Here is a 72,089-nt window from a genome sequence, read left to right on the forward strand (position 1 = left end):
GCACTAATAACTATTTTGCAGATCAAGACCTTGAAAAAAGAAGTTGGCTTTTGTTGGCTGTAATGGGTTGGGGTGTTTAGGATTTTATTTGTTAGGTGTGTTTTGTCACGGCATTGCCAAAGGGGGAGATTGTTAGGTTTTATTTCTTGGCAAACCCGTTTGACAAAACTCCTTTGAGTTGTAATTTTATTCGCATTTTTATTTCAGTGAGACTTTGAGTGTTTAGATGCAAATCCAACCCGAATCAAGCCTTTCAGAGAAGTTTGTGTTGACAAAGCTTTCAAGATTGCCACTTCGCTGATTATGACGGGGATCGAGCTGTCTGATCATGTTATATTTTTCCAGTTTTTCCTAGATCTGATCTAAAAGAACTAGGGTTGTGTTTAAAGTTTTCTTTGGAGATTTTTCATAGTTTTCTTTGATGTTCTTGAGAGAGTTCTGAACTTATGCATTGAGATTCATACATCAAGGAGGTTGCTTCTTAAGTTTCAAGTGAGTTCCCTTCGGTGGATTCCGAAGATTGAAGCGTAGGATCCAAAAGGCGTTTGAGTCTACGCAGTCGTTAATTCGACAAGTGAAGTTGTGGTGTGGAATCAACTTCAGGATCAATTCCGTGGTGAAGATGGGGTTGGAAGAGGCACATAAAGGTTGGTTCAATTCGGCGTTGTGGATTCGCTAGGTAATTGAGAGTATACCTGTGTAATTCCTTTAATTCTTCTTAGTGGATTGTCTTGTGACTGTTGCCCGTGGTTTTTTTTTTATCACAGTTGGAGGTGTCCAATTGTGGTTTTTTCCACGTAAAATCGTTGTGTTTCTTTGTCTTGATTGTTTGATTGGGATTGTTATATTCTGCTTAAAATTGATACATAATCATAAATCAACATCTAGGGGATTTCTAGATTTTTCAGGGTTGATATAAAATAAAAAATAAAAAATAAAAAATAAATTAATAAATTCATAGTTTTTATTTTATTTATATGTTAAAGTTGAATAGATATGACTTCTCTTCTGGTCATGATAAGACTAAATAAATATTAATTTTTTATGTATAAATTTAGTATTAAATATTAGTTTGTTTCTCATTTTAAAAATGAAATAGGACAATTTTTAATAATTGATAAATTAAAAATTATACATATCTGGGCTCCTCCAGAATTGAAATTTTGATTCTGCTCTTAAGTGATAAAATCTATTACATCAATAATATATAATGTGATATATTAAAAGTAGTATAAAAATCAAATAAATTATAGCATTATTATTTTGTGCCGTTTTGCCGCACGGCAGTACCTGCTGTATAGGAGGCACCCCTTTCCCTTAATGGACAAGGGGTACCTGTTGTGCTTAAGCACAGCAGGGTGTGCCGTGCATGCAAAAACGACAAAGATTTTTTTTTTGGTGGAAACAAAACAAAATAAAACCATACAAATCTTCATAGGCATTTATTCTAGTGAGGAGAAATATCTAATAGCATATTTTTTATTTTATTTTTGAAAATTCACATGAGTTGAAATTTATTATTTATTGAGTATTATATTTTTAACGTTTTTAAAAATCAAATTAGACTAATTATAATTTATTTGACATTGATATTTATTAGAGTATATTGGTTGATTTTTTGACAAATCAATAAATAATATGTAATAATATACATCGTTGCAAGTAAATTTAACAGTAATTTTTTAAGGAATTTATATATATATATATATATTTGATTTGTCTGAATGAGTACAATATTATATTGTTGTTGTTGTTGTTGTTGTTATTATTATTATTATTATTATTTGAAGAAATTATTAAAAAAAATCTCAAGTAATAAAATAAATTATGAGTTTTTAATTTTATTAATTTAAATTTTAAAATTTTGATTTGTTTTTAATCTCAAACCATTCATCCATTTTTGATAGGTAAAACTCACATTTTTTTTAAAAAAAATTTAGTCATTAAACTCAATATAGATATACATAAAATGTCTAAAATATTATTTTCTGTCAATTTAGCTAATGAAAATAGCTCAATGGTTTAAACTAAAAAAATAAAAAAATTAAGATTAAAATTAATAAAATTAAAAATTTATAAGTTATTTTATTATAAAGGCCAAATTTTAAGATTTTTTTAAAAATAATTTTGCCTTATTATTTTTGTTTATTTTTCTTAAAGTAATGTAATTTTGATAAATGTGCTCAAACCAAAAACTAACCAATAGCAGCACACACACCAAAAAAAAAAATCAAGGAAAAATTATATTAAACAAAAAAAAAAAAGAAGCAAAATGCACCAAAATTGTGCCGTTTTGCCGCACGGCAGTACCTGCTATACAGTAAGCACCCCTTTCCCTTAATTTTATGACCACACATTATATTTTTTTTTCTTCCTCTCTCTCCTCCCTCTCTCTCACAAATGTGTGGGGGCCGTGGGGGTGCTGGTGTCTGTATCACCGCTATTTTGTTTTTTTCTTTTTTCAAGTAAATTGGAAACTAACGTTTATCTGTCACTTTTCCTTTATATTCTAGTGTATTTTCTTTCTCCTCTTGAAGACTGCTCCATTATTTTTCTCAGGTTTGGTTTTGTGTTCTCTCTTGCTCTCCTTTGTCGATTTTGTTGAAGTATTTAGGCTTCCTGTTCTTTGCATGACCCAGTTCATTCGACTTTTCGTTAGTTTTCTTTACGCATCTGTCGATTTTATTTTACTTTCCACCAAAATTGTGAGTTTGTATTCTTTGCCCTTTCTTTATTATTATTATTATTATTATTATTATTATTATTATTTTCATATTGTTTTACAAGCATTCAATTTTCTTAGTATTTTTTTTTTTTTGGTTATTTGCAGAGGTAGATGTTTAAAGTGGATCAAAGGTAAGCATATATTTGTTCCCTTTTATGTTATTTTGTACTCCTTATTCTTTTTATGTCTCCTTGTTTTGCCTGTTATCTTTTTCTTGGTTTGATGTATTTTTATTTTTATTTATTTATTTATTTTTATTTTTTTTTGGGGTTTTGTTTGCAAAGGTGGATTTTTGGGCTTGTTTGTTTTCCATAGTAGCAGTCCGGAGTGGACAGTAAGTGATATAGAAGTTTAGGTTCGTAATCTCTTCAAACTATGAAAAGTCTTGAACAAACAGAGTGATAGACTGAGTGAGGAGGTAATATTAGAAAATAGTCCTTTCAAACTAGAGTGTTACCGGTTGTTTGAGGGGCGACTGGTCAGACGTTCTGCCGGTTAATCGGCCGATCTTTCAATTGGTCAACCAGTCAAGTGTAATTTTTTTTTTTATATGTTGGGCAACACATTTTGAACACTAATGTTTAATGTTTTTGTATTTTTTTGTTAAAAACAATGGTTTTATTTATTTTATTATTTTATATAAAAATAATTTAACAATCTCTGACCTAATAACTATCATCAAAACAAACACAATTTTACTTAATTCCTTCATTTACAATTTCCTCATTATTAATCCCCTTCATTCTACTTCTAAAAACAAATGGGCTCTTAGAGCATAAACACAAATATTTTTCCTTTTTTTTTTTTTTTTTTTTTTTTTGTGGAGTTGTTTTGTATTTGTATTTTTATTTTATTATTATTACTTCATTGGGGTTGAATTTTTCTTGTGTTTGATTCAAGGATTTGGGAAAGAATTTTTTGATGAGGGAATGGTACTTACATTTTACATACCTTTTTTCTTTTTTCTTTTCAAATTCTTCTCCAAATCCATGAACTAAACATTAAATATAACTTTAGATTGTGTTTATTTCATGGACTTAAAGAGGGAAGGGGAAAAAAAAAAGAAAAGAAAAAGAAAAAAATGTGTAAAATTTGATAAAATATAGACATGTTTTATTCACATTTTATCTATATTTTTTTTCCCTACTATATTCCTTTTCAAATACATAAATCAAACACCAGCTGTGTTTAGCGGTTATTTAGTTCGTTACAAAATAGTACCCGTATTTTAAGGAACCTTGGTGTTTATTCTCTCTTCTTGTGTTTGCAAGCTCAGATATACCAAACCAAGCCATGGTAAATTTATTTTTTGTTGTTAGGTTTTCTTTTTTTTGTCCCCTTGTCTTACATAGATGGTGTTTGGGAAGTGAGTTTTTATGTAGATTTTATTAGATGTAGGTTTTTATGAGATAAAAAATTTTTGGTGTTTGGGAAGATAGTTAGGTTTTTATGTGGTTGGATGTGATGTTTGTGAGAGAAAAAGTGAAATGATTATGGGGTTGGATGTGATATTTTGTTTGGATGTGTTTTTTTTGGTTTTGCAAAACTTTTGTCTTTTAGTGAAAAAAATGAGAAAAAAATTTGGGAACTTGCTTCCCAAACACCACCTACTCTCGATCAGATGCATTTTTGGGGTTGTTTTGTATTTCTAGGGGTCAAATTCGGGTTTAATTTGAGCTAAAATTATTTCCCTTTTCGATAGGGCATGATTAGTTGTGTAGTATAAGTGAAACAATAATTTGAGAGAGTGAGAGAGAGAGAAATAGCCACTGAATTATTCAGTTATTGTGTGTATTATTAGGAGATTTACACTCTCTTTTATAGAGAGGAAAAGCTACATAGGGTGCCACCAATTTGCACCGAAAGAAGAAAGTAAATGGGAACATTCATTATGACTAACACTAACTATCATATTCTAATAGCACTGATATACACTAACCTTTATACAATAATAAACTAACTAACACTAACATGATACAATAATAAACTAACATCACTAACCTTTATACAATAATAAACTAACTAACACTAACATGATACAATAATAAACTAACATCCCCCGCAAACTCAAGGAGGGAAAGCATCAACCAAGTTGAGTTTGGAAACAAGATCATGAAAGCGGCCAGGAGGATGAGCTTTAGTGAAGATATCAGCGGGTTGATCGACTGAGGCAATAGGAAGAAGATGAACAGTTCCACAGGTGACATGCTGGCGAATAAAATGACAATCAATCTCAATATGTTTGGTGCGATCATGAAAAACATCATTGTGAGCAATCTGAATGGCACTCTGATTGTCACAGTAGAGAGGGGTAGGAGCAGATGAAGAAACACCCATATCAGCAAGGAGCCAGCGAAGCCAGAGAAGTTCCTGAGTAGTATCAGCAAGAGCTCGGTATTCAGCTTCGGTGCTAGAGCGGGCAGTGAGGGATTGTTTTTTGCTACGCCAAGCAAGAAGAGAATCCCCTAAGAAGAAACAGAATCCCGTGGTGGAGCGTCGATCCGTAGGATCCCCAGCCCAATCAGCATCGGAAAAGGCACGTAGGTCAAGAGAGGAAGAAGCCGAGAAGTGAAGACCATGGAACATAGTGCCTTTGAGGTAGCGAAGGATACGGAGTAGAGCAGTATAGTGGGGAGTGCGAGGAGCCGACATGTACTGACTGACAATGTGAACAGCATAGGCAATGTCAGGACGAGTGACTGTGAGATAGACAAGACTACCGACGAGCTGGCGATAAAGAGTAGCATCAGAGAGAAGAGTCCCATCGAGAGGAGTGAGACGAATCTGAGGATCAACCGGAGTAGAGGCAGTTTTGCAATCAGTAAGACCAGCTCGAGCCAGAAGATCGGATGCATATTTGGCCTGGGACAAATAGGAACCAGTAGAATCATGAGAGACTTCAAGGCCTAAGAAGTAGTTAAGAGTACCAAGGTCCTTCATCTCAAACTGTTGGTGGAGAAATTGTTTGAGGTGGAGAATACCAGCTTGATCATCACCAGTGATAATCATATCATCCACATACAGAAGAAGAAGAGTAGTACCATGAGAAGTAGTCCGTATAAAAAGAGCAGAGTCATAGGAGCTAGAGGTGAATCCGAAGTCATGAATGGTAGAACTGAACTTAGCAAACCAAGCACGAGGCGCTTGCTTGAGACCATAAAGAGCACGCTGTAGTTTGCAAACCTGATGAGGTGGAAAAGTGGACCCAGGTGGAGGTTGCATGTAGACTTCTTCAAGAAGATGACCATTGAGGAAAGCATTTTTGACATCCATCTGAAAGAGCCCCCAGTGGCGAGCAGTAGCAACAGCAAGTAAACTACGAACAGAGGTAAGCCGAGCAACAGGAGAGAATGTCTCCTCATAATCAATGCCATATTCTTGGTTGAAACCCTTGGCAACAAGACGAGCTTTGTAGCGTTCAATAGAGCCATCAGAATGTGTTTTGATTTTGTAAACCCATTTGCAGCCAATCGCAGTCTTGCCAGGAGGAAGATCAACAAGATCCCAAGTATGAGCTTTGTCCAAGGCACGGAGTTCATCAGTCATAGCTTGCTGCCAAAGAGGATTAGTACAAGCCTCACGATAGGAGGTAGGTTCATAAGTAGAGAAGGCAGCAGATCCAACAATATAATCACGAAGATGGATAGGAGGTTGAGTTACCCGGCGTGGTCGACCCGTAGGAGGATCGGTGGGAGGAAGAGCCAGTGGAGAAGGAGGTGTGGCAACAAGAGGTAGACCTTCAGGTAGAGCAGGCTGGACAGGATCAGGGGTGAGCAAGGGCGTCTCGATGGAGGAGGAACCTGTATCAAAATCAGCAGAGAAAAGATCGATGGAAGGATTAGTAAACAATGCAGTAGTGGAAAGTCCGGGTAAGTGAAAGGAGGATAGCGAGGAAAACATTTGGTGTTCCCAGAAAACGACATGGCGGGAGATACGAAGACGTTTAGAGAGAGGATCCCAACAGCGAAAGCCTTTATGTTCAATGCCATACCCAAGAAAGCAACAAAGACGAGAGCGAGGTTCAAGCTTGGTGTGTTCATGGGATTGAAGTAGAACAAAACAAGCAGAGCCAAAAACCCGGAGATTGGCGTAAGGAGGGGGAGTGCCATGCAGACGTTCAAAGGGAGTTTGATTATGGATGACAGGGGTAGGAGCACAGTTGATAGTGTAAACAGCAGTGAGGGCAGCTTCTCCCCAAAAGTTTTCAGGACAGGAAGAAGAGAGAAGGAGAGCGCGAGTAGTGTCAAGAATATGTCTATGTTTCCGTTCAGCGCGGCCATTTTGCTGGGACGTGCCAGCACAGGAACGATGAGGCAGTGTACCATGATGCTGAAGAAAAGAAAGGAAATCTGAATCCCGATATTCCATAGCATTGTCAGAGCGAAAAATTTTGATGGTTTTGGAGAATTGGGTGTGAACCATTTGTGCAAATCGATAATAAATGTGTTTAAGTTCAGACCTATTTTTCATGAGAAAAAGCCAAGTAAACCGGGAAAAATCATCAATAAAAACAACAAAATAGCGGGATCCCCCCATAGTAGTAGTAGGGGAGGGCCCCCAAATATCCGAATGTATAAGATCAAAAGGGGCAAGAGAAACAGAAGTACTCTTATTAAATGATAAAGCAGGTTGTTTAGCAAGTTGACAGGGTATACAATCGAAATTATCAGGAATTACATGACCCAACTGTCCACTAGAAACCAAATACCTTAAACGAGTAACAGAAATATGCCCTAAGCGACAATGCCAAAGATGAAAGGGAGATAATAAGGAAGTAGATGCAGGAGCAGCAATCTGAGGAGAGGCAGGAACATGAAGGTGAATGAGTTCATAGAGACGTCCATGCTTACGGCCGATCCCAATAGTCTGCCCCGTCTGAGGGTCCTGTACCAAACAATCAGTAGCAGAAAAGGTGACAGTTAGACCAAGTTCACATAATTGACCAATGGAAATAAGGTTTAAGGTAAGAGCAGGGATATGATAAACGTGAGGTAGAGATAAAGAAGAGGTGGAAACAGTACCAACATGACGAACAGACATGAGGGAACCATCAGCAGTATGTATTGAGAGAATATGAGGAGATGAAGATAAGGAAGAAAAGATAGTAGAACTGGAGGTCATATGATTACAACAGGCAGAGTCAAAATACCAAGAGGAGTTACCTGGGATTACAGACAAAGCAGTAGGAGGAGGTGTACCAGATGAGGAGAGAAGTTGTTTGAGCATGGCCTCTACATCCGTTGGAGAAAAGTGAGGGGTAGATGGAGCAGGTGACTCAGAGAACCCTGCAGAGGGGGCAGTGTCAGTGTGATGAGACTGATTCCCGGAAGCAGCAGCAGCAGTGTGATAAGACTGATTCCCGGAAGCAGAAGTAGCAGTGTGATGAGACTGGTTGCCGGAACGATGAAAACTTCCCCGGGAAGAGCCACCGCGAGAGGAGTGGCTATTGGAGGATGAGCGGGATGGATTGCGAAAACAATCCTGTTGCAGATGACCAGGACCAAGTTTGTTGCAGTAGCGGCAGGATCTGACGGGGCAATTGACTAGGAGATGGGTTGAAGGAAGGCCCCGATTCTGACAATAGAGGCAAGCAGTTGTCCGCTGGGTAAATGATGGCCGGGACGGAGGAGTGGCAAGAACAGAGTCCACATGATGAGTTTGAAGAGTACCTAGACGAGTCTCCTCTGATAGCAACTCAGAAATGGCTTGTTCAAGAGTGGGCAAGGGATGGCGATGAAGCAGAGAGGCACGTACGGGCTCAAAAGAGGGGGTAAGAGCCATGAGAAATTGCACCAACCTTTGCTGGTTGCGATGGTTAGTAAATAAAACTGCATCTTCGGGGTCATGCCAGGTTGGTTCTGAAAGAGCAAGCTGATCCCAAACAGAGTATATTTGAGAAAGGAAGTCATTAATAGACTGAGTGGATTCTTGGCGCATGCGGTGAAGTTGGTTCTGAAGTTGATATTGATGGGCAAGACCAGTAGTCTGGTATCGGTCTTTCAAAAAATCCCAGATGTCTTTCGCAGGAGTAGTTACAGAGTCAAGCTGAAAGCGGCCAAATTGAAGACTGATAGAGGTAACAGAGGTATTACGAAACCAGGTAATGATTTGGTAATTCTTACTGTCCCATTCCTCAAGTCGGTCTTCATATGTAGCAGTATGAACAGTAGTTTCAGTAGTGGCACTTTCTTTGACTGGTTTAGTCACATCCCCGGTGACAATTCGCCAGAGCTTCTTGCCTTTAAGAAAGGAAGACATGGCTTGGGCCCACAGAACATAGTTTGAACCATTCAGAATAACGGAAATGGGATGGGAGGTGTCAAGACGATCCATAATACTAGTTAAGTAGGATTAACGCAACAGGAAGAGACCTGTAGGAGCAAAATTTGGTAAAACAGAGTGTACCAGTGAGTCCGGAAGGTCGAAAATAGCCAAAAAAGGCTGCTGGACAGAGATGATGTCAGCGATGATGTCAGCGGCGCACGTTAGCAGAGTGCAGGGAGGAGCACGTTAGCAGGAAGGCAGCGGCGCACGGTAGCGAACAGGCGCAGGCGCGGCGCACAATAGCCGTTTTGGCGCACACGGGTGCAATGTAGTGAAGCGGCGCACGAAAGGCGCACAATAGCAGGCGCGGCGTACGGGAGTGGCAGGGCTGACGTCAGCCGCGGTTGTGTGGGCGCGTGGAGGCGCGTGGCGGAGGTGAGTAGCAACAGATGGCGCGTGCGGGCGCGTGTGAGAGTGGTGGCGGAGCTGGTGACGCGCTGAAGGTAAAGGCGGCGCGTGTGGGAGCGTGGAGGGTGTTCTGAGAACGGGCTAGGTGCCGTTGGAATCGTGAGAAAATTCCGAGCGATTTGATGTATGCCACTGTGTACGGGACTAAACACCAAAATCGAAAATTGCCAGAAATGTAACACTGGGCTCTGATACCATGAAACAATAATTTGAGAGAGTGAGAGAGAGAGAAATAGCCACTGAATTATTCAGTTATTGTGTGTATTATTAGGAGATTTACACTCTCTTTTATAGAGAGGAAAAGCTACATAGGGTGCCACCAATTTGCACCGAAAGAAGAAAGTAAATGGGAACATTCATTATGACTAACACTAACTATCATATTCTAATAGCACTGATATACACTAACCTTTATACAATAATAAACTAACTAACACTAACATGATACAATAATAAACTAACATCACTAACCTTTATACAATAATAAACTAACTAACACTAACATGATACAATAATAAACTAACAATAAGATTGGTGCAATTCAAAATGGACAGCCCTTAATTCAAAATATAATCTCTCTTCGCTGCCAAAAATTAAAAATAAAAAAATAAAAAAACAGATATAAGAAGGGACAATTAATCATCATCAATGCCCGGTGATAGGTTTTAATCTATCTTCTCAATGGTTCATTTGCTGTGTATGGATATGTGCGCTTCATTCAATTTGTTAAATATCAAATTCTATTTACGTCGTTTTGTTTTTTTATAACGAACTATATGTGACAACCATTCATTGGCTTTGCTGTCACTTTGTTGGACTTGGGATATGTGATGCCCCGGTGGAGGATTATCTTGAGTTTTTTAAAAATTATTCGGACCATTTATTTTTTAAACTTCGTCGATTAATCATCATCAATGTCCAGTGATAGGTTTTAATCTATCCTCTCAATTGTTCATTTGTTGTGTATGGATATGTGTGCTTCATTCAATTTGTTAAATATCAAATTCTATCTAGTCCGTTTTGTTTTTATATGACTATAGATCTGTTTAGCAAGATCTAAAGTGGATTTTTTTGGCTATTTTAGTCACAAAAAAAAAAATAGACTATTTTAATTACAAAAAATAAAACATCACATCCAACCCATAATCATCACTCTTCTCTCACAAAAAAAGTCAAAAAAGCCAAAAGGTCAAAAAATCCTTCCCAAACCAAACTTTTTAACCCAAGCTAAAATAACTAAAAAAGCTAAAAAACCAAAAAACCAACTCACTTCCCAAACCAACCGTATATGTGACAACCATTCATTCGCTTTGCGGTCACTTTGTTGGACTTGGATATGTGATGCCCCAGTGGGCGATTATCTTGAGTTTTTTTTTTTTTTTTAAAGTTCATCGAATATATTATTCTTATAAAAATTCAAGTTCATTGAGAATTCGTAATCCTATTATCCAATTCTAATTTTTTTAAAAAAATTATCAAAATAATGTTAATTGTTTATTTTTTTTAAAAATAAATGTGCTCTTGTCACAAAGTTATACATATTCAATCAATTTAATTTTTCACATGAATAATTTACTTAACAAATTTTATAATATAAATCATTCAAATCACCGTAAATGATTTGAAAAAATGGAACAATAAAGACCCTGCTATGACTTGATACCCAGGTCCCATTTTGTTTTGTTATTTTTATTATTATTCTCATTATTTTTTAGGTAGGTGGTTCTTCATGATGGGTCACACTTTTAGGGAAACCAATTTTCTATGACAACTGAGGATTACACAATGGAGTATTACAATGCTCCTATCTTCAAAATACCTATTAAAAAGTCTATTAATGTGAATGAACCGTGGTAATTAATTGTGTAACTATATAAAAGAATTCTTTTATGCAAACTTCTTACCATATAATTTCAATAATGCCATTTTTTTTTTAATAATTGTGATTAATTTTTTTTTAGTTATAACATTATTTTGAGATTTTTAGTTATGCTTCATTTGTGTGTGGTTATGATTTTTCTTTTTTTTAATTATAACTCAAAAAGTATGAAATTATATCATTTTTTTCTATTGTTATAAGGTACATATGGTACACACATCTCTCAAAGGTGTGTATCATAGTCTTTCCCAACTGTGTGTGTGTGTGAGTATTGTTATTCAATTTTAAAAATTTGTGATTTTTTTTTTATATTTTAATTATTACTCAAAAAGTATGAAATTATATCATTTTCTTCTATCGTTATAAGGTACATATAGTACACACACCTCTTAAAAGTGGGTATCATAGTCTTTCCCAAACTATATATATATATATATATATATATATATATATATGTGTGTGTGTGTGTGTGTGAGTATTGTTATTCAATTTAAAAAATTAAACTTGCTTTCTATACCTAATGATATGGCACTCTATTAAATATCTAAATCAATTGTCCTTTTCATTTATTCTCTAATTATCAATAAATTATCGTGTTAATATATCACTGAATTTAGAAAGTAAGCTTGTATATCATTTTTCATGTATATATATACTGCGTATATAAGCAATGTAGCGATCTCTTAAAAAATTCTAAATTCTTAATCCTAACATCTCATGAAACTATTTCCTACATGGCACATCCATTCTTCTCTCATTCCATTTCCCTCCCCCCCCTTTTTTTTTTCCTTTTCTCTTTTATAGTTTTTATTTCACTTTTTAATTACTTAGGCATGGATATATACGATATCATATGGATAAGAGATTTTTCAAATATTTAAAGATAAAAGATTTTCAAAATATTTAAAGATAAAAGATGAATTTGACTCTAATTCAAATTGCTTCATTAGATTTATATCTTACCTAAAAATATTTCAAATTTCTTCATCAGATTTATATCTTATCCAAAGATATTTCAAAAAATAAATAAACTTGTAAATCTCAAAACCCAACTTCCATGACAATATGAAATTAGGCAAAAAGATTGGAAAATAAAAATAGCACTGCAAAGAAATTAAACAGGTGATTTAACCAATTATGCAAAAAATTTGGCATCTTTTGTGAAAAGAAGCACATGTTTTAAATCTCATATTATATTTTTTTGCTCCCTTTTTCTTTTGTAGATTTTTTTGTTTGTTTTAATTTTGTTTACTTGGTGTATTTATTTATTTATTTATTGTTTCATAATCTAAGTTAGTTGTTGAAATTATAACAATGTAGTAAATGCACTTATACCTCCAAATTCTATTATTCATTTTTTAAAAAATTTACAACTACAATGCATAGGAAAAAAAAAAAACAATGGCAACAAAAGAAGAAAAGACCAGTACAAAATAGTGATGTTTTGCGATCCAGTTAGAGTTCACACTTTTTTTTTTTTGGAAAATATTACCAATTGAGAAAAGTATTTGAAACACATTCATGAGTTTCAAGAAAGTTTTTGTTCAATCTCATTTATTTGTCATTATAGTTTTTTCTTCAATTATATAAATTTGTTTGTTGTAATATATAAGGAGGACACTCAATTTAAATCCAAATGTAACTAAACTTAATTATGTAACTCTACATTATTTTTGCTTATATTTTTATTTTTTTTTAATAATTTGAGCTATTCATGGGTTTAAATTTATTTCTTTGCATATATGTAGTGAGTACACTAATTAAGCATGATTAGATTTTTAAATGACGAGTTTCTCTTTTGCAGTAAAAAGTCCTTATCATAAAGGAATATTTGAATCTCAAGATTGGATCTAAAATTCCTTAATAAATATGCAAATAAACTATTTTATTTTCAACTTATAATAGTCTTTATATGTAGATAACAAAAAATATATGTTTTTTTACTTAATTATTATTTAATAATTAATTTCAATTATGTTATTGAATGTCATGTAATTTTAAATAGATTGAATTCAATATGTGAATATTTCAATAAAAGGTTGGTTAATTTATTATAAACAAAATTATTATTCAACTATGTTGTGTTGAAATTATAAACAATTACATATTCATAATCAAAATTTTAAAACTCAATTTAAATAGATATATTCAATTTCATATTCATAATCAAAATTTTAAAACTCAATTTAAATAAATATATTTTATTTATTTAAACAAAAATCATAGGTAAGAAATTTTTTTCATTCATTGTTGAATTTTATATTCACATGCATGCCAGAGAAATATTCAAGTCATGCACATTCTATGCTTAAGATAAATATTATTTAAAAGAATCATTATATCATCATATAACACAGTAAAAAATAAAATTAATTAATATTTTAAAAAGAAAAGTGATGCTATTTCTTTTTTATTTAGTAGTTTTAAAATACAAAAATTGCTAAAATTTATAAGTTATACACACAAAACAAAATAAAAAAAAAATAAAAAAGTGATCCTTTAATTTTTTTTTATTTTAATTAAGTAGCTTTAGAATACAAAAATTATTTAAAATTATAGGTAGTAGATACAAAATAGAGTTATAAGACAACATAATTGCTTATTTTTAAACAACACAAAATTTAAATTTTAAAAAATTATAAGTGACACTGAAATCTTATCTAATTTTTAACCTACTATTTCAATTCTTCTTCTTTTTTTTTTTAATTTTATTTACAAATTTTAAAATTTTAAAATATTATAGGTGCTATTTCACTCTTATCCAATTTTTAAACTACTACCCTCTCCAATTTTTTCTATTATTAGAGTTATATTAGATTTTATTTTTATTTTCAAGTTTATCTTATCTTATTTTTGAACTTTTAAATTTTGTTTTGTTTTATTTTATTTTATTTTTCAATGTTCATTTGATATTTACTGAATTTCTCTCTACCTCATTCTTCTAGAATTTATCTAATTTTATTATTTTTTTTTCTATATTTTTGTAGTATATCTTCAAATTTAAACTTATTTTTTTAACATTTATCTTATATTTACAAAATCCACTCTTGCTCTTGATTTTCAGATGAATGTATTTATTTTTCTAAAATTTATTTAATTTTCACTTTCTATATTCTTATAGTTTATCTTCAAATTTTAACTTCTATTTATAGAATTCCACTATTGCTCTTCATTTTCAGTTGAGTTTATTTGGCTAAGTGTGTTTCAAAAAATTGAATTAGTGGTGCATACCTATATAAGCACAGTGATATCACTCAAATATATTATTTAAATACCCATCTAAATTAATATCATAGTATTTAGCTGTTAATTTTTAACATGTTCAACATTATTTATCATTTTGTGTTAGTTGACTGTGTATAGCATGGGTTACCGCTACTGTATATATATATATATATATATATATATGTAGGCCTTGTTTAGGAAGAGAGTTCGGCTAAAATAGCTCACTAAAAGACAAAATAAGCTAAATTAACTAATAAGACAAAATGTCACATCTAACTTATAATCATTTTACTTTTTCTCTAACAACTATCAAATTAATTGCAAAAAAAAAGTCCATCAACTTTTCTAAACACAACTTTTTTAGTCAAACTAAAATAACTAAAAAATCTAATAACTAGTCAATTTCTCGAACAAAGCCATATTGTCATGATAAAACATAATCAATAAATTTGAGAGAATAATTGGGTAGATGTAAAATAAATAAGAAAGAGATTGAGTTCTCTTCAGTTTGAAATCGGATTGGATACGTGTTGTTCGGCTCATTGGGCTTATTTTTGGGCATCGTTTTTATGAGTAAAACGTTCATATTTTAAGGATCGTCGAATACATTATCCCTGTAAAAATCAAGGCAACCTGATAACAATGACTACGTGTTTAGATCAGTTTTGTATAAAAAAATTGAAAGTAAGATAATAAAAGGTTCATACAAAAATGACCTAAACATATAATTATCATTATTTGGTTGATTTAATTTTTTATCAAGGTAATATACTTGACGAATTTTAAAATAAAAACAATTTAAATTATCAAAATGAAACCTAAAAATGAGTTTAATAAGATAGACGGGACTGGACTGTCGATTTGGGAACAGAGTAGGGGTGTAAATCTGGCCCAGCCCGGCCTGACCCATGTCAGACCTCGTGGGCTCTCGCCAAAATCCAGGTAGGGCCAGGGCGGGCCATGGGCCAGAAAAATCAGGCCTAAGCCCAGGCCCAGGGGTATTTGGGTTTTCGGTGGGCCGAGCCTCGAGCTTGTGCTGGGCGTGAGCGGGCCTGACCAATTTTTTTTGTTTTTTTTAATTTTTTCTACCAAAAGTTCATTATTTTCCACTAAAAAGACATTGGGTCTCGGGCCGGGCCAACCCTTGAGTGGGCCTTAAGTTGGCCGATGGGGCCAGGCTAGGCCAAGCTTAAAAATTGTGGCCCAAGCCTAGGCTTTGGCGCTTGGGTTAGGCTCGAGCCCGGGTCCAAATGGGCCGGGCCCACCCCGATTCTCGAATAGATTTCGGGCTGCCCACGGGCCGTGGATGGACCGCGGGCCATTTTCACACTCCTAGACCCGAGACACTTCAAGTCCATTAAAAAATGAGTTTGATTGTTTTGACATGCATGTAAGTAAAATGTGTCTCTTACATTGTCGATATGGACAAAAAGATATAAATGATTTTGACTAAATAACATAGAATTACGTTCGAGGCGGTGAATTTTTAAAGATATACGTGGCCATAACTTTCATCTACAAGTGATTTTTGGTTACTGTTTCTTTTCGTTTGACATGTAAGTTGGTTTTTTTAATTTTTTTAGTTGTTTGGTTGTTTTAGTCTGAAACTAAAAAGTTTTATTTAGGATAGGGTTTTTGGCCATTTTTTTTACTTTTATAAGAGAAAAAATGAAATAATTATGGGTTAAACGTGACATTTTGTCTTATTGGGCTAAAAAGCCTATTTTGTCTTTTTGTAATTATTTTAGTCAAAAAACCTCATTTTAGCTTATGCCAAATGTAACGCCCTCAAAACATAACCATAAATATAACCCATAAGCATATTTAAAGAAAGCAACATACATCAGCATAAACAGTTCTCCAATCACACGAAGTTAACATTACAAGAGAGTTTAACATAAATAAATGCCCTTTGGGCTTACACCTTTCCAAGTTTCAATTAGGTTACAACAAAAGTGGGACTAGCACTGACAATTAAAGCCCTAGGCTATACAAAATGTGAAACAAAACAAGAAGCCCTATTGCTTCCCAAATAACCCTCCAATGCTATTGCCTTGGTGGAGACATGTGTAGATGCGCCCTGAAGGGGGCCTCATGCTACAGTTCGGACTCAAAATGTCACGGTTCTTAATCTAATCTCACAATGTGCGATGTGAGATTGATAAATCACCAAAGAGTTCAAATCCGGCAAATCGTTTTGGAAAAATGATTTTTTTTAAAGAAGTGCCAAACATGGACTGCTTTGCCAGATACAGAGTCGCCACCTAAATATTTTATTTTGGGAGAATTTAGGAAACCCTGACTCATGCCTAAGGCCACGTGTCCGTCATCACCAAAGTTGCCTCGGCTCGGGAACTTGGGTACGATTAGGGAAGGTCATCTATGAGCACTCCCACTCGTCCGATCAAAGATCGGCTTGTACTAAGCATGATATTTTGTTTTTGAAACACACATGTGCTCTTATTCCAGTTAATTAGCTAATCTTACTATGTGATGCGCACAGCAAACAAGTATAGACTAGATCGCCTAATTTGGAACAAAGCATTGCATATTTGTTTGTTTGAAAATGGTTTGAAGTTTGCTGCTCGCAAGTAGGCTAAAACGCGGATTTCAATGAATCGTTCCAATTCAAGTAATCTAACCTTCACCTACAGGCATTCAGGAAGTTATATCAAATAAGCGAATAGCCTCATGGCAAGTATGCTATCATGGCAATCAATAACACACATGTAGGGATGCTAAAGCATGAACACTTACAGTGTACTCCGAGCCAAAGCAGAAACTAGTTAGTAATCAATGCATGATCCTAGTTTATGTTAAGATGGCTAATGCAACACATACAAAATGCAACTAGAAATAGGCTCGGCTATTCTAAGATGGCATATGAGATGTGATTTGGATAACATGTATTCAACTTGAAATTAAAATACGATGCAGTTAGTATGATGCGCCGAGCCCGGTGCATGCAAGACAGATGAATGATGCACGCATGCAAAGCATAAGTATGGTAATTGAAAAATGGGATTTTTATTGATAAGTCCAATTTAGAAGTGTTTTAACCCAAGAAGTCCATGAAGGAATTTTTTAACCCATTTAGTCCCATGTATGTATAGTTTTATTCCATAAAGTCCATTTTCATGATTTACACTATTTTCTTGGACGCTTATGCCCTTATATTTAATTTTGATACCCTTATAAATATTTTTTGAATGATTAGCAATTTAATGATGTGAACATTCATATTTTAAAATTCACATTGGTAGGAATGTAAAATTGGCCCGTGGGCGGCCCGAAACCTGGCCGCGAGCCGGGGCGGGCCCGGCTCGTTGACAATGTGAATATTCACATTGACATGTTAACATTCACATTAATAGAAGTGTAAAATTGACCCCCGTCCCGTGGCGGCGCGAAACCCGCCCGCGACCCATGGCCGGCCCGGGGCGGTCCCGGTCCGGCTCGTCGACAATGTGAATATTCACATTGACATGTTAACATTCACATTGATAAGAGCATAAAATTTGGCCGCGGCCCATGGGCGGCCAAAAGCCCACCGCGGCCCGGGACGGACCTGGCCCGACCCGTTGATAATGTGAATATTCACATTGACATGTTAACATTCACATTGATAGGAGTATAAAATTAGCCCACGCCTCGTGGCTGCCCAAAACCCGCCCACGGCCCGTGGGCGGGCCCGGCCCAGCCTGTTGACAATGTGAATGTTCACATTGACATGTTAACATTCACATTGATAAGAGTATAAAACTGGACAGCAGCCCAGGGCGGGCCCGACCTGGCCCGGCCCGTTGACAATGTGAATATTCACATTGACATGTTAACATTCACATTAATAAGAGTGTAAAATTGGCCCCCGTCCCGTGACGGCGCGAAACTCGCCCGTGGCCCATGGGCGACCCGGGGCCGGCCCGGTCCGGCCCATTAACAATGTGAATATTCACATTGACATGTTAACATTCACATTGATAAGAGTATAAAATTGGGCCGCGGTCCATGGGCGGCCAAAAGCCCGCCCGCGGCCCGGGGCGAGCCCGGCCCGGCCCGTTGACAATGTGAATATTCACATTGACATGTTAACATTCACATTGATAGGAGTGTAAAATTAGCCCGCACCTTATGGCTGCCCGAAACCCGCCCACGGGCCGTGGGCGGGTCTGGCCCTGCCTATTGACAATGTGAATGTTCACATTGACATGCTAACATTCACATTGATAAGAGTATAAAACTGGACAGCAATTCAGGGCGGCCCGACCCGGCCCGGCCCATTGACAATGTGAATATTCACATTGACATGTTAACATTCACATTAATAGGAGTGTAAAATTGGTCCCCGTCCCGTGGTGGCGCGAAATCCGCCCGCGGCCCATGGGCGGCCCGGGGCGGCCCCGGTCCGGCCCGTTGACAATGTGAATATTCACATTGACATGTTAACATTCACATTGATAAGAGTATAAAATTGCCCCGCGGCCCATGGACGGCCAAAAGCCCACCCGCTGCCCGGCCCGGCCTGTTGACAATGTGAATATTCACATTGACATGTTAACATTCACATTGATAAGAGTGTAAAATTGGCCCGCAGCCCGTGGGCGGCCCGAAGCCCGACCGCAGCCCGAGGCGGGCTTGGCCCGACTCGTGACAATGTGAATATTCATATTGACATGTTAACATGCACATTGATAGGAGTGTAAAATTAGCCCGCGTCTCGTAGCTGCCCAAAACCCGCCCATGGCCCGTGGATGGCCCGGGGAGGGCCCGGCCCGGCCTGTTGACAATGTGAATATTCACATTGACATGTTAACATTCACATTGATAAGTGTGTACAATTGGCTCGTGACCCGTGTGCAGCCCGAAGCCTGACCTCAGGCCGGGGCGGGCCCGGCTCGTTGGCAATGTGAATATTCACATTGACATGTTAACATTCACATTGATAGGAGTGTAAAATTGGCCCGCAGCCCGTGGGCGACTCGAAGCCTGATCGCAGCCCAAGGCGGGCTTGGCCCGACCCGTGACAATGTGAATATTCACATTGACATGTTAACATTAACATTGATAGGAGTGTAAAATTTGTCCGCTGCCCGAAGCTCGCCCGCGGCCCGGGGTAGGCCCGGACCCAAACCCGGGCCGCCCACGGGCTTCAGGCCGCCCGTGGGACGCGAGTCAATTTTACACTCTTATCAATGTGAATGTTAACATGTCAATGTGAATATTCACATTGTCAACAGGCCGGGCCGGGCCCGCCTCGGGCCGCCCACGGGCCGTGGGCGTATTTCGAGCAGCCATGGGGCACGGGCTAATGTTACACTCTTATCAATGTGAATGTTAATATGTCAATGTGAATATTCACGTTGTCAACGGGCCGGGCCCGCCCCGGCCCGGGGCCAGGCTTCGGGCTGCTCACGGGTCACGGGCCAATTTTACACTCTTATCAATGTTAATATTAATATGTCAATGTGAATATTCACATTGTTAACGAGCCGGGCCGGGCCCGCCCTGGGCAGCGGGCGGGTTTCGGGCCGCCCACGGGCCACGGGCCAATTTTACACTCCTATCAATGTGAATGTTAATATGTCAATGTGAATATTCACATTGTCAACGGGCCGGACCGGGCTCACCCCGCGCCGCCCACAGGCTTTGTGCCGCCCATGGGACGCGAGTCAATTTTACACTCTTATCAATGTGAATGTTAACATGTCAATGTCAATATTCACATTGTCAACAGGCCGGGCCGGGCCCACCCCGAGCAGCCCACGGGCCGTGGGCTAGTTTCGAGCAGCCACGGGGCGTGGGCTAATTTTATACTCTTATCAATGTGAATGTTAACATGTCAATGTGAATATTCACATTATCAATGGGTCGGGTCGGGCCCGCCCAGGGCAGCCCACGAGTCGCGGGCGGGTCTCGGGCCGGCCACAAGCCGCGGGCTAATTTTACGCTCCTATCAATGTGAATGTTAACATATCAATGTGAATATTCACATTGTCAAAGAGCCGGGCCCGCCCCGACCCGGGCCCGGGCTTCGGGCTGCCCACGGGTTATGGGCCAATTTTACACTCTTTTCAATGTTATTGTTAATGTTAATATGTCAATGTGAATATTCACATTGTGAACGGGCCGGTCCGGGCCCGCCCCCGGCGGCGGGCTCGTTTCGGGCCGCCCACGGGCCGCAGGCCAATTTTACACTCCTATCAATGTGAATATTAATTTGTCAATGTGAATATTCATATTATCAACAGGCCGAGCCGGGCCTATTTTTTTGGCCTGTGGGCCGGCTCGGCCTGACTCGAATTTTTCCGGGCACCCACGAGGATCGACATAGGCCGGGCCCCTACACATTGACGATATGAACATTTACGTTGACGGTGTGAACATTCACATTAAGGGTATTTTGGTAATTATGTCACCCATAGGACTTATTGAAATATAAGAAAATAATGTGAACTAAATGGAACATAAGTAGATGAAAAGGGTATTTTGGTCTTCTTATCTCAAATTGGACCTAATGGGATAGTCAAAAAGAATATGGGTTGGATGGAATAAAGCTCTTAGAAAATGGATTTATCAAAAAAGCTCCCTTGAAAAATGACCCTAAACTAACCATCAAAAGAAGGTAAGTAAAAGGGAGAAAGACGTGGGGTTGGAAGACATTCACACACTCACGCACACTTATTACAAAATTTGCCCTCTCGACGGAGGGTTCGAATAAATAATACATGCCAACTAATTCACTAACAAGCTAATTAATTATTACATAACCGAATGAATAACTAGCTATAACTAATTATTACAAAACTTAATTAATTAACTAACTACAAATGAAAAACGACAAATAATGCTGCTCCAGCTCTGTTCAAAGAAGCGGAAGGTGCATGCTCGGTTCTTGTCCTGAAAGCTCTCCGGATGCTCTTTAGAGGCTCTGTCTGCAGGGTTTCCTCAAGGAATTCCTGCTGAACCTTACCAAAACCAGTCTGGGGAGTGCATCAGTGGCCTACCGGCCATGGGGAGATGCTGCCGGCCACCTGCCAGCCAAAGATGGTACACTGTCGGCCAAGGATTAGGAGGTGCCGGCCATCTGTAGAGCACTGCCGGCCACTGATGTGCTGGGACACCAAGCTGCAGCAGAGCACAAAATAGAGAAAATGGAGGGTCTCCCAAGGGTATGTACGCACTATGCCACCCCATATCACCTCGAAACATCAAGGAAAAGGCAAAGTCCGATCCAAGACCATCAATCACGTATCCCGATGCATGATGGCCAAAGATCCAACTTGTGCGAATCAATGTGAAATGAATGCACAAATAAACACATAAATGCCTAGAACTCTATCATGGATAATCAAGAGCATCGGCGACCGAGAATTAAGACACGTCTCATCACTTGAAGTATGAAACGTCCCTCGTTTCTCGTGTTTGGATTAACACTTAACCCAAACAAAAATGCAATGCAAGGATGGCATACACAATGCTAACTCGAACATGCAATCATGCAATATGACATAAGCATGCAAAATGCAATGTAATAAGCATGCAACATGTAATGGAACTAGCATGCGACAACATGCAAAGATGGAGCAAGCATACAACAATATGCAAGACAAGCATGCAACAAACATGCAAGGGTGGACTTAAACCAAAATGGGCAGACCTCAACTATGCCCAAATCAGTGGCCAAAATGCTAAGATGAAGGCACCAAAAACACATACAAGCATGCATGCCAATTGGCTCATCAATTAAGGTATAAAGGTGCAACTCTCTAGAGTGCTTAAGGAGTGACAAATGTGCAAGTGTAACAACACTAAGTGCACTGAAATTAAGTAAGAAATGATGCCAAATCATTTAAACAATGCAAGTAAAGCATGCTAGGGTCCTTAAAGCATGAAGGCTAATGAAGAGAGCCTCAAAGGGGGCATGCAATACATGGCACAAGTGCATGAACTAAGCATGGATAGAGCTTAATGAGGTCTAAACAAAGACCTAAACATGCTGAGATGAAGGCTCAATGACCTAGGCATGCAAGCATACAAGCTAAGCCAAAACAAGGTAACACATGCACAACACTCAAAGACACTTAAAGCATGAATGAAGTGGGAATATGGCAATGCTACATGCTCTGAAATGAAGCATTAAATGATGCCAAATCATCTAAATAGCTTAAATATAGCATGCATGAAGCATCAAAATACATAGCTAGCAAGGCCAATTGCACTACAGCTATACAAAGCATGAAGGATATGGCAAAGGCAACCCAAAACATCCCTAGAACATGTTAAAATGAGACTAAAACATGTATGGAAGTAAGCCAAAACAAGCTAGCATGGTGACTATGAGGCATGATGCACATAAAGCTAGTAAGCAAGATTTGTTCTACAAGTATATGGAGCATGCAAAAGATGACCAAACCCACTTTAGACAGAGTTATGTCATGGAAAAACATCACCAAAAACATACTAAAATGGACTCAACATAAGCTAGGCAAACATGCTACTTTGATGAGCGACAAATGGGATTACACTACACATACAAGAAGCATGCAAAATATGACCAAACCAGCCATGGACAGAGTCAAGGAAGGTCCTAAAAGTCACAAAAAAGGGCCTGAACCAAGCCTCAAAAGTAAAGGGATACATGCTCCTTTGATAGGCGAATAACTCATGCAAACAAAAACAAGAAGAGAGGGGGCCACCCCCTCTGATTTGAGACCTCAAAACCACATGCCTACCACTAAAAATCCACTGGATTTCAGTGGCTAAAAGTCCAAACAAAGCCTAGCTCAAAGGCCTTAAAGCATGGCTCAAAACAAGGCCAAACAAAGCATACAAGAGGGTTGTACACCCCTAACACCAAAAAGACCTTAAACAAACTTCAAAAGCACTTAAATACAAAACTTTTTTCAGTTGAAAGTAAGGCCTAAAACAATATGCAAGGATGGCCAAAATGGGGTACAAATAAATGCTAAAAAAAGGAAGAAACTCACCCTTGAAGGCCAACTTCGAAACCTGCAATCTCAAGGACCAAAAACGAAGTTTCAGAGCTCAAGTAACCCCCTCAAGAACCTCAGCTCAAAGATAGTGGTGTATCTCTATGTGTTGTAGTGCAAAAGTGCAAGAAAAATGGACTTTAGAGCAGTATTCTATGCAATATATATATATAGAGAGAGAGAGAAAGAGAGAGAGAGATACAACTCCTTGAAAACTTTCTTCAACCTCTGATATGGAAGGAGGCTCCTTCCTTATATAGAAAAATACAAGAAGAAGCGTGTTAAACAAGCTTGGCAAGAGCTTCATCCCTCTATACACATGTATGAAGGGGAGAGGAGTGAAAACTAGCTGGCTCAAAAGATCTAGCGTGAAACCTGCTGAGACAGGGGGTCTGCCGGCCATCAGTGGTGGCCGGAAGTGGCTCATTGGTGGTCGGCAGGCATCATCAATGGCCGGCAGTGGCAAAGGCATGGCCGGTAGGGCCAAAAAGGGGCTGGTAGTGCCTTCCACAAAGCATGCAGAAAGGGCCAAAACATGGTCCAAAAATGAGACAGAAAGGAAACAGGGTTTGGAAAGCTCAAACCTGTGGCGTTCCGCCGCGAAAGTTGAGTACTCGAGGAGCAATCGAACTAGTTGTTGGGTGTACCGGCAAGCACAACCAAGTTTTGAGGACGGTCAAAAATGGGGTGTCTACAGCATGCCATCATTACCTGAAAATATTTTTCCAAATAGGGTGAGCCACAGCCCAGTAGGAATAATCTCACATAGTATATGAGGTTTAACAAAGATATAAGTACTCATGTATACACAATGTTTGGGATAAACATTCATACTTTTATATATGTATATATATAATCACAAACATGAATTCCATATTCCATTTCATTTTCCCTCAATTCATTTTAATGCATGAGTCAATTCCATTATTTTCCAACCACCCAAATGAGATTATAACTAAATCGTTCAACGATTTCACAATCAAAACATTGACACTCCCAATTGCCATGTTACAGATATTTCTTTCGCGGGATCGACACCCATGTATAATTTCAACTTGCCATTTTACGGATATTTTGTCCGTGGGATCAGCACCCATGTATAGATTTGGGGACTTTTACCCAGGACACTCTGGCCAACTTAATTATAATGGAGTCCATCCCCTTTCGCCCCCCAAACAAACATACATATGCAATGTATATAAACACATAATCACACATGGAGTACATTCCCTTTCCACTCCCAAATAAACATACATATACAATGTATATAAACACATAATCACATATGGAGTACATCCCCTTTCCACTCCCAAATAAACATACATATACAATGTATTTATAGTATGATCATATTCAATGATAATCAACCATGGGATAGTTTCAATTCACCTAATCCATATGCAATTTCTACAACAATCAAAACTATTCTCCACCGATAGCCCAATACAGATATTTCTAAACAGATATACATGTATAAATATTCTCAAGGTAGATCATTTATTCCAAATTCCCAAAGATGAGACACATCATCAATTTCATTCCACCCTCCATTTCAATACTTGTCCAATTCCATGTTTACAACATAAATCTCATTTATTTATACGAAATAAATATAGTACTCACTTTAGGGTAAATTTCCCATTTTCCCCAAATCGCAACCGAGTACCCAAACCAACTATTTTGATACAACAGTGCTTCATTTTCAAACCCCATAATCATTTGTTTCATTTTTACCAAAAACCCCTCTTTCACATTTTATCCAAACCCTAGGTTGGTGTTTCAAAATACTCCCAAACCCACCACTGTTGCATATTAGACAAATAACTAAGTTAAAAATCATATTAAAGTGTAGAAACTCCCTACCTCAAGTGTAGAATCTCAAAGAAGTGAAGAGATCACAAAGATGCCCAAACTTGACTTTACTCGGATCAAAATGTAGATCTTAGGTTGCTCCAACTTTTTATCAAAGCGAGTAGGATGGAGAAATCAATAGATCTAGGTCAAAATGTAGAGAGAAGGAGAATTTTAGAGAGAGAATGTCTAAATCTAGGTTTTGGGAGAGTTTTAGAGAGAGAGAGAATCGAAAAAAGTGATATAAAAAGTCACTTTCGCGATCTGATATACGCACAGTCCGCTCGAGCAGAGATTTTGGCGCTCGAGCGTCAAACAAATAAATTTGTCTCGCTCGAGCTCAAGAAATGCCGCTTGAGCACCAAGACAAAACAACAAGGCACTATCCGCTAGAGTGTAGAATCCACACTTCCAGTATTTTTTTTTTTAACAGACTTCAGACAGCCACTTGAGTGCAAGAAAGGCTGCTCAAGCGCAGTCCTGCTCGAGGGTAAGAAGCGCGCTTGTGCGTGAAAAAAACTTCTCCAACATTTTTTTGCAGACGTGCAGAGTACTGAATATTTGTAAAACCCGCTCGAGCGCAAGAAGGTCTGCTTGAGCGGAAGACCAAAATTCTGAGCAACAAGGTTCTAGACCAACTAGCAACCAACATGTTCTAAACACGCCCAAGACATTTCAAAACTCAAATTCAAAGAGTAAGAGGAGGAAAAGGCATAAATAACAACATTAAAACACAACACTCGAGTCTGGACCACCATAAAAGCCGAGTAAAAATCCGGGATCGCTATAACTTTCCCCCCTTAAAGAATTCCGTCCCCAAAATTACAAATTAGGTTCCAAATCAACATTTGGTCATTCCTAACCATGCTATTCTTACAAATTCAATACCATGACCAATCCTCCGGTCATCCATTCTCACCGACTTGATAAACAAGCCCCATATTCAAACAAAATTCATAATTTCCAACACATTCACAATGCTTAATCAAAATTCAAGTTTTCAAGAAGTGTACATGGCATATACAATGCTCCCAAAGTGCTACAATACATGCAATATTCCACATTCCCAAACATATGCAATGTTTACAATAAAGTCATGTTTCCAAGATGCCCATAACATGTACAATGTTTATACTTTTATTAACAACAATTAAGATCCCAATACAATGTTATACATTAGCAAACAAGTCCGGATATTTCTCTCGGACTTCCAATTCACGTTCCCAAGTCACTTCTTTGACTCCGTGATGTTTCCACAAAACTTTGACTATGGGAATTGTCTTGCCTCGCAAGACTTGGTCCTGTCTATCCAATACTTTCACTGGTCTCTCCTTATATGAGGCATCCTCATCCACCTCCAAGTCAGTCCAATCCAATACATGCGATGGATCCGGCTCATACTTCCGAAGCATACTAATATGAAACACGTCATGCACTCCGAAAAATTGTGGCGGCAGTGCCAAACGGTAAGCAAACTCTCCAATCCACTCAAGGATTTCAAAAGGTCCTATAAACCGAGGGGACAACTTCTGACTCTTTCCAAATCTCATTAGACCCCGCCTAGGTTATATTTTCAAGAACACATGATCACCCACCTCAAAGGACAAAGGTCTTCTCTTACGGTCAGCATAACTCTTTTGGCAACTTTGGACCATAACCAACCTCTTACGAATAAGAGCTACCTTCTCAGTCCTTTCCCGAACCAATTCTGGGCCTAACAAAGGTGCATCACCCACCTCAGCCCAACACACAGGGGATCTACAAGGTCGACCATACAAGGCCTCAAATGGTGCCATACCAATACTTGATTGAAAACTGTTGTTATAGGCGAACTCCACTAAGGGAAGATGTCTCTTCCACAAACCCTTGAAGTCAAGGACATAACCTCGAAGCATGTCCTCAAGGATCTAGATGGTATGCTCGGAAAGTCCGTCAGTCTGAGGGTGGTACGTTGTACTAAAAGTTAATCTAGTGCTCAAGGCACTTTGCAAGCTATGCCACAACCGAGCTGTGAAATGCGGATCTCTGTCCGAAACAATCGTCAGAGGGACCCCCTGCAATCTCACTATGTCCCTAACGTATAAGTCGGCAAGGTAATCTACCGAATCACTCGTGCACATAGGTATGAAGTGCGTAGATTTGGTTAACCGGTCAACTACCACCCAAATGGCATCACTGCCCCGTTGAGTCCTCTGAAGACCCACAACAAAATCCATCGTGACATGTTCTCATTTCCACTCAGCTATAGGCAAGGGTTGCAACAAACCCACTAGTCCCTGGTGCTCAGTCTTCACTTGCTGACAAATAAGGCATTTTGACACAAACATGGCTACATCCTTTTTCATACCTCTCCACCAAAATTGTAGACTCAGGTCGTGATACATCTTCGTGCCTCCCGGATGCACCGCAAGGCGTGAATGGTGAAACTCTTGGAGTACCTCCTCTCGGCAAGACTCCAGCACAAACAAATGGTCACGGTACCTCACACTCTGGTCAGGGTAAAGATTCAAACCCTTCTCTACCTTCCCACTGGAAATCTTCTCTCGGAGGGATTCTACCTCAAGGTCACCCTTCTACGCTTCTAACACTCGGTTCATAAGTATAGGTTGTGCGACTACTAAAAATAAAGCCACAGATTTAATGGACTCACTCAGGTGTAGGTCAAACTCCCTAAGAACACCCAACATTTTCCATTCCCGAATGATGATACAAGCCATACTGCTAACAAATTTCCTACTCAAGCCATCGGCCACAACATTGGCCTTTCCCGAATGGTAATGCAACTCAAAATCATAGTCCTCTATGAACTCTATCTACCTCCTCTGCCTCAAATTCAAGTTTTTCTGAGTAAACAGATACTTCAAACTCTTGTGATCAGAAAATACCTCGAATTTCTCACCATACAAATAATGACTCCAAATCTTTAAGGCGAAGATCACTGCCGCTAACTCTAAGTCATGAGTAGGGTAATTTCTTTTATGTGTTTTCAACTGCTGCGAGCCATAGGCTACTACTCTTCCCTCTTGCATCAATACACAGCCTAAAAATTCCCGTGAAACATCACAATAAACTGAATAAGTCAAACCCCTCTCTGGAATAATCAAGATTGGAGCAGTGGTAAGTTTAACTTTAAGTTCCTGGAATGACTTCTCACAAGTCTCATCCCACACAAATTTAACTCCTTTCCTCGTCAGCCTAGTTAAAGATGAGGCTAGTCTAGAGAAGTCCTTCACAAACCGACGGTAATACCCGTCCAACCCTAAGAAACTATGGATCTCGAAAACATTCTTAGGCTGTGTCCAATCTTGCACTGCCTCTGTCTTGGATGAATCTACAGTCACCCCTTTCTCGGATACCACATGGCCTAAGAATTTAACCTCACTTAGCCAAAATTCGCACTTCCCAAACTTAGCATACAGCTTATGGGCTCTAAGCAACTCAAGCACTACCCGTAAGTGTTCCTCGTGCTCTTCCTCAGAAGATGAGTAAATCAAAATGTTGTCCACAAAGACGACCACAAAATGGTCTAAGAATTTTCGGAAGATTCGGTTCATCAAATCCATAAACACAGCTGGTGCATTGCTTAGCCCAAAAGGCATTACAAGGAATTCGTAATGGCCATACCGCGTATGGAATGCCGTCTTCAGGATATCCTCATCCCTTACCCTCAACTGATAATAAACCAATCTCAGGTCTATCTTAGAGAAACAACGAGACCCTTTCAACTGATCAAACAAGGCATCTATACGAGGCATTGGGTACTTATTCTTAACAGTAACCCGATTCAACTTTCTGTAATCAATACAAAGTTGCAACGCTCCGTCTTTCTTTTTAGAAAAGAGAGCCGGTGCACTCGAAGGTGAAGTGCTAGGGCGGATAAAACCCTTATCTAACAATTCTTGGAGTTCAATCTTCAACTCACTCAACTTAGCGGGTGCAAATCGGTACGGTGCCATAGAAATCGGTGTCGTGCCATGCACTAAATCAATAGAGAACTCTATCTCTCGATGAGGTGGTAAACTAGTAAGGTCCTCGGGAAAAACATCGGGGTATTCGCAAACCACCCTTGCCAACTCAACCCGGCCTTCATCACACTCGTTACTCTGAAAGCTAGCAAGAAGACAACTAAGTTTACTCTGCCCATACGGATCATACACTGGTGATAAGACTCTATCTACCCGGTTCCCCAAGAAATAAAAGCAATCACCGTTCAAGGTACATACGGTAACCCTCAGATGGTAGCAGTCTATAATAGCCCGGTATGACGATAATTAGTCTATACCAAAGATAACATCAAAACCAGTCATATCAAGCAAAACAAATGCAAATGGAAGTCAACGACCGGCGATCTCTATGTCACAACCCCGACACCCCTATTTCAGAATGACTTCATCACTAATTGGCGATACCACACAAATGGGAGATGCAAACTGAGTCAACTCTAACCCCAAAATTGATGCAAATACAGACTAAATAAATGAATGGGATGCACTTGTATCAATCAACACGCTAGCAACTAAATTGTAAAACAGATAGGTACCTCTTACGACAGATGGGGCCGGTACAAGATCTAGCGTGGTAACAGCATACACATGCCCTGTAGGCCTCTGATCTACTTGCTAACCCCTTGGAGCATAGGCCTGCTGCACGGATTGAGCTGAAGAGGCTCCCTAATTGGCCCTCGAGGCCTGTGCTGATTGTATTGGCTGGTGACTCTATGTTTGCCTCGAACCAGACGCACTAGGTGTGCCATCCAACCATGGGAAAAATCTTTTCAAGTGCCCAACCTGACCACACTGATAGCAAGTGGGCGGCTACCCTCCACCCTCTACCCTGACTCTAGCCCTGAGAGTGAGCCGAAGATGAAGCTGCTCGTTGCCCTCCTCCTCTCTACGGGCAAGCTGGAGATTTGTGGCCCAACTGACCACACTTGAAACAAGTCACATCTTCCTAATCACCTCTCCCAACACCTGAACTTGGCACTAGGAAGGTAGACCTCGAATGCAATCCCTGGGACTGTTGAGGGTTAGAACCCCTCTGCCTCTTACCATCCCCCTGACTATCCTGACTCTCTTGGAGCCCCTCATTCTCTCCTCCTTAACCTGCATAATGGTCTCGAGATGGGCTACGGCCTCCACAAGGTGTCCATAGTCTTTATTCATGGACCCGGCTACTCGGAACATGAGTCCAGTCATCAATTTCTTCTTAAACTCTAGGCATTGACGTTCCTCAGTCGCCACTAACTCTGGTGTAAACCTTGACAAACTGGTGATGATGGCCTCAAACTCGGCCATTGGTGTATTCAACTGCTTGAGCTGACAAAACTGATCCCTCAACATCTCCGTAACAGTGGGAGGGAAAAACTTCTCCTGGAAGGCGTCAACGAAGGCCTCCCAAGTTCCTCCAATGCGTCCTCGCGCATACTTCTACCATTGACCCGCGTCTCCCTTCAGGTGGAAGGATGCCAAGGTCACCCTCAAACACCCGTCTTCGATGCCGAGCATCTCAAACATCTTCACCATTTGTTTTAACCACTCATCAGCCTTCAGTGGCTCCTTGGGATTGCCCAAAAACTCGTCCGGGTTCGATCAGAAGAACTCCCTTTTCAAGAAAGATGGCCCTGCTTTAGCTACTTGGGCCTAGACTTGATTCTCAGTCCTAAGAATGTCCATGGATTCCCGCAAAGCTCTGGCCATTGCGCGAGCTAAGGCACCCATGGCCTGTTGACCAACTGGTTCGGCCACGTTGGCCTGACCAACCCCTTCTTCCTGTGCTGGAATATCATTTGCTATAGGCATCTCGTGCCTACCACGCCTACCACACCTACCACAACCACGACCACGAACACTACCCGACATCCCAATGAAGGTAACAAACAAGATTAGCACATTCACAAATGTGCCGAAGCTAACTCACTCATGTCCAAATGCGTTGGACAACAGTAATTCGCTACACATAAGCACATAGTCACAGAAACACATACGAATTTCATTTCTAGATAATGACCGTCCCACGGCGTTGCTAGAGTTCTACTTAGAAACATCAGTGATCAAGTGCTTTTTTTAATAGGACCCCTAGAAACCCGTAGACCCAATCAACATCTAAGAAATTCAATCCCATACTCAAATAATCACATAAGCATGTTGTCATAGAAGCATATATCGTTCATATTTAAGTCTCTATCAAGCGAGACAAACCCATTGTGGTACTAACCACTTCCCACGTGCCCAAAGTATTCAAACCTGGTAAGCTCTGATACCAAGTTGTAACACCCTCAAAATATAACCATAAATATAACCCATAAGTATATATAAAGAAGGCAACATACATCAGAATAAACAGTTCTCTCATTACACGAAGTTAACATTACAAGAGAGTTTAACATAAATAAATGCCCTTTGGGCTTACACCTTTCCAAGTTTGAACTGTGTTACAACAAAAGTAGGACTAGCCCTTACAATTAAAGGCCTAGGCTATACAAAATGTGAAACAAAACAAGAAGCCCTATTGCTTCCCAAATAACCCTCCAATGCTATTCCCTTGGTGGAGGCATGCCATCATTACTTGAAAATGTTTTCCCAAATAGGGTGAGCCACAACCCAGTCGGAATAATCTCACACAGTATATGAGGTTTAATAAAGATATAAGTACTTATGCATACACAACGTTTGGGATAAACATTCATACTCTTATATATGTATATATATAATCACAAACATGAATTCCATATTCCATTTCATTTTCCCTCAATTCATTTCAGTGCATGAGTCAATTCCATTATTTTCCAACCACCTAAATGAGATTACAACTTAATCGTTCAACGATTTCAGAATCAAAACATTGACACTCCCAATTGCCATTTTACAGATATTTCATCCGCGGGATTGGCACCTATGTATAATTTCAACTTGCCATTTTACAGATATTTCGTCTGCGGGATCAGCACCCATGTATAGATTTCGGAACTTTTACCCAGGACACGTTAGCCAAATTAATTATAATGGAGTCCATCCCCTTTCTTTTCCCAAACAAACATACATATGCAATGTATATAAACACATAATCACACATGGAGTACATCCCCTTTCCGCTCCCAAATAAACATACATATGCAATGTATATAAAACATAATCACACATGAAGTACATCCCCTTTCCACTACCAAATAAACATACATATACAATGTATTTACAGTATGATCATATTCAATGATAATCAACCATGAGATAGTTTCAATTCACCTAATCCACATGCAATTTCTACAACAATCAAAACTATCCTCCACCGATAGCCCAATACAGATATTTCTAAACAGATATACATGTATAAATATTATCAAGATAGATCATTTATTCCAAATTCCCAAAGATGAGACACATCATCAATTTCATTCCACCCTCCATTTCAATACTTGTTCAATTCCATGTGAACAACATCAATCTCATTTATTTATACAAAATAAATATAATACTCACTTTAGGGTAAATTTCCCATTTTCCCCAAATCTCAACCGAGTACCAAAACCAACTATTTTGATACAACAGAGCTTCATTTTCGAACCCCATAATCATTTGTTTCATTTTTACCAAAAACCCCTCTTTCACATTTTACCCAAACCCTAGGTTGGTGTTTCAAAATACTCCCAAACCCACCGCCGTTGCACATTAGACAAATAACTAAGTTAAAAACCATATTAAAGTGTAGAAACTCCCCACCTCAAGTGTGGAAGCTCAAAGAAGAAGTGAAGAGATCACAAAGATGCCCAAACTTGACTTTACTCGGATCAAAATATAGATCATAGGATTCTCCAACTTTTTATCAAAGGGAGTAGGGTGTAAAAATCAATAGATCTAGGTCAAAATGTAGAGAGAAGGAGAGTTTTAGAGAGAGAATGTCTAAAACTAGGTTTTGGGAGAGTTTTAGAGAAAGAGAACCGAAAAAATGATATAAGAAGTCACTTTCGCGATCTGATATGCGCACAGTCCGCTCGAGCGGAGATTTTGACACTCGAGCGTCAGACACATAAATTTGTCCCTCTCGAGCTCAAGAAATGTCGCTCGAGCACCAAGACACAATAACAAGGCACTACCCGCTCGAGCATAAGAAGACCCGCTCGAGCATAGAATACACAGTTCTAGTATTTTTTTTTTACAAACTTCAGATAGCTGCTTGAGTGCAGTCCTGCTTGAGCGTAAGAAACGTTGCTCGAGAGTGAAAAACACTTCTCCAGCATTTTTTTTTGCAGACGTGCGGAGAACTGAACGTTTGCAAAACCCGATTGAGCGCAAGAAGGTCCGCTCGAGTGGAAGACCAAAATTCTGGGCAACAAGGTTTCAGACTAACTAGTAACCAACCTAATCTAAACATGCCCAAGACATTTCAAAACTCAAATTCAAAGAGTAAAAGGAGGAAAAGGCATAAATAACAATATTAAAACACAAGACCCGAGTCCAGAACACCATAAAAGCCGGGTAAAAATCCGAGATCGCTATACCAAATGAAGGTTATGTAAAAGAAATGTTGTAAGCATTTATTTTTTTGTTTAATAAATATTTAACTATGATACCTTCTATAATTTCTTTACATAAATATTTAAATATGTTTCATTTTATTTTTCACTTACAAATTTTGTTCAAGTTTCAACTTCATAATTCTCATGGGAAAGTCAAATCGTGCATCTGGTGACGTCTCAATCATAAATTATATAACTTTCAAAGTATACATGATGATGGATACGACCTGGGAGGACTCAACCCATAATTTGCATAGGCTTCTTAGATAACCATTTGATTAATTATCACTATAAAGGCCCAATAATGGGCTCAATCAGAGAACCCATAGCAGTCAAACTCAACTATTAGCTGGGTACATGTCAAGTAGGAAATCGGTTACATGGAAGAAAAAAACCTTACAAGCCATTGGGCCTTATGTGCCAAGCATTAAATGAGACTATCAAGCATTAAATATAATAAGGTCAACTCCCTCTGAGGGGTAGTGAAACTGCCATGGATAGCGATAAGTACGCCATAGACTTTCGATCAATAGGATAGTGTGAATGGATAAAGGAATAATTGGTAAGAGATACAGGGAAGCTGAAGTACATTTGGTACAAAAATCACCCACACACTCTCACTCAGCTCTCAATTCTTTCTAAGTCTCTTTCCTCTCTCCATATACTTACTTAACTTGATCGTCGGAGGGTCCTCAGGAGGGAACCACTCATACTTTGGAACCTTCTTGTTGGACTTGTCGCAAGTGCTGCTAGGAAGACGAAGGTCGACGGACTCATAGAGCATCTGGATCTTGTCCAACCCATCTCCTACTGACCGAACTGCATCGTCAGTTAGCGCTATTTGTGGAAATCTTCTTGGAAAAGGTTGTGTTCACCGTTGTCGAAAACGATTTCTTTCTCACCCACCTTCAACATTGGAGGGATGGTTATGACATGATCTATGCCTTCACAGCATACCACCAAAAATCCTCAAGTCGAACTCTCAAACCCAAATAACCCACCTCCATACTTCATAGAGCTCACCAACAGTATTAACCGTTTAGCTAAACAAAACAAAGCCTTAATCCATGCCTTACTTAAATGTGATCCACCTGCTCTTCCTCCTCCACCAGGATAAAATATTACTCCAAACTAGAACCAAACCCAAAAGAACCATCCTACTCAAGAACATGCACCTCAAGGACCATTTCTCTCACCCTTCACCCCGCAGGCTCAACCACTAAATCCGAACGGTCTACCTAGACCCCCTCAAGGCTCGCAGCCTAACTAGAATGACCTCAAAATTTCCAAATCCGCCATCAACAATAGCACACCGTCATTCATAAAGGAGAAGCTAGTAGCGTCCAACCCCTACCTTAGGCCAAAGGAGACAATTCTCCCGTTTGGGATGAAGAATTGCGAGCTATTAAACTGCAGCTACAGGGGGTCATGTAGAATATGAAAAACAAAGCCTCCTCTACCTCTAACTCTCTATTTTCCGCCTCTATCAAAGATAAACCCTTACCCCCTAAGTTTAAAATGCTGTCAATCGACACCTTTGACGACACCATTGACCTTGTTCATCATTTGGAAGCCAACAAAACACTCATGATCTGCCATGCTTTTCGTAATGAGATCATGTGTCATGCCTTCCTAGTTGCACTCAAAGGATCGGTGTGACTCTAGTTTAGTCAGCTTAAACCTGACTCTGTGACTTCTTTTGACCAGTTGAGCAAGTACTTCTTGAGCCATTTCATTGGCACTCAGCGTTAACAACGCTTAAGGACTCAGTTGTCAAATATTCGGCAAACGAAAGGAGAATCCTTGCGTGGCTTTGTCACTCGCTTCAATATTAAGGCCTTGTAAGTTGCAGAGAATGATGACAAGGTCATTTTAACGACCTTTATGGCTGGCCTGCGCCCATTTGACTTCCTTTTCTCTCTCTTCAAAAATCCTCCAAGCTCCATGGCAGCCCTCCTAACCAAAACCCAGGGCTACATGAATGCCGAAGATTCTTTGGCAGCTCGTCAAGACTCCACATCCAAACCTTCACAATCCAAAGAAAAAAGAAAATAGCCTAAACTTGGAGATTTTCGATATCCTAGCTGACCTCTCCAATATTCAGACTGACCTCCACGCTCAAACCGATCAACTCCATCTCACTCGATTGGTCGGTTCAGGTAGTATACCCCACTCAACTTCCCCATAGAGCAAGTTTCGAACCAAATCCAACATTGTTACAACCTCAAATAGCCTCAGCCTTGTGAACCGCCTCTACCAAATGGGACCAGTCCATGTATTATCGCTTTCATCGTGACCACAGCCACAATACTGAGGATTGTGTCAATCTTAAAGATCAAGTGGAGGAACTAATCCGCTAGGGCCGCTTAAGCCGATTTACTATGGCCCGACCACATCAGAGGCCTAGAGCTAACCCTCCAAGGCGATATGACAGACGAACACCTCCTAGGCAAGTTAACCCACCTAGGTGGAATGGTGATAGAGCCCAATAGCAACATCTAGCTCACAGGGGCCCCCACTACGTATGGGGAAAATTAGAGTCATAGCAAGAGGATTCGTGTGCGGTGGACCCTCACGGTTGGCACAGCGAGCTGAGCTCAGGAAGATCCAACAAAGGTCAGATAAAGAAGTGATAACCATTGATTGACCCTATAAATAGTCCAAGTAGTGGTCAGAACCCATCACCTTCACTGATGCAGACTATGTAGGGGTCAGATACCCCCATGACAATATGCTCGTTATCTCTTTTCTCATCTCTAATGACAATATTCGAAGAGTACTTGTTGACAATGGCAGTTCATCCGACATCATTTTCCTTAGCGCTTTCAGGCAGCTTAAGATTAAAGAAGAGAAACTATCATCCTTGCTGACCCCTTTGGTGGGCTTTACAGGCGATCGAGTGACTTTGCTAGGGTAGATTGACCTCCCAGTCACTATCGGGGAGTACCCCAAGCAGACCACAAAGCTCATCACTTTCTTGGTCGTAGATTGCCCATCTACCTACAATGTTATACTTGGGCGAACAACTCTTAACGCCTTTCAGGTAGTGACATCCGCCTACCACTTGGTAATGAAGTTTCCGACTGACCATGGGGTCGGCACCGTAAGAGAAGAGTAGGTCTTCACCAAAGAATGCTGTTGAAGGAGGTTAAATTAAAGGTGGACATGATCATCGAAGGTCTCGACATCGGAGACGAAGAAGAAGTGATTCAGGGCAAGCTGGTTAAAGAATTAATTAAAGTATTCATTAATCCTTCAGACCCCAAGAAGACAGCTAGAATAGACAGCCAACTGAGCCCTTAAGCCAAGGCTGATCTCATAACCCTCCTCACCTAGCATAAGGACATCTTTGCTTATATGTATGAGGACATGCCAGGAACTAACCCTTCTATTACCACTCACCACCTTAGCATTGAGCCTCAGTTTAGACCAGTTCGCCAAAAGCAATGCATCTTTTATCTAGAGCGTAACAATCTCATTGCTGAAGAAGTGGACAGATTGTTAAAAGCCAGATTTATCAAGAATGTAGATTATCCTAAGTGGTTGTCTAGCGTAGTCTTGGTTCGCAAGAGTAATGGAAAGTGGACACTTTGTGTCAACTACTCAAACCTTAATAAAGCATGCCCAAAGGATAGCTATCCTCTCTCCAGGATAGACTTTCTAGTTGATGCGACTGTAGGTCATCAGATGCTCAGCATTATGGACGCCTTCTCAGGCTATAATCAAATCCTCATGCATGAAGCAGACCAAGAACATACGTCTTTCATCATTGAGCGAGGGACTTACCACTACTGAGTAATGTTATTGGCCTGAAGAATGCAAGGGCCACTTATCAAAGGCTGGTCAATGCAATGTTCAAAGATCAGATCGGTAGGAATATGGAAGTGTATGTAGATGACATGTTGGTTAAAAGAAAAGTTGCTTCTGACCATCTATCCGACCTGAGGCAGACCTTCCAAACCTTATGAAAGTACAAGATGAAATTAAATCTTGAGAAGTGTGCTTTTGGCGTAGAGTCTGGTAAGTTTTTGAGCTTTATGGTCAGCCACAAAGGAATCAAAGCCAATCCAGAAAAGATCAAGGCGTTAGTGGAAATGAAGTTTCCCAAGACTATGAAAGAAGTTCAACAGCTCACTGGCAGAGTGGCCGCCCTTAACCGATTCAATTCCAGGGCAACATACAGATGCCTTCCATTTTTCAAGGTGCTCAGAAAGGCCTTACTTGAAATGATGAGTGTGAGAATACTTTTCAGCAGTTGAAGCAATATATGGCGAACCTTCCTCTCTTCTCTCAAACGGTCCCAGGAGAAGTACCTTTTCTTTACCAGGCCATCTCCAATATGGAAGTCAATGCGACCCTAATTAGAAAGGAAAATTCTGTTCAACGCTCAGTCTACTACATTAGCCGAGCACTCAGGGAAGCAAAACATAATTATCTCTTGTTGAAAAAATTAGCATTAGCTCTCACCACAGCTTCCAGACGACTCCGACCATACTTTCAAGCTTATTCTATTGTGGTCCTCACTAACCAACCACTGAAAAAGGTTATGCAACAACCTGAGTCATCTGGCAGACTTATGCAATGGTATGTCAAGTTGGGTCAGTATAAAATTTCTTATCGACCTTAGATAGCTGTTAAGGGGCAGGTTGTAGCAAACTTCATATTGGAATTCAGAAATGACACTCCAAACACACATTCCCTACTAGTTAAGACGACTCCTAAGGAGACTGACCCCCACTCTTGGACTTTGAACATTGATGGTTCCTCCAGGAAGGAAGGGAGTGGAGCTAGACTAATCCTTACCACTCTTGAAGGTGAGGACTTCAAATGTGCACTTCGATTTCAATTTGAGGCAAGTAACAATGAAGTGGAGTATGAAGCTTTGATAGTAGGCCTCCGGTTGGCTAAAGATATTTAAGTAGACCGGATTCGAGTTTTTAGTGACTCACAATTGGTAGTTGGTCAGATCAATGGAGAATTCGACGTAAAGGAGGAAAAAATGAAATCGTACAGAGATACTACTTTACCCGTCACATGTCTCTTCAATAGTTTTCAAATCAGGCATATTCCAAAGTTACAAAATGCCCAAACAGATAAGATGGCTTAGTTAGCCTAAGTTGATCAGTCTGACCTCAGCTAAGGAGTTAGAGTTAAACATCTACAACACCTAGCAATTTCTCAAAACCAACAAGAAGTTTATTTACTTGAGAATGAACACATCCTATGGGCGCAGGACATAGTGCATTTCTTGGAACAAGGGGTACTACCAGATGACAGAAAGGAAACCGAAATGATCAAAGCTCGGTCGGCTAAATATATCATTGTTGAAGGGATATTGTACAAATGAGGATTTTCACGACCATATCTCAAATGTGTTAATGCGGAGTAGGCAACTTATGTTATGAGGGAAATCCATAGGGGAATTTGTGGCAACCATTCTGGGGGACGATCATTGGCCCATAAGATTCTCCGCATGGGCTAGTTCTGGCCTATGTTTTGTTAGGATGCCAATGATTTTGTGTTAAAATGTGATAAGTGTCAGCGCTTTGCCAACATACCTAACGCTCTATCAGAACTAATCACACTCAGCAGCCCCTATCACTTTGCCAGGTAGGGGATCGATCTCATAGGCACTCTGCTGACCGGTAAAGGGCAAGTCAAGTTCGTCGTAGTTGCCATTGATTACTTCATTAAATGGTTGGAAGCAGAGCCCTTCGCTAAGATCACCGAGCATAACATGACCAAGTTCATCTGGCAATCTGTTGTATGTAGATTTGGAGTTCCACAGGCCACTGTGTCGAATAATGGAAAACAATTTGGCAACTCCAAGTTTAGGGAGTTCTACGAGGGACTCAGCATGAAGACATATTTTTCATATCTAGGTCACCCTCAGGCTAATGGGCAAGTTGAAGTTACAAACTATTGAAAATTATGAAGACCAAGTTAGAGGCTGCTAAAGGACTCTGGGCAGAGGAATTACCGAATGTACTCTAGGCTTATAGGACGACAGCATGGACCCTCATAGAAAAGACCCATTTTCGCTTGACATACAGCACTAAGGTGGTCATCCCTCTGGAGATCATCGTGTCGACCCCCCGAGTGATGCATCTAAACCTAGAATTGAATAAAGAGTTGCAACGGGAACTAGACCTTATTGAGGAATTACGGGAGTCTGCCGTTATTAGACTAGCCTCATACTAGCAGAGAATGAGAAAGCATTATAATAGGGAGGTCAGACCCAAAGAATTTGTTGTGGCGGACTGAGTTTTGAGGGAAGCAATTTTGGTAACCAAGAACCTAGTTGAGGGCAAGTTAGCAGCTAAATGGGAAGGGTCATACGTCGTCAAGTCTAGACCACGACCAGGCATGTACCACTTACGAGCATGGAAGGCGGTGATCTTCCTCACCCATGGAATGCTGAACATCCACTACAAGAAAAAACACTTTTGGCGACCACCTATTTTTTTTGGTCGCAAATAATCCACTTTCTGCAACTAAAATTTAACTTTTGGCAACCACAATTTTTTGGTCGCGGAAAATCACCTTTTGGCGACCAAAAAAAAAAGTTGGTCGCGGAAAGTATACTATTGGCGACCAAAGGCTTTTTTGGTCGCGGAAGATCACCTTTTGGCGACCAAAAAAAAAGTTGGTCACGGAAAGTATACCCTTTGGCGACCAAAAAAAAAAGTTGGTCGCGGAAAGTATACTATTGGCGACCAAAGGCTTTTTTGGTCGCGGAAGATTACCCTTTGGCGACTAAAAAAAAAAGTTGGTCGCGGAAAGTATGCTATTGGCGACCAAAGGCTTTTTTGGTCGCGGAAGATCACCTTTTGGCGACCAAAAAAAAAAAGTTGGTCGCGAAAAGTCTACTATTGGCGACCAGAGGCTTTTTTTGTCGCGGAAGATTACCCTTTGGCGACCAAAAAAAAAAGTTGGTCGCAGAAAGTTATGGCGGGATAAATTTTAAAAAAAATGATACTACAGTAATTACATGCTATTTTTCTATTTAGGCATTAAAAATTTTATAAAATAATATATAACCCAATTTTTATGGGTTATATATTGTTTTTGTCAAATATGAACAAAAAGCATGTTATTGGCAGAGTGGCAGAGTGGATTGGGTGCATGGTGACTTCTTGGTCAGGAGTTCAAGTCCCAGGGAGCACAAAAGAATTATTTTTTTTGGGTCAAGGCGCTGACTTTTGGCGACCAACTTATCTTTGGTCGCTAAAAGTTTACTTTTGGCTAATATGAATTGGACTTTTCGCGACCAAAAAAGTTAGTCGCGAATGGTCACTTTTAGCGACCAAAGGCTTTTTTGGTCGCAGAAAACTATCTGTGACGAGGCTTTAGCGACTAACTCGCGACCAACATATTTTGGTCGCGAAAAGGTTTTAGCGACCAAATATGGTACTTTTCGCGACCAAACATGTTCGTCACGGAAAGTGTTTTTTCTAGTTGTGATCTTAGGCTGTATTTTCAATAAAATGTGAAGTCTTTTCCTCACGTATTCATTTATGTTATTATATTTGGCCCAAATTTCCATTGTCTTTTGCTACTCTTCTCAAAGAATTGTACAAGTTAACTTTGGCAGGGCCAAGTATCAATGAGAAAAAATCTTCACATCCTTTATCTGTGTTGCAAATCTCGAATATTCTAGATTAATTCGACTGACTGAGGCGCTCAGCAAGACTGAGTCCAGAAAGAAATCTTAGCAAGACTAAGTCCAGAGACCTCAGCAAGACTGAGTGCAGACCAATCCGACTGTTCAAGGAGCTCTGCCAAACGAAGTTAGAGCTTGCCGGCTCAAACACTCAGCAGGTTTAAGTCCAAATCAAGTCAGCCGACCGACCAAGGCACTCAGCAAGACTAAACACCAATTGACCTCGCAAGGTTATCAAACAAGCCCGAATGTGGCCTGAATTTGGTCTGTCAAAGTCAGCATAGTAGAAGCAAGATAAGAATGAAAAAATAGCCTCTTAGGCCAAAATCCTCTTTTGCAAGTTAAATTTTCCTTTTTAAACTAGGTTTTCACAAGTCAGGGCACTAATGTTGTTCAAATTTTTTGGGTAACCTTGATTGATTTGTGATCAGTCCAGTTCAACTCCTCAAAGTTAAGTATGAAAGCTTAGAGATTATTGAGTATTAATTAAAAGCTTGGTGATCAGCACAACCAATTTTTACAAGTTTAATTTTAGTTTTCACTAATTTTCAAATGTCAAATTTTTACAAGTGATGATCTAGCAGTTGTTAGCCAATTTAAATCCAGAGTCAAAGGTAGGAAGATCATTCAGACAACAATGCAAATTGTAACATGTGAGGCAAAAAGCTGTATTATATGCATCTCAACAATCATTACAAGGTACAAAGCTATATTGTATACATCTCAAAATTCATTACACAACATAAAATTTTACAAGGTAAAAATAAATAAATAAATAACAATATAAGGCAGAACTTACGCTCCCCTTCCCCTCCCCTCCATCTCCTTCTTCATCTACCCCTTCATCCAATGGAGTGCAGACAGTATCTCTATCTCTAGATTGAACAAGGTCGAAGTCGATGTGAGGGAATGTCAGCTCAGCCATTTGCCTGAATTTTACCTAGCCGCTATCCCAGTACCCACTCAACAGATGTTTGAAGTAGTCCGACTGCTGGAAGCTTTCGATAATCTAGGCCTTAATCTGCCCTTCCACTAATTCAGCACCTCTGGAGCTATAAGGACTAGCCCCATCATCCCCCTCCTTCGCTAAGCTTGCTGCCACAGCTATATCTATCGTCATTTGAAACTCGAAGGATTGCTTAAACTGTTCAACAGCAGCTACATAGAAGTCAGGGTAGGCGGCACACTTAAAAGATAGGGACGTTGCAAGCTCTGCATTTTGGCCCTCTATGCCTCCAAGGTAGGCCTCTCAGTAGCCAGACTCTTCATCAAATCAGCAATTTGCATGTCTTTTTCTTCCTTCTCCTTCAGAAATAGATCACGTAATTCCTCATTGTTGCTTAGCGCTTCTTCTAGTTGCTCTCTGACCATAGTACAAGCCTGCTGGGCTTCAGCCGTTTTCTTTTGCTCAGCAGCTGCTTCAAACCCCACGGCCACTATTCTATGGCGAGTAACTTCTAAGTCAGTTGCAGACTGACCTAGCTGAGCCTTGACATCAGCAATATTTTCTTAGTCAACTCAAACGGGGCGAGTTTTCCTCTCACCTTCCTCAACCCTGCAACTGTCGTAGCCTGCTTAATTCTTATGTGATCGGCTACGTGACTCTACACAATGGCCAATACTTCAATTTATTTATTTATTTTTATTTATTTATTATTATTATTATTATTATTATTATTATTATTATTATTTTTACAGTTTTGAGTATGTAGGATTCCTTTGGCGCAAGCATTCCATGCCAGTTTATACCAGCGTTTGATTTCTGACTTCGCCATCTGCAACTTAGACCTAGCTTGCTCTGCTTAGGCTTTGGTCTACCCCAGATCCAACCTTGCCATCAATCCTTTTCCCAACAGAGCGACTGCTAGGGTTAGAGACTCCATGTGCATAGAGTTGAATGCTGTCATTAGCTTGGCCTCCCCAAATCGAGACAGATCCCTAATGGCTGCATCGTCAACCGCCCCCAGTATTTTTTCATACGCGGCCTTCACATTGCCCAATACGTTAGAAGGCTCGCCAGGGTTAGTTATGGGCACGCTGACCACTACGCTCTAGTGCCGAGTAGTGGTGCCCACCATCTCAACTAGGCGCTTAGTCTCTGCCGTTTACTCAACCTTAGTTGTTTCTTTCTTTACAGTATTTGCTTTTTCTGATTGCGGGGGATTAGCCACTTGGTTAGACTCTTTTTCTTCAGATTGGCCCAAATCAACCAATACAACAACAAAGGGGTTAGCCTCAGCCCTCTTCGCTTCTGCTTCAAGCCTAAGAGCCTCAGTCTCCTACCTCTGCTCTGCCACCCCAACTGGCTCAACAACCACCTCCCTTGCCCTCTTGGACTTCTACCATTCTTTTTCATCTTTTGGAGTAACCCTCTTCTTCTTCAGTCGCTTCATCTTAGATTTATTTTTCTGCTTAATGGGATCAACTAAGGGCTCAAAAAGGATGAAATTCTTCAAGTCCTGCTCGACCAAGGCCGCCTTTGGATGGAGGCGAGCAACCTTATAGGCATATCGTTTTGGGGCAGGGCTCAATTTCTTCTCTTCCAATATGTCATCTACAGCAAACGCTCGTCGATCTTTAACTTCTTGAGCCATCCTCCTTGCCTCTACTTCTTTAAGAGTGGGGCCTTCATCGGCAGGCTCATGACCCAACCCAAGGGCAAACAAGGTAGAGGGTCTTGCCAAGTCAACCCACTTCAGCCCCTACTTGTCCTTGAACTTCTTGACCATCTGCACTCTCTGCTCTTTTGCAACGGTCAAGGTTGGCTCTACTGACTTGGTGCAAATCTTTCAGGTTGTTCGAACTCCCCTACCACCATTTACAGATACGTAAAACCACTTGGTCCTCCGTCTCTTTACTGAAGAGGACAGCCCAATTACTAGGTTCCTGCCAGAAAACTACTTGGGGGGCTACCCAAGTCTCTTGCTGGCGAAATGCCTTGTAGTGGGAAAAGAACTCATTTATTGTCATGTTCTCCCTTTCAGTTGCCCGTGGCCAAGAAATTTCACTTGCGAACAAGATTTTTCAGGCGTTTGACACTTACTGGCCTGGTGTCGCCTCTAACCAGTTCAAGACATCGATGCGAGTTGGGAGAGTGGTAGCCTCAGATCCCTATGTAATGCTTTCTTATATAAGAAGAACTCCATTGGCTTAGCGTCAGAAGTTCTTTCCTCAATTGTAGGGAACCTTAGCTCTATATCTTCAGGAATTTCATACTTTGTTCGAATCTCCTCTATATCCAAAGCCATCAACGTTGATTTATTCGCCTCGTATGCCAGTGGTTAGGGGCCACCTAGTTAATGGATTGAGCAATTGAAATCATTATTGAATAGATTGGGTGAGACGACCTCTTTGCTCTCCCTTCTACAATTTTCTCCACCTTGTACATTTTTTGCAGGGCCACTCCATCGTCGTCACTGAGTGGGTCGATAACTAGGGAATGAGGATTCTCTCGTTCCATCTATCTCATATTTCATTATATGGTTTCAAATGCAGAGGCTAAGAAATCAGAAATATGGTAGATAGGGGAGTCAGGGGAGACAAAGAAAGAGAAGTTTGGAATGATTTGGTTCTTTGAGATTAAGTGTGTAAATCGCACAAATGAGAAGGCCTAGGGTTTGCTAGTATTCCAAGGATCTCAATCAAAGTTTGCCAGTTTGAAAAATTGCTAAGTGTGGAAGGAAAGAAGAAAGTCAGTTGGTTAATGGCCAAACTCTTCAAATTCACACACTTCAGAAAACCCTTCACATTCAAAACAGTTCAACTCTACATCAGCAGGCTAGATTCTTCCACGTGAACGGGCTAGATTAGTCCTCTTAACCACTGTTCATGTTTTTTCGCCCCATGTCTAATCCATCATTGAATATGGACCCACGAATCATGTCATCATGTGGATCACCATTCATCGATTCCTGCACATAACATAAGCACTCAAGCGCCTAGCGATTAGACTACATTCTAGGAGGCGACCGGCTAGATCTGTCAGTCAGTCAGTCCCATCGGTCAGCCAGGTCTGCCGGTTAGCCAGATCCATCGATCAGCCAGATTCGGATTTATCAATGGTTGGCCAGTTTTAGTAGTCAGTCATATTTAGCGGTCAACCATCTTCAGTGATCTATCGTATTTCCGCGGTCGGCCCTCGCAGTTGGTTTCTTCGCTCTCTCGCCATAAGGTGGTTGGTCGGTCCCTTCTTCACGACTGGGGGGACCACTATTACTGTTTTCATGCCCTTTGTTGGACTAAAGGTGTACTCAAGAGCGGGAGACTACTAATGGGCACGGCCTAGGAGGGCCCAACCTGTGATCTGCATGGGCCGCCCAGATAACCATTTGATTAATTATCATAAGGCCCAATAGTGGGCTCAATTAGAGAACCCATGGCAGCCAAACCCAACTACCAGCTGGGTACATGTAAGGCAGGGAATTGGCCACATGGAATACAAAAACCTTACAAGCCATTGGTCCTCACATGCCAAGCATTAAATGATACTGTCAAGCATTAAATATAATAATGTCGCTTTCCCTTGAGGTGTGGTGAAGTAGCCATGGCCGATGACAAGTAGGGCATAGACTTTCAACCAATAGAACTGCGTGAATGGATAAGGGAATGATTGGTAAGAGATATAGGGAAGCTGAAGGACATTTGGTAAAAAAATCACCCACACACTCTCTCACTCTGCTCTCAATTCTTTCTAAGTCTCTTCCCTCTCTCCATATACTTAACTAACTTGATCGTCGGAGGGTCCTCAAGAGGGAACCACTCCTACTTTGGAACCTTTCTATTGGACTTGTCGCAGGTGCTGCTGGGAAGACGAAGGTCAGCCGACTCTTAGAGCTTCTGGATCATGTCCAACCCATCTCCTATTGACCAAACTGCATCATCACATGATAAGTTTGTCATGTATAACTTTTAATACAAATTAACATAACACAAATCACAAATGTTGAAAACTTTCCCCATAAAAATAGTAAATTTTTTTAAATGTGCCTTTTTAAGCAAAAATGATTTAGTAGGTGTTCATGTGCTCGACCAATGATAAGTTATAGTTTATTCACTATTTTCATGTAATTAGGATCATATATTCATATAATCCTTTGCTATTGATTGGTATACAAGCAATATTTTAAGGGTACAAATTTCCTCTTATAAATTCCGACATATTTTTGTAGTTTACTATCCATAATCCAGTCTCTTACATTTTGCAGTTGTTTCAAAGATTTTCAGCTTCAATGGAGTTCAATTTCCTCCCCATCTTCACATTTATTTCAGTTAAGTGCTTAAATTTCCAAATTCACATTTCTAAGAAACCATTTTCTCCAACTTTTGTATTTGTTTCTTAAACAATGATGATGGAATCATAGAAGCAAAATAATATATAACTCACTTTTTTAATTCAATGATATGTAAAACATATAATTGATTAATAATTAGAGGAAATATTAGAGAAAGTTAACTTAAATATTCTGTCTCTAATACTCATCAAGAAATATATGTTTTAAAACATACATCGTGGGTGTTTGGGAAGTTGGTTATTTTAATAGGCTAAAATAGTTGTGTTTGGGGCGAGGATTGAATTTTTTTTGTAATTGGATGTGATGCTTGTAATAAAAAAAGTGAAATGATTATAAATTTGATATGACATTTTGTCTTAGTAATTATTTTAGTTTATTTTATCTTTTAATACTATTTTAACTTAAAAAAAGCCCAAAAATGACGTCCCAAACATACCCATCATTATGTTTGAAAAACGAGTTTAATTTTTAGGCCTCAATAACATTACTCGCCATGAAATATATGAGGGATATATACTTTCTGTCATCTAACCAACCGATTTTTAAAATCATACTTATGTTATGAAATATTATACGATAAATTTGACCTATCAAGTCAGTGTACACCTTATAGCTAAAGCAAAGTTTAGTTAGGATGAAAATGGTAGTAAGTATATCAAAGTTTAGTTAGGATGAAAATGGTAGAAAGTGATGAAAATATAAAAATAATATAAATTTTTTTTTTCCTTCTAAGTTTGTTTAGTATTAAAGTGGTGAAAGTTAAAAAAAATTAAAAATTTTTTTTTTTCATGCACAACTCGTAATAGTATGATAACTCTTGTTCTTTACAAAAAATATAGGAAAATATTAAAAAAAATTAATTTATTATAAAAGCAATTACTTATAATTACATTTCTTATTTTCTTTCAAAATTTTCGTCGTAATCAAATTCATAAAGAAAAAATGATTATATTTTCTTTTCCTTTCTTTTATTTCACTTCATTTTTTTTTCTCCTTTCACTTCACTTTATATCATTTTCACTCATTTATTTATTTATTTATTTCTAATCAAATGGAACCTAAAAGGAACACATAATTAATTTGTCTAAAACATAAAATAGTTAAAAAAAAAAAAAATTACGTCGCCCCATATAATTGTAACGATACATCACATAAACATATATACTGAACCAACTAGCCATTGTTTGGCATGTCAGGCTTTTTAGATTTTTGACTATTTTAGTCACAAAAAGACAATAAGTTTTTTTAGTCTAATAAGACAAAACATTACATCCAAACTATAATCATTCATTTTTTCTCTCATAAAAGTCAAAAAAACTAAAAAGTCTATTCCAAACGAGACATTTTAGCCCTAGGCTAAAATAGTCAAAAAGCCAACCCACATCCCAATAATTTATTATTACAAGAAGTTTGCAATGGATTATTTTTTTTTTCCTTCTCTAGTTTGGTAATAAAAATTTCCTTCTCTTTTTTTTTTTTTTTTGTTATTTATTTTTTCAGTTGACACTGGTGGCAGGGAATGCAGTAGTATCTCCCGAAGCTTACTGGAACATGGTTTTGCAAAACACTCCCATGCCTAGGACTGTCAAGAATCTTCTACCCTTAGGTTGGTGTTCAAATTCAGCCAAACACTCCCTTATGTCTAAATGTTTGTTTGGAATTTTAGGTTATGCTTCAATTATGAATTTGGATATAAATTTGAAAAGGGCAAAAAAAAAATAATAAAAAATGAACTTATGTTTCATTCATATCTTCATATATATTTTTTTCTTTTTATAATTTTTTAAATATTTATCTAAATCCATAATCCAAACACAACATTAAAATATAAAAAATTGGACTAAACATCTTTGGGATTACCAAATTCATGTTTGGTTGTGTTAAAATAGCACGAGTTTGTTAATCCTATGGGACTACTAATCTCATTCAAGGGTGGGATTAGCATTATCATAGTGAGGGTGAGATTCCAAGGTGAAAAAACTATTCTGTCACCTGTTTACAAAAAAACAACAAAATCAATGGTAAATTACACCATTGGAGCATCTTTTTAGGAGCACACATTGTAGTATTTAGAGAAAAGTTACGATGTGCACCCAAAATGATGGATATAGTATGCACTATGTACAAAAAAAAAAAAAAATTTATATCACAAAATATATAATTTTTATTGCAAAAAATTTAACTTTTATAAAATATATATAACTTTCTTATTCATTTTTTTTATCAGCAAAAATCAATTGTTAGTTCTTAAATTAGCACCTATGGAAGTTAGCCTCCACATTCTTGCTTGCCACTTAATTCAATTCCCCTTAGAAAGAGTTAAACTCATGACTTCCCGTTTAGAACTAAGCCCTTAGAAGAGTCATAGTGGTAAAGTAACTTAGGCCTAGTTGGTTAAGGGTAAAATCCATTGTGGTATAACTCGATTGGACTTTACTTTCTAGTCTTTTAAAAATAGAAACATATCTCCCATGTAGCTTACTAGAATGCTATAGTTCCAATTTCCATGTATACTAATGAAGCGTGTGTCTCACATGTCTATTTTGAAAGTGGGGGGAGAAAAAAAAAAAAGTCAAAATTAAATTGTAATTTAAAAGGACAAAACTAGTCATATTTACATTTTTATCTGAATTCCTTACTTAATAACATTTTAAATTAAACATACATATTATATATGAAAAAAATTAAATTAACCTAAATACCTTAATTTATTATTATAAATTAATCATCAAACTATGTTAATCTAACTTTTAATTTTTAATCCAATTCTTTATTAATAATATTTTAAAATAAACATAAACATATATATAAAAAATTAACTCACAAATTAAACTAAATTCCCTAATTTATTATCATAAAATTATATTTTTTAATAACATTTTAAATGAAACATATACACATATATAACAAATTAAATCCTAAAAAAAACTTAATTTAATTTTTAATTTTTATCCCAATTTATTATTTAATAATATTTTAAATTAAACATGTATATATATATTTAACAAATTAAATTATAAACTAATTACAGTGTCTATATATATATATATAAGTGTTATATACATGTATATCATAATATTTATTAAAATTATAATTTAAGTTTGTTAAAAAAATATTTGAAAAACTCTATAGTTTCTTAAATGATTTTTGTGTAGTATTTTTTTTTTTTTCTTAGTCACGGAGATAAATTTATTTATTTACTTACAAAAAGGAGCAAAAGTAGAAGAAGATATAGAAGGGTATAATTATCTTTTTATTGCTAACATTAATGGAGTTAAGGTTGTATTTTAGTCTAAAATCGTATAAGGGTATACAACTATTTTTAAAAAAAAAGTGAAAAAGTGCTATTGAGCCATATCATAGAGAAGTAAAGCAGATTTTGTCCTAACTTTAAAGATGCACACACCATAATTTTTCATTCATAATTTTTCTCACAAAAATCGTAATTTCTATCACAAAATTTTATAACTTTTACTATAAAAATCTTAATTTTTTTTGACTATGTGCAGAAGGCAATGTTGTTCCTGGCCGAGGACTTGAGCCTTGGAACCTTGGGGGGCCTAGGGACCATCAGTATCCTTGGGATCTGTACTATTATATTAGCTATACTGGTAATGTGTATGAACAACCATTACACTACGGCTCAAATTTTTTTTTGGAGAAGGACATCAAACAAGGCACAAAGATGAAATTAAACCTCTCCACGATAACACAAACAAATGGAGTTACTTTCTTACTCAGACAAGTTGCTCAGATGATTCCTTTTTCCTCGAACAAATTTCGGGAAATTCTGAACCGATGTTTGATAAAACCCAATTCAGTTGAAGCCGAGATTATCAAGGAAACAATCAAATGCTGTGAGAGGTCTAGCTTTCAAGGAGAGCAGAAATATTGTGCAACTTCATTAGAGTCCATGATCGATTTCTGCACTTCCATGTTTGGCAAAAATATCCAGGCATTCTCTACTGAGTTAGAAAAATCGCAGGAGTATCGTATATCAGGATTCAAAAAGATTGGAAGAGGAGGACGAGATGGCCCAGTAGTGTGTCATAAGCTAAATTACCCGTATGCGGTCTTTTATTGCCACATTATTTGCTCCACCGAGACATATATGCTTTCGTTGGAAGGTGCAGATGGGACGAAAGCAAAAGGTGCAGTGGTGTGTCATAAAAATACATCGGCATGGAATCCCAAGCACTTGGCCTTTCAAATTCTCAAGGTTAAGCCAGGAACTGTTCCTATTTGCCATGCTCTTCGTCAAGATAATATTGTCTGGCTTCCTAACTAAATCTCTAAAATATATAATCGATGCCATTAGTTTAAAATCATGTAGTTTGTTTGGTATTAATTAAGAGAATATTTATATATGGTTGTGAATGTAGTTTGCAGTGTAATTTAAAACCAACATTAGTTTGGTTTTAATGTGTAGTATGGTTGTGAATGTGGTTTGCATTGTAATTTAAATAAAACCTTTGTTTGGTATTAATTAATAAATGTGTATATATATTGTTGTGAATGTAGGGATATTTTAATAAAAATAATATTATATCCAATTTATCTATTATTAACATCATTACTGAAGGGACTAAATATAAAATGGGTCGGATCCAAGTCTTGGGTCGGCCCAATCCATTAGATTTAAGTCCTGAGGAGCAAGGTAAACAAGTGGGCCAGTTAGATTAGCGCAGTTACATCATCAACAATCCACCCAAGTCCTCATGCACTTGGGCCTAACCTGTAGTGGAAAGGTCAGTCTAGCCACGATGCTGGGCTGGGCTGAACTGCAAGATCTGATCCTTGGACCGAACCCAAAAGGGGCCGAGCCCATACAAAGATACTCTATTGGGCCAGCCGATCTCTACAAACAATACCGTGCCAGAAGAACCCAACAGAGAAACATGGAAGCTATGAATGCATGCACATGGAGGGTGCCACCTCAGCTGGTCCCCTCCCCCTAGAATCATGGAAACAGTTGATCAAAGGAATATGATCTGTTACAAGCATGGTTACAATGAGTATATACACCCCTTGTCAACTAACAGATGGTCCCCTACCTTGAACAATGCTAAAGGAAACTTTGCAGCATCAGAGCTCTATGAAACCATCTTGGGTAACAAGTAAGGAGTTCTATATAAACTACACTGACTTCACACTGAAGGTAACTGACCTAAGCTGAACCACACTCACATAAACATGACTCTTTACACTAAGAGAGTGCCTCTGATCTTCTCCGATTACTCATTCCCACACTGGAGGGGTTATCTAGCCAATCTCGGCTAGACAGTTCTAACGGTGCTTATTGTCGCAAGGTCTCAATTCCTGGATAGTCCAATCAATTCGGAGCTCCGATCCACAATCATCTAGTGCGGTATTCGATACCCACAATTACAAAATTAAAACTGATGAAACTTATTGTGTTTAATTCTAAAAATCATTTTAATATTTATTAGTATTATTATTTATAATTGTGCATTTATGTGGTTTAATTAGAAAACACATATTTCTCCATCATATGGATATCTCATAGTAAGGATTTTTTATTCATTACATGCCACAATTTTCTTAGAGACTTACATATAAATACTTTTAATTAGACTCATCGTACAAATATATATAATTTTTCACCATGGCAGCATGGATTTATCGAGCAAATATGATCCTTGTATTTTTCAAATCAGGACAACATTAAATCAAGGCGTATTGGATTCATCAAATATATTTGATCCAATTTTTGGTAGTCAATAGCCTTACTATTGCCAATCACAAATTTTCGTAATCAGTAGCCTACTGTTAGAAATTATACATTATGGTCAGTAGTCTCTTTACTACTAGGAACCGCCATTTCCATCTATGTGGCTAGTGGTCTCATACCTACTAGAAAGCCCTAGTTTCTTTTGTAACTCACAATTGATTGAATTTATTAAAATAATATATTATTTTACTTTTATTAAAAATATCTCAACACTTTCAAGGCATTAGAACTTTTACACAGTCGTATGACATTTTATTTCGTTGTTTGGTTAAAATCTTTGTTTTGTTTTGGTTATAATATCGAAGAGAGAGAATGAGAATATTATATTGAATGTTATAATAGTGTATATACGACTCCTTTATATATGAGGAAAGAAACTTAAGTATAATAATCCTAAGTATGGTAATGAATATAATACCATATGTATGATACATAGAATGTATAGTTACTATATTTAACCTCTCCTCAAACTCAAGTTGGGATAGCAATCAAAAAATAAAATAAAACATAGATAGATCCAAGGCAAGTGGATTGCAAAGTCCAAATGAGAGCACAAAAGTGCTTGAGATAGATCAGATGCTGGAGCTAATACCTGGAGATAGTTTATGGCAATGTCATATCGTTGTAAGAATAGGGTCGAAACAAATAGAGCTAATGCCAGGAGACAATTTATAGTTGTGTTGAAACGTTGTAGAAAAAGAACGAGTGTTGAACCAGTAAGCGTGGCATGTACGTAACTTATGACATGGTGTTGAATGATGATGGTAATAGATGAAAAAGTGGGCTAGGGGGTGACTTGGAAGGGAACCATGTGCACTAGGGACGGCTTGGAAAGAAACCATGTGCACCAAAAGGCAATTTGAAAAGGAGCAAAATGTGCCAAGGGGTGCTTTAGGGAGTGCGCTAAGGGGACTATATAGGTGGTTCGCCAAGACAGCGACTTAGAAAGTGCACCAAGAGGGCAGCTTAAGTGGTTTTGATGCACCAGGGGGACGACTTGGGTGATTTGCATAGTGTATAATCGTGCTCACTATGATATAGGTGTAATACCCCCCTTAAATTCAAATAAGTTTGAAAAAAAAAAATCTATTTGATATTGAAGCAGAAGAAAAAATGAAATGGATCGAAATGGAGAGACATGTTAATAATAATATTATAATTATTATTATTATTGGGTACAATTTTATTTTTGTTTGTTTGTTTGATATTTTTAGGTTGAGTGGGAACAAGCCCGAGTTATGACAAAGCAAAATAAATAATGTTTTGTTTGAAATTAGCAAAGTGGAGGAGACATGCCCATATGGGCGTTTGAAAAATAAAATAAAATGGTGAAAGTTGGTGGAAAAGGACAAAAGAAGAATATATTATATATATGAGACCCCGTTTGTTTGCAGAGATAGAATGGAGGGGATTGATAGTAAGGGGATTAGTAGTGAGGGAATTGATAGTAAGGGGATTAGTAAAATTGTATTGTTTTGATAATAATTGTTAGTGTGGAGATTGTTAAATTATTTTTATATAAAATAATAAAACAAATAAAACTATGATTTTTAATTTAAACAAATAAAAAAAAACATTAAACATTAAAGTTTTAAAAAAAATGCCCAACAAGTAAAAAAAGTAAAAATAAAATTTAGTTGACCGATTGACCAGCCGGACTTCCGGACCGACATCCGGTAACGCCCAATCCGAACGGATTACTTTGCTAACATAATTTCCCACTCCGGATTGCTAATACCCTCGCCAAGGCCAATCTATAGTCCATTCGGACTACAAATCTGGAACCCAAAATCAAAACAAATAGGAGCTATGGTTACTATTCATCTATCACAGTCCGGAGTGGACTGTGATAGCGGAAAACAAACAGGGCCTGAAGAGGTAAGACACGGGCTTGGATTGGAAGAAAATAATAATAATAATAATAATAATAATTGAAGTGTAGATTGCCACAGAGAGAGAGAGAGGATGAGTTTGAAGATTTGGGTTTGTGCTTATGAGAGAGAAGTAAGTAAATTGATGAGTAGAGAAAGCACCGGCGAAGAAGTGGCCCCAAGGCTGGGAAGAAGACAATGGCCGGGACATAATCGGTGTAGAAGAAGACTAAGGTCAGAAGAAAATCGATGCAAATGTTGAAGTTGGGAGATATAGCGAAGTGAAGGCAATGATGTTGACAAAAGGATGAAGAAGGTTGGACAACTATGGTGTCGGAAAAAAATGGTGCATCATAAGTATGTGAAGAAGACTCCAGTGAGCAACGAAGGCATGGTTGTCGGCTAGCTTTCTGTTGGTGAGGAAGAAATACAAGCTTAAATGTTATAGCTAGGACGAGAGAGAGAGAAAGAGAATATTATATTGAATATTATAATAGTATATACAAGACTTTTTTTATCTAGGAGGAAAGAGACCTAAGTACGATAATCCTAAGTGTGATAATAGATATAATATAGTATATATAATAGATAAAATATATAGTTACCATATTTAACAGTTCCTGTGAATTGGGGATGAACAAAATTTTTGCTAATAGAATCATAATCCTTGTGTTACACCAATTACTTATTTATGTTATGTTAGCATCTCAAATTTGTGTAGGGATAAAAAAAAAAATATAGTAATGTTGGTAACATTGACTGATATATCAAAGGATATTGTTTGCGTGTGACACCCCAATTTCTACTCTAAAGGTTAGGATAATGTCACTAAAGAGTCCTTTGGTCAATAATCAAGTAAGATCTCAAGAAGGTCGGAGGAGTCAATATAGTCTCCCTTTTATGTCCAACCACTTTAGATAGCAAGCTATCTTTTTGACAGATCTTAAGAGGTATTAACACATGATCTCATAAGTAATGCGGAGATAGGCATAGGATTACAAAACATATATATATATATATATATATAAGCAAATGATAATTACAGTGTTTCAAATCTTAAATTACAAAACGAGTTCCATTACTGTTACAATCAAATAAGAAAAACAAAAGCATGAATAGACTCAAAAGCAAAATGGCTTCATGTAACGCCCCAAAATAATTCAACATGAACTACCCACATTAATGAACAATCACTAACAACAACAATAATCCTTCCCTCTTCACATATTTAATAAATGAGTTTAATACAAAAGTTCCACATGCGGTATACATTCAACGAATCAAAGAACACATGAATCTATAGCATGTGAATCATCTAGTCACACATAATTCAAATGCCCTTAACGGCTTACATCTTCCAAGGCAATAGCCCGGTTACACAAAATGGTCTCTCGGACCAACACAAATTTAGCCCTTGGCTTTACAAAATTTACGACAAAAGTAAGAGAGCTATTTGCTCTTCACAAAAAAGTATCCATACCCTCAGTTCAGCGGGATCACCACATCTTTACCTGCACCAAAGTCCCATAGGGGTGAGCAAAAGCCCGGTAGAGAGACCTTAACAAAGTATATACATTTATGTAATATATTCAAATTTTAAAAATGCAAATGCAAATGCCATGCAGTGCCATTTCAAAAATAATCACTTACCATGCTTTTCTTGAAGATCACCATGTTTATCAATAACACTTTTACAATCTCATCAATTTCCAAACTTCCAGTTTTAATTCATAAAGGGGCGGTAAATACGACACTGGTAATCCCTAGGATGGTGTCTGCAAGTAGACTATATAAGTACTACCAAACTGCCATTTTTAGCGGTATTAACCAGAAGGCTCGACACCTATTCGCGCAATTTTCTGGTCTTTCACCATGGACACTCAGGCTAACTTAACAAATTCAACTACACCCTCTATCCAGACTTACCAACGTATTTACCCCATGATACATTCAATAGTTCTCATTCACAACATTCTTTTCTCAATGTAACGTTCTCAACTCAAATTAAGATGCATTAATGTCAATTGAAAGGATGTATAATGTAAATAATGCTCAAATTTTCATAGTTTCCTTCTGTTTTCGAGTATTCCATCAATGCTACGATGACAACTACATAATCCATTTTCCTTCTTTTAATAGAAATCAACAAAGCACCATTAGTTTCAATTAAATGCAACGACATGTGACAACCTTCACATTTTGTGCCATCCTCAATACCTTAGCCATTTCAAGGTCTTATACATTATCCTTACATATTAGAGATTTCCATGTTCAAGATAACTTAATCTCAACACACAAACCAACTCCAACACTATGCATGTATAAGCATTTCCTAACAATTTGAAATATAGTCCCCAATTGCTCACACACTAAGGGACCATTATGTTCATAAAGCAATTCAATATAGGATACTCACCCTTTTCCAAGAAAACCCCCAATTTCAAGGTTTTCACCAAAAAACCCTAACATTTTTTCCATCTCTTTTGCAAAACACTTTATACACTTTAATTGCAACCCATGTTGCCTAAAATTTCAAGAAAAATCTTTAAAAGAACACAAAGTAGAGTTTATTCTACAAAATTATCAATTTCATGAGCCTTCAAACCCATTTCGAAAATGACAAGAGGAGCTCACCAACCCACTAAAAACTTACATAAACATATATATAACTCAAAGGAAACCCTACCTCAAGGCTTGATGAAGAAATGGAGTAGAAACCCTAGAATCAAGGGTGAGAGAGAGCTTGATTTCGACCACAACAAGTGAAGCTCTTGCCCTAGGTCTTCAAGATTGTGAGAGATGATAATGATCTATGCCAATGGATTGCAAGAATCAAAGAGTTTTTTTAATGTTTGGAGAGGCTTTCTAGAGAGAAGGAGGAGAAAAATAGGGTTTAGAGAGAGAGAGGAGCCCCAAAATGAGATACAATTCGGCCAAAAAGAAAAATAAAAATAGAGGTTCGGATTGTCCAGCCGTCCCACACGTGCGGTACGTACGGAGCCTCACTCCCACACGTGCAGCTCCCAACTCCGCACGTGCGACCCTCCCGTACGCACCTTGCTCCGCATCTGCAATTTAAGCAGAATGCAACTCACCAAGCTCCCCTTTTCCCGCACATGCGGCTTGGCCTCCCGCACGTGTGGCCCTGGCCCAACAGTCCAGGACTTCCCTGTTTCGCTCCTGGGCACACCGGACTCGGCTACACACTCTCTGAAACAAAAGAAGGGCCATCCCAAAATAAACAAGGATGAGAATTCTAAAGAATGGCGTCCGGATATAACCATCCCAATGAAAGAAAAGAAGAATGGAGCGAAGAAGAGAAGACAAAATAGACCCGATCGTCACACTTCTAACTTTCTCTAAGACAGACATAAGTCTTCAAATGTCTCTGGCTCTTCGTTGGCCTTATTTGTTTCTTCGATAGCTCATATGAAACGCCATGAGCTTTGAATGCCCAGTAAATGCATACACACCCCGTCTCATTTTTCTAAATTTAATACACAATAGCAATTACAACAGTAGGGAAAGAAACATGATATTCAAGTAAATAACAGAGGTTACAAGGTTAGTTGTTTGTAGTCTAGAAATCCCACAAGAAATTTCATCCTCCCAACCACAAGAAAATGACAAGGATTATTCGGTATGCCCCCTCTTTTGCTGCTTTGCAGACCTTACTCCAAATGCCTACTAATAGTTATATACTGCGTTGCACCAATCGAGGACCTCAAAAGAGAGTAAAATATGGGCCTTGCCTAATCCCTCCTTACACCAAAACCACCTACGATTCGAATACAACCATTCCGTTCAAGGGTTTTGAAACAACCACTTGTGTAAGACTTTGGCTTTCAGAAGAGAACACATCCCACTAACCAATTCAATTTAAACATAACCTTATCTCATAACAATGCACACGTGACCGAAATCGCATTAACCACCCCCATTAAGTTTTCCGTTTTGATTAATGTTTTAAGTTAGTTAGCACAAGCAATTAAAAAAAAAATTTGCATAAATATGAGCATCATCAAAGTACTAAAATAAAAGGTATATAACCATGACATATGTAATATCATACCAAGACATGATCATATACTAACAAGCACATTCATGAAGATAAGAGCATAGACTACCAATGCAAAAATAAATTTTCAGATTCAGTACCATTTAAAGATTAAAATTAAAAGAACCATTTCAGATTTTTCCTGAGGCTAGCCTTCCTATGGTTCGTAGAGAATTTTATCTAGCTTTCAGAACATTTTTCAGAAGTGGGATAGCTTTTTTAGATTTTAAGTTATTGAAGAAACACTCCTGCGCTATGTAGATTTGTTGATCGTTACGAAAATTGAATTTTCTTTTAATCACTCACTCGTTTTCAATGAAACCAATTATACTTGAAATCTAACTCTTTAAGGAAGTTTTTGACAAATAAAATGAGGTCAAGGGAATGTCTATACATTTTTTTAGAAATTTTGGAATTTGGCTGTAAAAATTGGTTCTTCGTGCATAATACTCAAAATAAGAAGATTGGTGGGAAAAGAGGGCAACTAAAGGAAATTTTTCACTTCTCTTGTGCTGAAAACATATTAAATAATGTACCAATAACTCAGATTTTTAGAGTGATGGTGTGTCTTTGGAAATAATATGAGATATGGAAAGAAAAAGATAGTTTTGCATCTATTAAGATAGAATACAAGTAGAAGAAGGATCAAAGCCCAACTCATCAACTTTGAACACATGAAAATCAAAATTTTCAGAACTGAAATGATACTAGGGAATTCTAAAATTATGTATTTGAAAAAGGAAATAGAAAGAGAGATGGTGACGTAACTTATTTGTTGCCTAGATAAGAGGTTTGCACTATTATTCTTTCCTTTTCGCCACCACCAAGCTCTCTCTCTCTCTCTTTTCATTTTATTTATTTATTTATTTATTTTGTGTGTGTTCAACAAATGTGGAGGGATAGTATATTTATAGAGAATTTGGTGTGAAAAGTCCAAAATGCCCTTTGGTTCTAATTCAATTGAATAGTATCTCAATTTAGTTTGAATGTAATGGAATGAGGGATGATTAGTACCTTAGTTATATACTTAATTAAAATTTAGTTAGGTTTAGGGCTAATTAAACACTTCTAGTTACAAGTACATATATATATATATATATATAGCAAATCTTATATTGTACCTTGGTTACTATTCCATCCATGATTTAGGGGATTTTTGGTACTAGATATATCCTACAAGATCCAATAGTATCCTAGGGGTAAAGGGGTGGCCGGTCATCCTTGATTTTGAAGGGACAAAGATGATCTATTTAGTGTACAATTGAATATTCTACAACGATCTCATGTACAAATTATATATTTAAGAGAATTAGTACATGTGTATATATATAATGGTACTAATTTGGGGTCAACTTGTGATTCAAGAAAGATACGAGGGCTAAAGCCTTAATTTATGACTTTGAACACTTAATTGAGTATACTATTTAATTTATTTAAACTCTGGAAATTTAATTCGGTTAAAGTTTTTTTGTTTTGAATTGAATGGCGAATTGTACTGAGAACCGAAAATACAGTGATCTTGATTTAGACCGGACCCATTTATTACTTCTAAATCCAGGAAACCATATTCGTGATGGTCGTTCTCTTTTCTTCATGTTTGGTTTTGGCTTCAGGGGTCGACACCATTCTTGTTGGTGTCGACACTACCTTCTTTTCCTTGCCTTGTTCTGCTCCAAGGGTCGACACTAGCCTTGGAGGTGTCGACACCATCTTATTGTTATGTTATTGGAATAGCTATTGAAATTTAGGGTCGGCACCAGCCTTGGTGGTGTCGACACTTGCCTTTTGTTGTTGGCCTCAAGGGTCGACACCAGTTTGGGAAGGGTCGACCCTTGTCTACTGCAGAATCTAGGTTTAGTTGCTGAAATTTACTGTCGGCACCTTAGATCCAAGGGTCGACGCCTTGTGTGCTAGCAGCATTGTCTTTTTGTTAATTCTTCCTGAAGGGTCGACACCACCGACACAATGGTTGACCCCTGTGAGTTTTTTTTTCCAGATTTTAGTTCGATTTTGGCCCCTACTTCTTGTGGATTTTGACTTGTTATTTTAGGATGACTTTGGGACTTTATTTCACTTTAACATTATACTATAAATAGGGCCCTCACTTACCCTTTTATTCATTGTATCTTCTCTTTCCCCTCTCTAAGCCGTGAGTCACTCTTCTCTCTCTCTCTAAACTCACTTTTCACTTAAAGATCTTCAGATCTACTTACTTAGAAGCATCTATTCACCTTGCTCCTTTGAGATTAAGTGTAGAGCTTATCGAGGGCTTCATTTTGATCAGAGAAAATCGTTGTTTCGTCACCGTCAACTTTTGGGCTTTTCTTCCTTCTTCTGGTTCTAAGCTTGAGGTAGGGATTCTCGACACTCTTGTATAAGTTTTACCTTAGTTATTTGCTATTTCAAAAGATTATAGTGGTTTGGGAGTTTTTGGTAAAACCTAGGGTTTGAAATCAAAAAATGAAAAAGAGTGTTTTTCAAGGTCTCTTGGAAAAGCTTGTGAGTATGAAAGTGGAGTTGATATATGTTGAAATGAAGTATTTTCTACATTGAAATTGATTTTAAAAGAGAAAGGGAGTTTTCCCTAACAATTTGAATGTTTGAGATTGTAAAGAGAAAATGAAATTAATGTTGAGAATTATGAAATTGAAATAATATTGACGATGATGGCAGAGTTGGATATGTATAATCACTCACATTTTGAGATTTTGGAAAAGTGTATCTTTAATGAAAATTATTTACTTGTTTAGAGATATTTGTTTTGGACAATCGGTGGAGGATAGCTATGAGTGTTGTAGAAATTGCATGAGAATTAGGTGAACTAAAACTAATTTCTCATCCATGTGCATTGAACATAGTTCATCATTTAATACACTAAAAATGTATATGATTTTGAGAAAAAGGGGTGAAGGTTGAAAAGAGACGTGTATCACCAAAATAAGTTGGCCTGTGTGTCCAGGGTAAAAGTCTCGAAAAATGCACGTATACGTGGGTGTCGGTTCCCACGGATAAAATATTCATAAAATGGCAATAGTAGCACTTATGTAGGCTATGTTTACATGGGTTTCATTTGATGGTTTCCCGCAAACAAAATATCCGTGAAAGGTTGTACCGGTTTAAGAATTTCCCTTGTTTTCTATTGTAAAGGACATGATTTGAGAATTGTGATATAAACTTGGCATGACATGGTTTTGGAAAGAAATGTAAAATGTTTTGGCACTGGCATTGCATATGCATAAAACCTTATGGCTTTGTTAAGATTTATACATTGTGTTGTAGTATTTCTACTAGGCTTTGGCTCACCCTTTGTGGGAAACTATTTTCAAGTGTTGGTGATATGCCTCCACCAAGGACTTAGCTTGGGAGGACTGTGGAGCTGAAGGCTCAGTGTTGTATTTTGTATTTAATTTTGTATCAGTCTAGGGATTTATATATATTAAGCTTAAGGCTCACTTTTGATGTACCCAAGCATTGACTTGGAAAGATATAAGCCTTTAAGGCATATGATGATTATCTGTTTAGCTTTCATTTCTTTTCACCATCTTGTAACACATGCTGTAGATTCAGGATGTGCTGTCTATGAATGTATATCGCATGTGTCGCCTTTTGTATATCAAACTCTGATTAATAAAAGCTTATCAATTCATCAATGTTGCCATTTATTGGTTGTTATGAGATGGGTATATTGTATTTATTTTAAGACGTTACAGGAAACCTAGGGTTTCTGTGTGGAAAATATACTTAGAAAATTAATTTAATTATTATTAGGGTCTTAGAAATGGTTCCTAAGTTCCTGGGTTCAATTTAGGATTTGCGAATTTTCAGTTGGCACATGTTTTCGATTCTAGGGTTAAAATTAAATTAAGAAATTGAGGGACTACAAAGAAATAATTTAAAAGTAAGGGTTAAAGAAAACATTGCAAAGATTAGGGGCCTTACAATGTGTCAAGTTCGTAATCGGACTAAACCATACTATTGAGCCCCATGGGTCTACCACGAAACCTGCATCAATAATCTGAACCGTTTAATGTGTAGGTTTCGTTGATCATATAACATTTCTATCAACATTTAGTATAATTTTAAAAAAAAATTATTAATAGAAATGTGATCTAATCAAGTAGAAATTGATATTAGATCAATGTAATTTTTTCCTGGGATGAAGTACTCAACGAGTCCTACACATTGAATGGTTCAGATCATCGATGTAGATCCATGGTGGACCTATGAAGGCCCAACAGTACGATCCAGTCCAAAACGGGACTCGAGACAAGCCTCATCCTATATCAAAAGGGCTAGATTTATTTGAAACTCAAATTTGAACTTGAAAGAAATTATATATGGAGCCCATGGGGCTTATCATGGGTTCTGTTTCAATTATTTAAATTATTTGTTTTGTAAGGTAAGAGTGCATATCATCTATAGAGAAATGAATTGTGATCATTACCATTTCATACTTACAATGGAGAGATACAATTACATCATTTAACGGTAAATGTAATGATCTTTCCTTAATTTAAAATAATTATAAATTTGTATTCTTAGCTCATAGCCATTAGATATGTAAGGAAAACCCTCCATCATAAACATGTAATGGAGAAGATCAAAATCTTAGAAATACTTAAGGGTAAATTACAAATACACTCTTTGAGGTTTGTTTAAAATACATATTACTCCTTGTAGTTTGAGAAAAATACAAATACCCCATTGTCAGAATCGTTTATTTAACAAAATTAATTAGAAAATTAAAATTTATAACTGCTCTTTTATATAATGATAAAATTACCTTAATTATTAATTGAAATAAATTTCTAACATTATTAAAAACTGTTAATTTACTTAATGATTTATTAATAAAATGAGTCATTTGTTTTGAAAACTTTAAGAGGCGAGATGTAATTTTTCAAACTATAGAGGGCAAATCGTATTTTAAATCATTCAATTATATATATATATATATATACAGACATGATAAAATGAATAGGTTACAGTTATTGAATTAACCTTATTATTATTTTTTTTTGTATAAATGATATACACCAGTACCCTACAAAATAAACGGTTTTGATTATTGAAACGGAACACTTGGTGAGTCTCACGGGCCTCTCAACTAACTCTAAAAGAAGAAGGATATTAACTAAGGCCAAGTTTGGGAAGACTAAATAAGTGCACTTTTTGACTTTTTATGAAATATGGGTTGGATTTGGATTGGGTTTGAAGTGATGTGTTAGAGAGGTGGTGTGATTTAAATAAGATGATGTGACTTAAATAGGATAGTGACTTTTTGACTTTTTTAGAGGATGCCAAACTTGGCCTAAGATATAAGATAGAAATTGCTCATATTATCCTCCATACTTTTCCATTCACCACTCTTCATTTGTGGACCATGTTTTGGGCTTACAAATAAATCATTAATCTCGTAAATCTTGTGGTGAAAACTATTTATGCAAAAATTTAACTTCATTGGATATTGGTGAATAAATGAACTAATCGCATTTTGTTTAATAAAAGAGATAATTTAAGTTTAAAGTTGTTGTCTATTTAAATAAAATAAAATATAATTTATTCATATGTTTAATGATATTTGATAATAATTTTTTTTGTACAACTCATTTTTATTATTCGGCCTACGGAAAAGTTCATTAAAAATTGACTAAAATATAAATTTTTTTACTAACAATAACAAAAGATGAAAAATAAAAAACTCAAAAATAATTTTAAAAAATTCAAAAAGCAAATATGGATAATGCTACTCATTCACCACGCAGATCGATCTGGTCTCCTCCATTACTATAGCGTCCCGGACCCGTCTCTCATCGGTTGTCGGAGCTCCAACATCAGACCAAGACCAAACCATACTTTTATCCCTAAAATCCAACAGACTAATGTAACAATTGTTGTTCCTAGGAAACAGAGTTGCAACTAACAAACAGTTATTGCCATGTAAAAATTGCAGCCTATCAGCCTCACCAAGTGACCATCCAATTGGCTCATAGTAAAAACCAATCTATTCTCCAGTGATTTGGTCCCAAACACCAATCCCATACTCATTGCTCCTACCTTTACAACTACTAAAAATATTGTAATCTGAGCTAAAACTCAAAGCACCAGCTGTATAGCTTTTCACTTGATCATCATGAGTGACTTGAAATCTATGCCTGAGCTCCCTTGTTCCTGCACTAAACAAACCCATCCCGCCACCGCCGCGGCCTAACCGCTCACACGCGGTGACCACAACAGTCTCTGAATCGATCCAACCGACATCATTAACTCTCTGGTAGTCAAGATTGATTAGGGAATGCTCTTCTAGCATCCAATCATAGACATGTACCATACTACCATGTACTACACAGCACCTGCCATCTGGGCCGGCCCGAATGGCCATGCCGTCGCCAAGTGCTTGGCCCATCACAGACTATGAAAATCGGAGCCTGTTTCCATCGAATTGGCCCCATTTCGCGGTCCGGACATGATCGAGGAGGCCATAAAATAGGGCTTCTCTGTGGAGGAGCTTTTTAGTGATGTTGGAGGGGATATATTGTTAACATAAATTTCAGAACATAAAATTTCATGTTTCGGATCATCTACCATGTATATCATCAAGAAATCAAGACAAAATGACATACCTGAATCCATCGATGAACGGTTAAACGGAAGCGTCTGATTGTCAATAAAACCTTGATATTGACTATGTTATTGCCTTCTAATCCTTTCCCCTTTGGTGCCTTATGTTTCTCCTTGAGAGGATTTAGAAAAACAAAACAGTGTTCTTATCTTTCACCTTTGGAAGGAATAGGGACCATAACCTTTTAAAGGTTGTAATTGGTTTTCATAACTGAAAGGTAATGAAAACCAATAAATTAACCATTATTGGTTTAAAACTGAAAGGTAATGAAAACCAATAAATTAACCATTATTGGTTTTAAAACTGAAAGGTAATGAAAACCAATAAATTAGCCATTATTGGTTTTAAAACTGAAAGGTAATGAAAACCAACTTTAACCAATATGTTTTAATTTCTATTTCTGCCCCTCATAGAAATAGAAATTATACAACTAGTATCTACACATTAGGTCCATAACACATATACCCTTAAGCCTATTAACTAAATTGAATCACTTAAATTGTAGGCTTCTTAAAAATGATAACACCACATTTAATTATGTGGTCCCATTGAGACATTATCTAACAATCTCCCACTGGACCACATATGTATCTTGAAAAATGTGCTTAACTTTAGTGAGCTCATAAATTTGTTATCATAACTTGAGGGTATCCAAACAATCTTGTCCATTAACTATATTAATATAGGATCAAAGCGGTCTTCGTTACATCAATCGTAACTCGACCCACCAATGGTCACGTATACAAATATAGCTAAATGACATAGATCAATCATGGATGCGTAGCATGGAAATTACATGTGATGTGATCCATACATGCCTATGTCCAACTGGTCCTACTTAACTTTATTGAGATCAATACTTCACAATACGTAACAGAGCGTAATAAACTGAATACTTTATTTCTGCAGAAATTAATCTAATTACATAGATAAAACTCAAGGTTGACATAAAGCAGTAATATAAATACAAACTCCCACTAAACCAGAATGTTCTCAAATAGAACAACACCCATATGAGCAGTGTGCTCATGAAAGACCTTGGGTGGTAGTTTCTTCGTAAGTGGATCCGCTATCATGGAGTTTGTCCCAATGTGCTCTATGGAAATCTGTCCACTCTGCACTCTTTCTTTTACAACTAGGAACTTGATATCAATATGCTTTGATTTTGTCGAGCTCCTGTTGTTATTGGAATATAAAACTACAGACTTATTGTCACAATATATCTTAAGTGGTCTTTCAGTGCCTTCCAAAATACGCAACCCAGTGACGAAATTCCGCAGCCATATCCCTTGGTTTGATGCCTCATAACATGCTACAAACTCTGCAGCCATGGTGGATGAAGCTATGAGCGTCTGCTTTGCAGACCTCCAAGAAATTGCTCCGCCAGCTAACAGATAAATATAGCCTGATGTGGATTTCCTACTGTCTTGGCATCCAGCAAAATCGGAGTCGGAATATCCAATGACCTCTAACTTATCCGATCTCCTATATGTGAGCATATATTCCTTTGTTCTCTGTAAATATCGCATAACACGCTTGACTGCTTTCCAATGATCCATGCCAGGATTACTTAAATACCATACGAAGTGAGAACTTGATGAAATTTGAAGTACCACTGACGAGAAGCTTGTTTGAGTCCATAGATGGATTTAGTCAATTTGCAAACCATATTCTTTGGGTCTCCTGACACAAAGTTTTCTGGCTGCACCATATAAATTGTTTCTTTAATGGCACCATTAAGAAAAGCTGTTTTGACATCCATCTGATGCAACTCAAGATCAAAATATGCAACAAGCACCATAATTGTCCTAAAAGAATCTTTCGAAGAAACTGGAGAGAAAGTTTCTTTAAAGTCAATTCCTTCTTTTTGAGTAAAGCCTTTGGCTACAAGACGTGCCTTATACCTCTCCACATTACCATTTGAATCCCTTTTGGTTTTAAATATCCATTTACAACCTACGGGCTTCGCACCAACTGGTAATGAGACAAGTTCCCAAACTTTATTGTCTTGCATAGACTTATATTCTTCATTCATGGCTTCTATCCACTTATGAGAGTTGGAACTTTCCATGGCTTGACGAAAGTTGATTGGATCATCTTTCGACATTCCATTTTCTACCTCATGTTCCTGGAGATATACAATATAATCATCTGAAAATGCAAATCTCCTTTCTCTGGTGGATCGCCTTAATGGCACAGATTCTTGAGGTTGAGGTTGTAGAGTTTGTTCCTCAAGAACAATTACCTCATCTTGAATGGGGGTTTGAACTATATTATCTTGAACAACATTGTCTGGTTGAGGATTCGAAATTACTTCTCGAGCAATGATAGGTATAGGAACCTGTGATTGGTCAAAAGTAGTAGTAGGAAGTGGGATTACTCCTGCTTAGTAGTAGGAAGTGGGATTACTCCTGCTTAGTAGTAGGAAGTGGGATTACTCCTGCTTCCTCCTCAAAGACAATGTCTCTAACTGGATTTCTCCCCCCAAACTCAACATCCTCAAAAAATGTTGCAATTCCCGTCTCAAATATTGACCTATTTGTGGGATCATTAAGTTACCAAACAGATAATCTCTAAATAAATTAATTTAATGACAACATCTCAAGATACCTAGCACAACATTAATACCAAGCCTTTGGGTAGTGATATTAACTGTAAGTGGTATTCTTGTTGTAATGATCAAACATTGACAATAAGTTATGTCAAATAACAAATCTATATTTTGATGGATTTATTATTCACATTAGGTTTCCTTAACAATTGGCACATGTTTATCACCACAAAATGTGTGTGTAATTCTGCCAAGTATTAATCATGTCTTTGGACCGATAAATACCCGCATGAGATACACAGACATGAACTTCAAAACATTCCATATAAAACAATCTAGACAAGAGAGATCACTTTTGTGACATCTTGTTTGAATTGACTTATATTGAGAATGTTAGAAAATTAAATTTCTGTAGACGTTGTATGAAATTACATTAAATTTAAAGATTTCTAAATTTGTGACCCCGTATATGTTATATAATCTGCAGCAATTCCAATTATATACATATATATATATATATATATATATGTATATATATATATATATTTAAACACATGATGTTATCCATTTGAAAAATGAACCGCCCATCCGAATTATGTTCAATTTCCAGAAAACAAAACAGAATTTGCAGCAGAGGAAAAAAAACGGAAAAACAAAAAACAGAATCTGATTCCAGGAAACTAAATAGGATGAATAAAAGCATATCTATTCTGATAATACACATGATATAACCGCTCTGATACCACTTGTTAACATAAATTTCAGAACATAAACCTTACACTTTGGATCATTTACCATGTGTATTATCAAGAAATCAAGACAAAATGACATACCTGAATCCATCGATGAACGGTTAAACGGAAGCGTCTGATTGTCAATAAAACCTTGATATTGACTATGTTATTGCCTTCTAAACCTTGATATTGACTTTGTTTCTCCTTGAGAGGATTTAGAAAAACAAAACAGTGTTCTTATCTTTCACCTTAGGAAGGAATAGGGACCATAACCTTTTAAAGGTTGTAATTGGTTTTCATAACTGAAAGGTAATGAAAACCAATAAATTAACCATTATTGGTTTAAAACTGAAAGGTAATGAAAACCAATAAATTAACCATTATTGGTTTTAAAACTGAAAGGTAATGAAAACCAATAAATTAACCATTATTGGTTTTAAAACTGAAAGGTAATGAAAACCAACTTTAACCAATATGTTTTAATTTCTATTTCTACCCCTCATAGAAATAGAAATTATACAACTAGTATCTACACATTAGGTCCATAACGCATATACCCTTAAGCCTATTAACTAAATTGAATCACTTAAATTGTAGACTTCTTATAAATGATAACACCACATTTAATTATGTGGTCCCATTGAGACATTATCTAACATATAGAGCTCCCTAGTTCTGAGTAGGTCTAGTAGGACTGCAAAGTAATCCGGGTTTCAATCGATGAAGTATTCATCGAAATTGTGGGTTTAGAGGTTCCAATTCTAGTCGAACATTGTGCTGAAGAGGAAATTTCGGCCGGCATTGGCAAGTGTTGTTGCTGTGGTTTCGAAGATCTTGCCTCCAACATTGAATTTGACTCTGTCTTTTGGAATTCCCATGGCTCAATTGCCAACAAGTTAGGCAGATCAAGATGGGAATTTGAAGTTTGAAGGCTAAGAGAAACAAGAAGAGTCCACTTGTGGAGAAAATTATTTGTTTTTCCTGGACAGTGTGGGAAAATAGTTGGATTGTGAAAGGAGCCGAATTTAATGAAATGGGTTTGAAAAATTGAAATTGGACTGGGAGACTTTAAAGAAAAGAAGAGGTAATTAAAACAATCAAAATAAATTTGTGAGAGAGAGAGAGAGAGAGAGAGAGAGGAATTAAAGGCTATAACAAGAATGACAAGAGCAGATTTTTATACAAACAGGTGAAGAATTTGATGTGTTATTGTTGCAAAGAAGCCAAAAACACCATGGAAAGGCATGATAGATGGATCGGATGCAGAGGCAATTTGATAGAAATCAGAGAAAAATGAGATCTGGGTATTAAAGGATGAAGGGTTTGGGAGGTGGGTTTTTATTCTTGAGGGATTTGGGAGGTAATTTTGATCTCTTACCTTCCCTTTCTTCTTCTTTTGCCTTTTCCAACTCTCTCTCTCTCGCCTACTTGGTATTGCTTTGGTTCGTACATTTTTGAGTTTGGGAGATGAGTTTCAGAGATAAAAAAGTACGAAAAATTATTTGGTTTGATTTTTTTCAAAAGATGTTTTGGAAAATTATTTTGAGAGGGAGTTTCGGAAAAAAATGATTGATTTGATGTGTATGAGAGAGAGATTTGTTTGGAAAACTTGTAAACCAAACAAGTTTTGAAAAAAAATTTTGAAAAAATTTGTTTGGTTTGATTACTTTTGAAAATTTATTTGTAGAGAATTTTTTCCAAAATTTTTTGAGAAACACAAACCAAACAAGGCCAATGTTGTATGGTACGGTCCACTTTTGCAATTCATAGTGCTCTATGTTTGAATTGGATGATTCACATCTCAAATTGAGGCAAAGTTAGCTATTTTAATTTTTTGATTATTTTAATAGATTAGAATATTTATATTTTAAAAAAAGTTAGATTTTTTTATAATTAAATGTGATATTTATAAAAAAAAATAATTATAGATTTAATGTGACATTTTATCTTATTAAATATTTTAATCTATTATTTTTAGTTTTTTTTATTATAAATTTTAGCCCAAAAAAACCTAAAGTTAGCTTCCCAAACATTGCCTCACTTAAAAATTCAAATTAATTTTATAATGAGAAAATTTGTTAAATATCTCTCTCCAACTTTAAGTAGTAGGAGAGATCTAATATGTTTTTTTTATTAGTTAAAGCCCCTTAATAAAAAATTTCTGTGATCATACCAGAGAAATTTTAAAATTTATCTGTGATCATATTAGATAAATTTCTCTGTGAAAATTGAAAATTCTCTGTGTCGAAGTGAAATTTCACTGTGTTGAATTTTCTCTGTGAAAATGTTGAGAAATCCCAACTACTATAAAAATATTATATGTCATTAATCTTATAAAATCTTAATATGAAAAATCTTTAAAAAAAAATTCCCCTTCAATAATTATAATTATATTTATTATTTTAAAATAAATATTTTTGTTTTAAATTATACTTCAATTCTATTTTTCTTTTTAGAGTTTATTTATCTTTCTACTTTTAAACTATCATCAAATTATCTATTTAATTCATAAACTATAATATATAAATCAAAGTCTATTTACTTTCTAAACTATCAATTAAATCTATTAAATTCCTAAAGTAATAAATTCAAACTTATTTAATCTCCTTAATGATTAACAAAATAGAATATTAGTATAAGTATTATAAATTAGTAAAAGACACTGCCTAATAAAGATTGGGACAATTACCTAAAAAACTTAAGGTTGGAGCCTTCAAACAAAATAAATTCTGAATTTTTTATTTTATTAATTTAAACATTAATCTTTTGATTCTTTTCAATTTAAACCATTTTTCTATTTTTGTTAAGTAAAATTGACCAAAAAAAAAAACCCGATGTAGGTATTCATAAAATGTCTAAAATATTCATTAAGTTTAATAACTAAAATACTGATTTTTTTTCCTATCAATTTTACTTAATGGAAATAGGAAAATGGTTTAGATTGAAAACAAATTAAAAGTTTAGGGTTTCTATGACAAAATTAAAAACTCAGAGTTTCTTTTGTTATAAGGTTCAAACTCTTTTCTTCTTTTTTTTTTTTTTTTTGTAATTTCTCCATAAAGATTTTATTCTAGAAAATCTTAGATTTCTATTTCACTTTTAAAAGGTGTTTTATTTCGCTACGTGTTTAAATTAGTAGTAGAGCTCTGATTTCTTAGCATTGCCAATAAAATTATACGAGTATTAGATAAAGTGAAGAAGTAATATTAGATAATTTAAATACTAATAGAACAAAATAATACATTAATTTATTTATAAAAAAACTTACCGAAGATTTTAAAGGCGATCAATTAGAAATTATAAATGAAATCTGACATATAATACTAAATAATGGCAAAATAAGTAAGAAAATATTATAGATAATTACCTTACCCCTATAAAAGAAATTCACCAGAAGAATTGACGCTCACTTTTCAAAGACAAGAGAGAGAGAGAGAGAGAGAGAGAGAGAGAGAGAGAGAGAGAGAGAGAGAGAGAGAGAGAGATTCTTAATTATGTAGGATATTTTACTAATTTATAATACTTATGAGTTGAACTAATGCACTAGCTTGAACTGGTCTACTAAACTCAACTTAAAAAATCAAACCTCATTCCACTAGCTTGAACTGGTCTACTAAATTTAGAGTTGCAAACG

At 37.3% G+C, this 72,089-nt stretch overlaps 1 protein-coding gene and 1 pseudogene across 1 annotated transcript; one reads left to right on the forward strand and one right to left on the reverse strand.

Annotated features, from left to right (window-relative positions):
• Positions 1-2,403: 2,403 nt before the first annotated feature.
• Positions 2,404-51,384, forward strand: LOC114269000 (BURP domain-containing protein 6). Its single transcript, XM_082924971.1, has 6 exons — positions 2,404-2,559; positions 2,831-2,856; positions 32,270-32,352; positions 46,782-46,844; positions 48,369-48,474; positions 50,378-51,384. Exons 3-6 carry the CDS (start codon positions 32,296-32,298, stop codon positions 51,154-51,156), a joined length of 1,005 nt encoding a protein of 334 aa, XP_082781097.1. The 5' UTR covers positions 2,404-2,559; positions 2,831-2,856; positions 32,270-32,295; the 3' UTR covers positions 51,157-51,384.
• A 12,769-nt stretch (positions 51,385-64,153) lies between these two features.
• LOC114269001 (BTB/POZ domain-containing protein At2g24240 pseudogene) lies at positions 64,154-65,077 on the reverse strand (annotated as a pseudogene).
• Between the last annotated feature and the right edge of the window lie 7,012 nt (positions 65,078-72,089).

The sequence above is a fragment of the Camellia sinensis genome, chromosome 4 (assembly GCF_055761805.1).
Source record: "Camellia sinensis isolate YWXY chromosome 4, ASM5576180v1, whole genome shotgun sequence".
Taxonomy (NCBI): Eukaryota; Viridiplantae; Streptophyta; class Magnoliopsida; order Ericales; family Theaceae; genus Camellia; species Camellia sinensis.

Coding starts and splice junctions, on each gene's coding strand:
- LOC114269000 (XM_082924971.1), top strand. CDS start 32,296: ATGTATAATTTCAACTTGCCATTTTACAGATATTTCGTCTGCGGGATC. Junction 46,845..48,368: donor CCATCTTCACATTTATTTCA/GTTAAGTGCTTA, acceptor TTATTTTTTCAG/TTGACACTGGTGGCAGGGAA. Junction 48,475..50,377: donor CAAGAATCTTCTACCCTTAG/GTTGGTGTTCAA, acceptor GACTATGTGCAG/AAGGCAATGTTGTTCCTGGC.